Source organism: Benincasa hispida, chromosome 3, assembly GCF_027475165.1.
Source record: "Benincasa hispida cultivar pf3 chromosome 3, pf3_genome.v1.1, whole genome shotgun sequence".
In the NCBI taxonomy this organism is placed as follows: Eukaryota; Viridiplantae; Streptophyta; class Magnoliopsida; order Cucurbitales; family Cucurbitaceae; genus Benincasa; species Benincasa hispida.
Window position 1 is genome coordinate 25787249 of NC_143480.1, and position 72089 is coordinate 25859337.

The 72089-nt window shown below is 35.2% G+C and overlaps 1 protein-coding gene across 1 annotated transcript; it reads right to left on the reverse strand.

Moving 5' to 3' along the window:
* Positions 1–33584: 33584 nt before the first annotated feature.
* LOC120073258 (LMBR1-like membrane protein) lies at positions 33585–43471 on the reverse strand. The gene is given in 15 exon segments (XM_039025996.2): positions 33585–33768; positions 33771–34254; positions 34482–34585; positions 34714–34927; positions 35171–35258; positions 35356–35486; positions 36235–36407; positions 39410–39474; positions 39577–39657; positions 40459–40598; positions 40693–40779; positions 41470–41683; positions 41961–42119; positions 42203–42282; positions 42986–43471. Coding segments are annotated over 15 exon segments (2226 nt in total). The 5' UTR covers positions 43154–43471; the 3' UTR covers positions 33585–33730.
* Positions 43472–72089: the final 28618 nt, after the last annotated feature.

Sequence of the window (72089 nt, forward strand, 5' to 3'; positions counted from 1 at the left end):
CACTAAATATTTAATACTTTTAGCAACCTATTAAAATATTGCTAAATATATGGCCAAATTATTTCCCTCTTAATTTTACATTTCCCTTTTATTTTATTTTATTTTTTTACTTTCTCTTTCCCCTTTCTCTCCTTAATTTTACTTTACTTTTTTGTTTTGCCTCTCAAGAAGCCCTCCACCTTCTAGCCAATGATGAAGCCCTTAAGAACGACACTCCCTCCATGCGAATGGTGCTGAAAGCTGTCTCCTATAATCCACGCGAACGCTGAAGCCCTCGGACGTTCCTTCCATGTGAATGACGCTGAAGTCGTCTCCACGGTCCACATGAACACTTCCTCCATGCGAACAGTGTTGGAGCCATCTCCATAGTCCACACAAACACTTCTCCACGCGAATGTCAGCCACTCCACGCAAACATTGGGCTCTCCACGTGAATGTCGACCTCTTCTCTTGAACCTTGGCCACTCCATTGTTCGTGTATGATTTCACTGCTCCCAAACGCCAACCTCTGCGGATTGGACACGAACACTGATTTCACTGCTCCTAAACGTCGATTTTACTGTTAGGTGGCCAAGTCTTTAAAGGTAAGAATCTTACCCAATCTCTTTATCTTTATTTTACCCTTATTACTTCTCAATATACATCGTTATTCTTTTGAATCGGACCTAATTGTTTTAGAAATTCTAAACAAGTCTTTGATGTTAAACACTCATAGAATGGACAATTCTCCCTTGTTGAAGCTCACTGATAACGGGCAGAAATGCACATTATTACAATGCAAAGTTATAAAACAATGCAAGATTGCGATGATAAAAATATACAATATTGCGTCCAAAAGCATTAAGTTTACAACATTGCGATCGCATGAAAACAGTTAGCTTATGTATTTTTGTGCAGAAAATGCTTTGACGCAAGGCAGAAAATGCGATCCAAAGAAATCAATGGCAGAGTGCATTAAGAGATTGCGTTAACGCAAGACTATGCGATCATTTGCGCTCGCCAATATCTGCTCAAGAAGGTTGCCGCATAGAGCTGGCGTATCATGGTGGGCGCATCTGGGTGAAAAACGTAATAAATCACGATGGGACAGAAAGCTGATGACGGTCGATTCCGAATTAAATTGACAAATCGTTAATGATCTACTGTAGCAAGTACACTCAACTTTTCGGTGACAAATAATCAGCGCATCAGACAGAGAATTAATGTCATCCCATCAGTACAATCATAAGAGAGAAGAAGCCTTTCACCCCGAAGCTCTATAAATACCGAAGGCCACATTCAGCTCAAGAGTTCGTTCAGTTAGATAATTTTTCCTTTAGATAGAAGTAGCCTTGTCCATAGTTTTCTTTTACTTAAAAGGCAGAGCGAGAGAAGGGAAGCGATGCCGGAAGATTGCCCTGGTCAGATCGAGAGGGAATCCAGGAGGCGTGGAAAGCAAAGAGAGGGCCGACTCTTGCGAGAGCAAAAATATCTTTTGAGCAGAGTAGAGAAGAACAATGTAAAAGCCTTGGAACGCAAGAAATTGCTACCAGGCTCTTTATTCTTACTTCGCATTATCATTATGTACTTCGATTATATATATATAGAATGGAACTCACACTTCTACATCTGTTCACTCTCTGTAAAATACGCATGAGTAGCTAAATTTGTTGAATGGGTTGAGAAGCACTTAGCTAACATGACCTAGGATCTTTATCGCATGCGATAATCTTGTCTTATGTTGCGTTCATCACCCCTTTAGAGCTACTCGAGAGAGAGTCTAAAGAAAGAACCTAATATTTGAGAAAGCTAGGTTATAATCTAGACTTGATAGAGCAAGATTAGATCTGCATAAGCAAGAGATAGAGACTTAGAGATAAACTCTGTTTGTCAACATGTATCGCATGTACCCTAGAGATAGGTTATAGTATTATGTGGTCGCCTTGTATGTGTGTGTGTCAATCGTCATCACATAGACAAGAATAGAGGCTTATGTGTAGGTCCTATAGACATCATCGCATATATCACATACGTTCTAAAACTAGAAGCCGTAGCATTTGCGTTGAGAGATGATTTGCTATTGTATGTGTGTAGCTTGATTGCATAACATGAACACAATCCTAGGAAGTGTTAGCTGAACGAACACAATCCTAGGAAGTGTTAGCTGAACCCTTTCTCAACCCGTTCCCCCGCATATTCATTGCATCTTCCGTATTATTAACTCTTTTCTTAACTCCACCGCATACATTTTATACTGTACACAACAAACCAACCACTCTTTGATTTATTGTTACCGCAAAGGGATCTAAAAATTATTGCCGCATATTATTTTCCTTAGTCTCTGAGTTCGACCCTGGGCTTACTAGGAAACTCAGTAGGATTTATACTTAGGTCCTGCTGGGAAAACTTGTTTACACAACGCATTTTCCATCACCGCAACCCCTACCATTATTTCATTGCATAAAATAACGCATCAAGTTTTTGGCATCGTTGCCGGAGACTTCGCCAATATATTGTGCTAACGGTAATTTTCTGATTTTCTTTGCAGTTTTCAATCTCTGGCGAATTACGACCCAGAGATTGAAAGAACGTTCTGACGCAGATTGAGAACCAACCGCCAACAACAAGATAGAACTCCAAGAATGGCGAAGTGATGTGTTGTTTTATGAGGTGAAAATATAGAATGAAATGCGGTGATGGAATTGTGTTGAGCAACAAATTTTCTCAGTAGAATCCAAGTATAAACCCCATTGAGTTTCCTGGTAAGTCCAGGGTCGAACCTAGGGACTTGGGAAAAACGATATGTGGTGATAATTTTTCAAAAGACTTTGAGGTAACCGGTAAATCAAATAGTTGTTTGGTGTTGTTTTTTGCAGTAATAAAATAAACGAATGCGGCAGAGTTTCGAAAAGAGTTGATAGTACGAAAAATGCGATGAGTATGCGGTGAACGGGTTGAGAAAGGATTCGGCTAACACTCCCTAGGATGCATTCATGTTATGCGATCATGCAACACACATACAATAGCAAACAATCTCTCGACGTAAATGCTACACATAAGCCTCTATTCTTATTTATGCGATGACAAAAGGACACACACACAAATAAGGTGACCACATAATATCATACCTATCTCTAGGGTGCATGCGATGTAGGTTGGCAAACAGAGCTTATCTCTAAGTCCCTATCTCTTGCTTATGCAAATCTAATCTTGCTCTCTCGAGTCTAAATTCTAACCTCGCTCTCTCAAGTCCTAGGTTCTTTCTTTAGACTCTCTGTCGAGTAGCTCTAAAGGGGTGTTGGGCACGACATAAAACAAGATAATCGCATGCGATGAAGATCCTAGATTATATTAGCTTAGTTCTTCTCAACCCATTCGATTAGTTTAGCTACTCATGCGTGCTTTCAAGAGAGTGAACAAATGAAGATAAAGAACTTCCATTGTATAAATATAGAGTTGAAATACAAAATAACAATGCAAGATGAGAATAAAAAGCCTGGTAGCAATCTCTTGCTTCCCAAGGCTTTTACACTGTCTTTTCTACTCTGATCAAAAGATAGTCTCGCTCTCGAGAGAATCGGCCCGCTCTTTGCTTTTCCATGCCTCCGGGTTCTCTCTCGAGTTGCCCTGAGCGATCTTCCGGCGTCTCTTCTCTTTTCTCACTTCGCCTTAAAATAAAAGAAAAACTAAGAACAAGGCTATTCTAAGGGAAAATTCTTTAAGTGTTTGAACTTGCTGAATTGCCGAACTCCTTTTCTGAAGGTTACCTTCGGTATTTATAGAACTCCAAGATGAAAGGCGACTTCTTTCTTATGATTGCAAAAATGGGATGGCTTTAATTCTCTGACTGATGCATCGAATATTTGTCACTGAAAAACTAAGTGTACTTGTTATCATTAGCGGCTTGTCAACTTAATTCGGATTTGACCGTCATCAGCTTTCTGTCCCATCGTGATTAATTATGCTTTTCACCCAGATGCGCCCACCAAGTTGCGGCGGCTCTATGCGTCAATCCTTCTTGAGCAGATGTTTGTGAGCACAAATCACTGCTTAGCCTAGCGATAATGCTGCGCTCGACCATTGATTTCTTGTGATCGCGCTTTCTGCCTTGCGTCAACGCATATTCTGCATAAAAATACAAAAATTAACTGTTTCTATGCGATGAACGGATGCGACTGCAATGTTATGAACTTAATGCTTTTGGACGCAATCTAACATATTTTATCAACGCAAACTTTCATTGTTTAATAACTTAGCACTGTAATAACATACATTTCTACTCGTTATCACAACCCCAAATTTAAACAATGCTTGTCCTCAAGCATAAGCTAAAGATTTCCTTTAGAAAGTCGACCGCAAATTTCTTTTCCTAGATTTCTCAAAGATACTTCATTCAAATCCTATACACCAAAATTTCCTCAATTCATATTCAAGTCTCCTCTTAAAATTTTTCTAAAACCTAGGGACCGCAAGTTTAACCTTCAAAAGGACTTTATTAGATTCCAAGACATTGCATGATTTATTTAAAAAAAAAACTTTTTTTCACCGGGGTGTCAAATGATTTTTATCCTTGCATATTTTTTACATTATTATTATTTTTCTGATCTTGCGCTAATCCAAGTGCCTCGCCTTCGTTTTGGCTTGCCACCACATGTGTCATGCGGACATCCAACTACGAGCAAGACGCTCTTTCTCAGACTAAATTCATACCTACTTGGCAGTAGAGTTGCGATCATTTATTTATGCGTTGATCCTGGCGACTTACTTTCGTTTTGACTTGCCCCCACGTGTGTCATGCGGACATCCAACTACGGGTGAGTGCCTTTCACAACTTAACTTTTATCAACATGGGTTTACCCATTGCGTTGATAGTGGAGTTGTTGTTTTCTTTAATTATTATTATTTTTTAATAGAGCTAGAAATAGAAAATTCGAAAATAAATACCTCACCCCTAAATTTAAAATGCGGCAATGTCCTCATTGTCGGAAGATTGAAAGAAGTCATGCAATGTTCTTAGGAAGTTTGGTAAAGGGTCAGTTTGAAAGAAAGCTAGAAGACCACTAAATTCTAGAAATATTTCATGAGGTGACTTGTCCTAAAATTAAGTTGACTTTAGTGTATATGAAAAAAAATAGAAGTATGTGTTTTATCATTGAAATTATAATTGGCAAAGAGACAGCATGCGGCGACTGACTAAATTTATCAATGGTAAATGATTGCTGTAATCAAAGAGGATGCGGTGATAAGACTTTCAAAATGAAAATGCGATGCGATAGTGCATAATTTGGAATAAAGTGAAGGAAAAATATAACCCCCAAATTTGTGCTGTCGCCCGCATTGTTTTGTTGACGCATCCTACTTTGCGGCAATCTTCTTTCTTTGCTATCCAGTGACGGAATAAAGTAGTCGCATCCTCGTGTAGCGCCTCTGCAATTGTTCGCCTCGATCGTTTGCAAGAAAAACATCAAGAGGGTCAAATATTTTAAAAAAACAAAGTTAACAAAATCGCTTACAGCAATTGTTCAGCACGATCGTCGTTTTTTTTTTGTAAAAAAAGATAAAGAAAGTAAACTAGCTATGCGATAATAGATAATAACATGATGATGAAAGTTCATGAAGTATTGATGCAGGAAAAAGGATATTCAAAAGGATTGCGTCCCTGATGAGGTTGAATCGTATAATGACTCAGGGACTGCTTATTCCAAGCTGATCTTTTCACGTCCACGACGGTTTTTTCTTCTTTTCTTTGTCCTCTGGAATCTTGACTGCCTTAATCCGGAGCTTTTCCTCGTAAATGTTCATCACAATCTCCCCCTTGCGCACATCAATGTGAGCGCAACTGGTCGAAAGGAATGGTTGTCCCAATATGATGGGTGCATCTTCGTCCGCTTTATAATCCAAAATGAGGAAGTCTACTGGCAAAATGAATTTATCAATTGAGATTGCATCATTTTTCAACTCTTCTTTAGGATGTATTCGGGATCTGTTCGCAAGTAGGAGAGTCTCTGTCGTGGGTGTGCGTGTGCCGATATTGAATTGTTTGAAGATTGATAGCGACATGACGTTTATACTTGCCTCAAGATCACATAGTGCTTGGCCATTGTAGACCCCTCCAATGAAGCATGGTATCGTGAAGATTCCTGGGTCGCACATTTTTTATGGGATCATAGCATTTTGCATTACTGCCACTATTGTGATCTTGGCTTCATCATTTTGTTTCTCTTTCAATCTTTGCGGAGCTGGTGGTAGTTGAAATTCTTCTGTCTCATGATCTGGAGGCTTGAGGATGGACGCAACTTCTAGTTTTTTTTGCTCGGGCTCTTCTGAATTACAAGTCAACGGGTCCTTAGTTGTTACTGCATTCAGGTTGGTCGTGATAGGTTCCTCCCCCACTTCCGCAGTCATTTTGTCGCTTAGCAAGGAGACTGCTAAGCATTGTTCCTTCCTGGTACCCCCAGCGTTGTGAGGAAGCTTAGTTGAGCTCGGCAACACTTCTTGCGGTCTATTTTTCATCTTGCCCGCAACTTGTCCCAGTTGAATTTCGAGATTTTGAATGGACGTTGCTTGATTCTGAAGCATTGATTCGTTCTTCTCAATGTACTACTTCAACAAGCTCTCTAAGGACGAAGATTGCAGTGTTTACAAGCTGCTAGCTTGGCTATGGTTGGACCATTTGTTTGTGGAAAAAATCCGGATGGCTCTTCTCTCTACGCCACTGTTGGAAGTGTTGTTGTTGATTTTTCCATGCAAAATTTGGGTGGTTTCTCCACCCGGGGTTGTATGTATTGGAATAGGGATTATTCTTAATGAAGCACACTGACTGCGGATTTCCTGGGCATTCTTCCATCGAATGAACGTCTCCACAGATGATACAACTTGCGGTCGTTTGAGCAATTGTGTTGACCTACCTTTTCTTTGCTCTTGTATTATTAATTGCGATGCCTTGTATCAAACTCATCATCGCAGTCATTTGGTTCTGAAGGTATGCGATGACCCTGTTGTTTGCGTCATTATTTTCAATTCTTATTCTTTGATCGCTTTCCTGCCGATCCCCATGATTTTTGGAAATGTGATCAAGTATATTTTTGACCTCCTCATATGTCTTGTCGACCAGACCATCAGCTGCTGCTACACTGACAGCGGTCTGCGAAGTAGGGTTCAGTCCTTGATAAAAGATCTCATGTTGAACAAGTCAGGAGCTGGGAATACAACTACACAAGATAGAATTCATTCATTTCTCGACTTTAGGAAAAGTAGATAAATTGCTCCCTTAATAGCTGATTCTGGGTCTTGAACATTGAGGCCTCAACCTCTCACTGGCCTGAGAGGTGTTAGTTTATAGTGTGACTATAAACTGTTTGTTCATTAGAGGGATCAGTGGTATTTAAGAAGTTAGGTTTAACTACAAGGATAAAACGATATTTTGACCTAGCTATAGTTATGAGCCATTTGTGAAGGATCAACTCATTGTTGACTAGTTATATCTGTGGATATAGAAATAAATCTACAGTATGAAGAGTACAGCTATCAGTCTTTAGTGGAATGACCGGTAGTTAATGAAAATTGATTAATTTAATTAAAGAGTTTAATTAATTAATCTTATTTCATTGGAGCTCCTAATTTATATGTTCATAAGGTCCTCTTGTTAGTTCACTAAAGAATATATAAGAGGAATGGTTTAAATTGTTCAAATCAATTGTAGATAGAAGATGGTTGTGCTTTGAAGTGTTTGTTCATGTTGATTTTGGTGTTTGTCCCTACATGCTTTCGCCATTAGGAGTTTTTACTTTGATTTCAGATAGGTTTCATGTGTTCTCTTTTTCTATTTCTCTTGATATTAAGAATTTGAAAATGTTCTAATGGTGATAGAAATGGTTGTGTTTTTCAACTCCTCTCCCCCTCCTCCTTATCTTTATGATAGTTTATATATATATATTTATATATATATATACCTTTGTTGATATAGTGATCTTGACTTTTATGAAAATGAGCTATTTTGTTGATAAAAGATGGTTGTGCTTTGAAGTGTTTGTTCATGTTGATTTTGGTGTTTGTCTCTACATGCTTTTGCCATTAGAAGCTTCTGCTTTGATTTCAGATTGGTTTGATGTGTTCTCTTTTTCTATTGCTCTTGATATTAGGAATTTAAAAATGTTCTAATGTTGATAGAAGATGGTTGTGCTTTTCAACTCCCTTTCTTCCCTTCCCTTTATGATAGTTATTTTGATGGTCCTTTTGTGATAGTTTCTATGTTAATAAGGTTTGTTTATTTTTGCAATATTGACCATGATTTTCATATAGTTTGTAAGAAATTGGATTTTGTAAATGTAATTATGTCCCCTACTTTAATTTTTTTATTCTAATGTTCTTACATAATTCAATTTTTATATGCCAAATTTTATGTCAGGATAGTGACGAGCTAGTACGAAGTTCACAATGTTCAATTTAGATGAAAATGCAAAGAATTTGGGGGTCTTTTATATTTTTGTTTCAAACTGACCTTTTATGCTTCAAATACCTTGCATTGCGATTTTTGTTGTGTAAACTTGTGGTAGCTAATGTTGGTACTAATTTTGGTTGATATAACTTTGAGCTCATTTAGGTGATTGAAGTGGGTTGATACTACATTGGGATTTTTTCCATCCAAACTTGTGATCAAGTTGGTATTATTTCATTTATTTTTCAATGATAATGTTTTGATGCTTGGGAAAGTGTGCATCTTCATTTATATTTTTTTGTTTTAATATAAAATGACTAGTTGATTCTTAAAACGTTTAAAAGATTATTACATTTCAGATTTTATAACTGGTTCACATATTAATCGAGCATTATTTTTTTTATTCAATAAAATACTTTTAGCAGTGCTTTATATAATATTAGTAAATCATTGTTTTTTTTATTAAAAAAAACTTATAATTTATAATGACACAAAATATAATTTTTATTGACGCTTATCAATGTTGCAAAAGATGTTTATAATGAGATGAACAGAAATTCATATTTAGCATGAAGGAAATCGGATTCGAGATTTCCATGAGCAGGGAACAAGATTATTCCAGATCATAATCATAAATGAACCTAACATTTACAGTCGACTTCAAACAAACGGTTATACAATTCATACAAAAATTACAGCATTAAAAACTCAAATGCATAAAGGGAAAAACTGTACGAACAATTGTAGATGAGTCTCCACGCTCTGTTGCGCACGACCTTTTGAGCAATAGAAACTTCGAACGCTTGATCTATTCGATCGCAATACAGCACGAACTCTTCGCACTCGTCCTCAACGCTCGTCTTGGTAATGAACTCCTCAGCAACAGCACGAACGACCTCCACAGCACCACAAACGATCTCCACAGAACCTTGACGGTGTCGAGTTGAGTCTGACACCATCAACAAGGCAACCTTGGTATTCTCGATGTGAGAATCCAGAGGGTGGGCTCTGTTCGGACTTGGTATGAGGCAGACGAACAAGGAAACATTGATTGGTACATGACTGGGCAAGTGGGAGATGGCGGAGACCTATAGTATAGGTCTATGCTCAATCGTTTAGATAAAGCTAAGCAATTATCTAGCAAAAGCTATACGATCATTTAGCTCAGTCTGTCGTCTATAGACACTACACGATCATTTATTTACGCAAGCGATTGTCTAGCAAAACGGTGCGATCCTTTAGTAAATACTGCAGGATTGTTTAGCTCGCCGCTGTACGATCGTTTAGCTCGCCATTGCACGATTGTTTAGCTCGCCACTGCACGACCGTTTAGCTCACCCTTGCCATCATTTACTAAATCCGTATTTACTTGACGACTACCATGAAATTCTTTTGCGCGAGAGAGAAATCTAAAAAAAAAAAATTTACGAAAACTTCAACGTTTGCAAATCATCATTCAAAATAGGAAAATCAGTTTCCTTTTAAACTCACGGTTACCATGAATTCAATAACCACCCACTCACTTGGTTATTAAAGAAAAATAATTAATTGTGCAATAATTAATATTATTATAAATATAAATGATAACCAATTTATCATACTATATTTATAATCTATAGTTTTAATATTTGATCTCATGAAACATATAAACTATAGTTCTTTTTTAAGGAAATTGGAAACAAGATTTCCGTGAGTAGCGGAAGCAAGACTATTCCTAATTACAATCATGAATCAAACAATCATTTACAATCCACTTCTAACAAACGGTTATGCGATTCATACAGAAATTACAGCATGTAAAAAACAAAGGAACAGAGAGTAAAACTCTACGCATATAGGCAGAAGTGTCTCCATGCTCCGTTGCGTGACCGTTTGAACAACAGCGACCACGAACACTCGATTTACACTACCGCAACATAGCATGAACATCGCACGAACACTTCGCGCTTGTCTTCAACGATCTCCTTGGTAACGAACTCTTCCACAACACGAACGGACTCCTCCACAGCACCACGAATGACCTCCAGAAAACCTCAACGATGTCGAGTTGAGTCTGACACCACCAACAAGGCGACCTTGGTATTCTCTATGTGAGAATCCTGAGGATGGGCTCTGTTCGAAATTGGTATGAGGCAGACGAATGGAGGAAACAACGATTGCATACACAACTGGGCAAGTGGAAGATGGCCGAGACCTATCGTATAGGTCGATGCCCAATCGTTTAGAAAAAGCTATGCGATCGTCTAGCAAAAGCTATGCGATCGTTTAGCTCGGTCTGTTGCCTACAAACATGACACGATCGTTTACCTTGGGCAAGCGATCGTCTAGCAAAGCTATGCGATCGTTTAGTAAACACTGCACAATAGTTTAGCTCGCCCAACCGTCATTTAGTAAATCCGTATTTACTTGACGACCCATGAGTTTCTTTGCGCAAGAGAGAAAAACTCAAAATCCTTTTCAAATCTTTTGTAAAACTTGTTCTCAAAATAGGAAACCAATTTCCTTTTAAACTCACGGTTACCATGATCCAATAACCACCCACTACTTTGGTTATTTAAAAGAAAAAGTATTAATCATCTAATAATTAATATTATTATAAACATAAATGATAACCAACTTATCATACTATATTTATAACATATAGTTTTAATATTTCATCTCATGAAACATATAAACTATAGTTCTTTTTCTATTACATGGTACTCAATGTAAATCTCATTTATATCAATCCTCCATTAGATGTATCTCATACATTAAAAGGATTATATCATATATAATCAAAATACCTATTGTCAATTTGAACATTTTAAATCAACACCAAGAACTGATCCTCAACATGAATCTAAGCTACCAAGGGGACCTCATGGACCTGTATCTACGAAGCTCTAGCGGTACGTGAATAACTAACTAAACTCTTTAGTCACGGGATCCACCATTCATTAACTACCAGGCACTCTATTAAAGACCGACAGCTGAACTCTTCTTACTACAGATATATTATGTGTCCATCTTAACGAATCATGAGTGCGACAACCTTTCACAAATCACTCGTAAGTATAATTGGGCCAATAACCGTTATGCCCCTGTAGTTACATCTGTCTCCTTAAGTACCACTCATCTCTCTAATGAACATAAGTCATAGTTCTACTATGACTGAGTCTTCTCTTCCAAAGAGAAGCCGTGGCCATTATATTCAAGCCCCAGAATCAGCCCTTAAGGGCACAATCTCTCTACTTATCCCTGCTTCGGGAAAGAAGTGAATTCCATCTTGTGGATTGATTTTCCAGCTTCCAGATCAAACAAGTCCCCAAAAAGGTAGGCATATTGAGTTGGCAATCTGGCCACTATCACCATACTAATCAAACGACCGCCCTCAAAGGCAGGAGTTCCCAAAATACTCAGGATTGAGGTCGTGTCACCTATAGTCGTTACGGTGAGATGAAAGTCTCTAGTATCAACGGCGTTATATACAGAGTCTAGTCTACTCGTGGTCCAGGTCTTATACAAACTCTTTATATAGGACACTTCCGCTCCACATCTCTACATGAATAGTCAGGATCTACCATCTGTAGTAGTTTACAGCACTTGCAAACCTCTATAAAGCAGGCCGTATCCATAGTATCACCGAGATCAGGTATCCCACCTTAATCCTTATACTACAGACCGATTTAGGTTATCACTTAAGGCCTGATCCACTTGTATATCACATATACATGCTTAAGTTCACATAAGATAACCAAGGAGCTTTGTTTATTGGATATGAGTAAATGCCAGAATTAATAACAGTTATTTTATTCAATGAACAATGTGTAGCTTTACAAAACAACGAGACTCCGGGAGAATTAGGACACCAATCTCAACAATCTTCCACTTGTCCTAATGACTCGGGAGACTAATGTACAATACAACTTTCATTTACTGCTTTCTAAATTACGTTATTTACTGCTTATTAGAATTAGCCTTTAATGCTTTATGTATTTCCATGTCGTCATGTTTAATTTCATTAATTTGTATGCATTAGTAGCGCTGTTCTTAAAATTTTTGTGAATGACTGAATAAAACAATGAACACCGCAAAGTCTTTTCGACTTGCGTTACTGATGAATTAAAAAAAAAAAATTGGTATGCAACGCGATGATGGGTGCATTTCATGATCACAGATACACTTTGTGTCCATTATACCTAACTGCATTGCGTTGAAGGGTGTGTTGTGCTTATATGTATTGTTAGCCCGTCCTTAACGAAAACGCACTATGTTGAGGTAGTGTTGCGCTGGTAGAAATATTGTGCACCTGTCTTCTAGAAATGCGTTGAGTTAAGGGGTGTGTTGCGATGAAACATGCGTTGTTGCCCGTCCTCAGCAAAAATATATTTGCGTTAATGGAAGCGTGGTATTTTATTTTTAATTGTGCACCCATCTGAATAAAAAACAAAAGATTATTTCATTCATTATTTTTCTAGGTAAAGAAGCTGATTCTTTGATTCTTTGTATATGATAAAAAAATTTTTGTGTTAATTGTAATTCCTTGTATACTTAGTTAATTTTAATACAACTAAGTAACAATTCTTTCAAGTACGCAATAGCCTCTTTTTTATCATCCTTTGTCATTAGTTGCGAAATTCTTGATCTTCTATTTTGCATTATTCATTGCGCTGCTATGATGACTAATATGCATACACTCAGTAACATTTCCCATACTTTGTATTTTCTTACTAACACTTAGTTAATTCGTAGCTATAGCAATGCTTTACCTTTTATCCTTCAAAATTCTACTTAAATCTTCTTTTTGAAATTTTGTCTAAGTGTTTGCCTATTCTGTCCAAACAACGCAATGAGGACCTTGCGCATCTCTAAATTTGGGGGTGGGGAAGGTCTGAGCAGATGCGATCAAGTAGATGCAGTCATTAAGAAAAATATGTTCATTATAAAAAAAAATTAAATAAATAAATTTTCAAATAAACTCCAATGTCAGCGCAACGGAAAGGAGCCGTGAGGAGCCTATTGTGAAAGCCGTGAGGAGCCTCCAATCCCAACCTGATAAGAGTTAAGTTGTGAAAGTAGCCTGCTCGTAGTTGGATATTCGCATGACACCCATGGGAGCAAGCTAAAACGAAGGTGGGTTTCCAAGAACAATGCAATATAAAAAGAGAAAAATGAGAAAAAAATAAAAGAAACAAGAGACAACTCCTCTAAAATTCAAGAGTTAAAGTTGAGATTGCCACACAACCACAGTTGGATGTTTGCATGACACCCGTGGGAACAAGCCAAAACGAAGGGTGTAACCATGATCAACAGTCTCTAAATGAATGATGAAAATTTGACCACCGCATCCAGACACATTAAGTTGTTTTGACAAGAAGAGGTAAACATTCTTTTTAAAACTAGAAAAGCATTTTTAAACAGAAATTTATGATATAGAAGAATAAAGTAAGGTTTTGTTAGGAATTATCAAGGATGGAAGGAAATTGTGCTGTTAAGTAATGTTGCCTAGGTGGAGCATTCGAAGCAGCCAATCGACGCAAAATTTAGGATATGAATAGAACAATATTGCTTTAGTAGAAGATATGCTTGAGGACAAGCATATATCTAAATTTGGGAGTGTGATAACTTGTAGAAATACAAGTTATTTATACTGTTTTATTTAGATATTATGGCCCAAAGAAAGGATAGTTGCGTCAATTGTATAGAAATTGGCTTAGAAATGCGAGAATTATAAATTGTTGTCAATAAACCCACTAACATCATTGCGATGGTAGAAAAGGATATTTCAAGCCTATTTTGTAGGAAATCAAGTCACCGCATGCGTTCAAGGCTCAAGATAAAAAGAACAACGCATCTACGTCGCATTGCGCCCATCATTCAGGAATAAATAGACGATCAATACAATGACAGCACATACAACAATCGATTAAGAGCTAAGCGATCAACGCAATCTCAACCGCATGCGGTAATAAAAAACAACACCGCTTGCGAGCAAACGATCAAAGAGGTAAAGAGCAACGCAAACGCGGAGGATTCTGAAGCGTGTACAGCAGACCATTGTGCATTTCGAACGGGATTGATTGCGTAACAGAAGAAATATTCACTCCACCATTTCAGGAACTGCCATAACAATAAAGTGGAGACCACACGTCAGAGAGTCAAAGCTTAGCCTATAAATAGCTCCAACATTTCCATTGAAGAAGGATGCTTGAATACATATAAAAGTGTATATGCTGATCTGAGAGAGAGACTGGTTGAGCGACTAATCAGAGCAGATCCGGGAAGAATTAAGAGACAAGGCCGAGAGGTGAGTCTCTGGGAAAAGAATTCTTCGGATCCCCGCCGTCGAAGCTCTGTACAAAGGTTACCTCTACCAAAAGAGCAAGCCTGAGAGGGAATCTCTTCTGTTTATCCACTCCACATGCCAGCAAGCAAAACCACCATCCAGATCTATGTCAAGACATTGACACTCTTCTGTATTTTTTTTTATCTCTTTATCATCACTTGTACTCATCTTCTTAATCTATATCATTCACACCATGTATCAGACCCTTAATCTTAGTATTAATTGTTATGATCATTTTCATCTCCATCTTTCTGTCTATTTCTGTTCATCCGTAATTCACTTTCTCCACGATGTTTTCTTAATCCCATGGGTAATTAGCAAGAATTAAACAAGTAAATTAATTGGGTTAAGGAAATAATTATGTTTAGTCAAATCATGCTAGACGACATCTTCACCTGTGAGAGCAGAAGTGAGATGCCATTCCGCCTATTGAGAAAGGGTTGGAAGAATGTGTTAACTAAAGCGAGAAGTACTTCCAGAGATGGTAGCAACCTTGCATTCATCACGTTCATCCCTGTTTCACCATAGAGATGTGGGAACGCGGCCGATCACCGAGAGGTGTACGCCAAGTGAAAGTGGAACCTTAGATATATCTTTACCGTAATTAACAACCTTGCGATGTTTATACTAATTATTCATTACCATTTCTCATTCATACATAAAGATTTGCCATCGCATACCACGATCCTTTGTATAAACTTCGCAGTCGGTCTCGAACTCAACATCATGTATATCATGTATTTTGTATCTTGCATCACGTTAGCTTAGGTTTATTTTTATCGCACTTTATTTTCTTAATGCAACTTTAGTTTATCTGCACAATTTTACTTTACTGCAATTTAATTTCCTATACAAACAAAATATTTATTAATTGTAAAAACATCGGTCGCATATATCACAAATGTAACACATTAACGACAACAATCCCTGTGTTCAACCTTGGATCAATCCGAGAAACTTGCATTGGAATTATACTTGGTTTCAGCGCAAGGAAACTTGTGACAATGCATTACTCCTTAGCATACTACAAGCATATAGTTAACAACGCATATGTCTAGAAGTAGTCATGTATAACACAGCATCCACATTACATTTCCATATTTTCGTCATCAAGTTTATGGAAACATGAGCTTGTATGATTCATTCATCCGTATTCATACTAACATATAAACCATAAATGATAACCAACTTATCATACTATATTTATAACATATAGTTTTAATATTTCATCCCATGAAACATATAAACCATAGTTCTTTTTCTATTCCATGATACTTAATGTAAATCTCATTTACATCAATCCTCAACTAGATGTATCTTATACATGAAACCGATTATATCATATATAATCAAAATACCTCTTGTCAATTTGAACATTTCAAATCAACACCAAGAACTGATCCTCAACTGAATCCATTGAACTGCCAAGGGGGCCTTATGGACCTGTAGCTCGAAGCTCTAACGGTACATGAATAACTGACTAAACTCTTTAGTCACAGGATCCACAATCCGTTAACTGCCAGACACTTCACTAAAGACCGACAACTGAACTCTCCTTACCACAGATATATTATGTGTCGATCTTAACCAATCTGTAGTATGAAAACCCTTCACAGATCGCTCGTAAGTACAGCTGGGCCAATAACCATTATGCCCCTATAGTTACATCTGTCTCCTTAAGTACCACTGATCTCGCTAATGAACATAAGTCATAGTCTTACTATGACTGAGTCTTCTCTTCCAAAGAGAAGTTGTGGCCATTATATTCAAGCCCTAGAATCAGCCTTTAAGAGCACAATCTCTCTACTTATCCTTGCTTCGGGAAAGAAGTGAATTCCATATTGTGGATTGAGTTCCCAGCTCCCAGATCAGACAAGTCTCCAAAAATGTAGGCATGTTGAGTTGGAAATCTGGCCACTGTCACCCATACTAATCAAAAGACCGCCCTTAAAGTAGGATTGAGGTGGTGTCATCTATGGTCGTTTAGGTGAGATGTAAGTCTCTAGCATCAATGGCCTTATATACAGAGTCTAGTCATCTCATGGTTCAGGTCTTAAACAAACTCTTTGTATAGGACACCCCCACTCGCATGTCTCTTCATGAATGGTCAGGATCTACCATCTGTAGTAATTTACAACACTTGCAAACCTCTACAAAGCGGGTTGTATCCATAGTGTCACCAGGATGAAGTATTCCACCTTAATCCTTATACTACAGACCTATTTAGGTTATCACTTAAGGCATAATCCACTAGTATATCACATTTACATGCTTAAGTTCACATAAGATAACAAAGGAGCTTTATTTATTCGATATAAGTAAATAGCAGAATTAAATAATAATTATTTTATTCATTAAACAATGTGTATCTTTACAAAACAACGAGACTCCGGGAGAACTATGACACCAATCCCAATATAGCAACGGTCTAATATGTCGCCAAAACTTAACTTTGGAGACAAACTTGTTGTTGGGTTGTATGTCTTAAAACTCGCAGTTTGTAAATATTAAACATATTTTATTTGTAATAAAGATGTTATTGAGGTTTATTCAGAAAAATTATTATTGAATATGTAAATTGAACATGTTAAAGCATAAATCCACCTGGCTATAGTATGGATATTTGAACATTATGTGGAGACATAAAATGAGATCAAGTTTGAGTATATAGCCAAAATGGTCTATAAGTATAAGGATAGGGTTGGATACCTTAGGGACACTATGCATGCGTCCCACTTCGTATTTGATACAAACGATGTGATCCTGGAATCGTTCATGTAAAGACATGCGATTGAGGACATCCTATGCAAAAGATGTTTGCATAAGACCGAACCACGAAATAGTAATTTTTCTTTATAATGCCGTTTACTGTTGAAACTGACTATTTCAATTTGAGGACTAAAGTAACTCGATCTTAATTCTAAGCTAACTATGAACTTCTGTTTATTCAGGATTATTCTTTAATCTGCATGGGTGAGAGTGACTCAACATCGCCGACTCAATATGCCTTCCATTTTAGGGGTAGGACTGAGTAGATAGCTGGGGACATAGTCCTATAAGATAGAATTCACTTCTACCCAATTCTAGGGATAGTAGATAGGTTATTTTCTTGAGTGTTGACATCAGATCTTAAACAAAGGGTCACACCCTCTTATTGGCTCGAGTGGGACTCGGTTTAGTAGTTTAACCACAACCCAATTGTTCATTAGAGAATCAGTGAAACTTAAGAAACAAGATGTAATTACAAGGGTAAAACAATAATTTTGACCCGATTATAATTACGAACAACCCATAATACTAATCATGGTTAAATCTTGTGGACAAAAATATATCTACAGTGAAGAAAGTGCAGATACTAAACTTTAGTGGAGTGTCTCAAAAATTAACGAATGTTGGTTAATTAGGTTAAAGAGTTTAGCCGGTTAATCTCGAATCGTTGGAGCTCATGATCTATAAGTCTATTATGTCTCCTGCCGATGCTTATTTTTATTGAATGAAAATATGGATGACATGCGATGATGAAATTGTGTTGTGCACTCAAGTTTCCTCAGCGGAATCCAAGTATAAATTCCACTGAGTTTCCGGTAAGTTGAGGGTCAAACACAGGGACTTGTGAAAACAGGTTGCGTTGATAATTTTTATGAAACTTTGCGATGGCCAAATAAATAAATTGTTGATTTGTTGTTGATTGTGTTAATGAGAAAGTAAACAAATGCGACGGATTTGAGAAAAGTCAGTTGTGTAATAGATGCACTGATTATGCGATGAACGGGCTAAGAAGATCTTTAGCTTGCGTTACTTGGGAATGCGTCAGACTATGCCTTCATGCTAGCACCATGCTCAGAAGTCATTTTCCAATGCAAATGTGATGCTCCTAAATTTAGGATGCATGTGTTGAATGCAAAAGTGTCCATAGAGCTTATCCTTAAGTCTCTACTCTTGTCCTATGCGATGATGCAAAATGCATGAAAGCAAGGTGACTGCATACAATCATATCCTATCTCTAGGATGCATACGATACGTTGATAACAAATAGTGCTTATTCCTAAGCTCCTATCTCTTGTTTATGCGTTCTAATCTGACTCTCCCGAACCTAGATTCTAACCTGACCTTCCCAAGCCTAGATCCTTTTCTTAGACTACCCTCCCGAGTATCTCTAATAGACGAATGAAGCAATACAAGATAATCGCATAGATTGAAGATTCCCTAGATGTGCTAGCTAAATGCTTCCCAACCCATTCAACTAATTTAGCTATTCATGCATAAATAACAGAGAGTGAACAGATATAGAGAAAGAGATTCCATTTCGATAAATGGAATACAAAATAACACTGGAAGTTAAGGATAGAGAGCCTGGTAGCAATTCCTTGCTGACCGAGGCTTTTACACTTTAATCTCTATTCGGTTCTAAATATGTTCCTGCTTCCGCAGGCATCGGCCCTCTCTCTGTCCTTGAAGCTTCCGGCGCTCTCCTAAGCTTACTGGAACAATCGATCGGCACAACCTCCTCTCGCGCGTTTGCCATAAAAAAAAAAAAAGAAAACTATGAATAAAGACGTGCAAACTGAAGTATGAAATCTCTAACTATTGAACTGGATCACCCATTTTCTGAAGGATGCCTCTGGTATTTATAGAACATCCAAGGCGAACGGCGGTTCTTTCTCATGATTGTACAGATGGGATGGCTTTAATTCCTGACTAATGCGCCGAATATTTGTCACCGAAAAGCTGAATATACTTGTGATCGTTATCGACTGTCAACTTAATTCAGATTCAACTGTCATTAGCTTTGTGTCCCATCGCGATTAATTAGCCTTTCACCTAGATGCGTGCACCATGTTGCGTTGACCAAGTTACAACAATCCTTCTCAGACGAATGTTTGCGAACACAATCATCGTAAAGCCTTGCGGTGAAGTTGCGGTTTACCAATGATTTCCTATGACCACAATTCTTGCATTGCGTCAACGCATATTATGCATAAAAATACAAAAATCAACTGTTCCTATGCGGTGAATGCATGCGACCGAAATATTATGAAATTGATGCTTGATAGACGCAATTTAACATGTTTTATCAGCGCAATCCAACATTGTTTAAGAACTTAGCACTATGATAACGTGCATTTCTGCCCGTTATCACACCCCTAAATTTAAACAATGCTTGTCCTCAAGCATAAGCTAAAGACTTCCTTTAGCAAGTCAACCGCAATGTTCTTTTCCTAGATTTCTCAATGATACTTTGTTCAAATCCTATATACCAAAGTTTCCTCAAGTCTTATTCAAGTCTTCTCTTAAAATATTTCTAAGACCTAAGGACTGTAAACTTAACCTTCAAAAGTACTTTATTAATTTCCGGAACATCGCATGATTTATTTCAAAAAGAAAAAAAAATTCACCAGGGTGACAAATGATTTTATTCTTGCATATTGCTTGTCATTGTTATTTATTTTTTTTTTCTGACCTTGCGCTGATCCAAGTGCCTTGCTTTCGTTTTGGTTTGCCCCCACGGGTGTCATGCAGACCTCCAACTATAAGCAATGCGTTCTTTCTCAGACTAAACTCATACCTATTTGGCAGTGGCGTTGCGGTCATTTATTTATGCGTTGATCCTGGTGACTTACTTTCGTTTTGGCTTGCCCTCACGTGTGTCATGCGGACATCCAACTATGGGTAAGTGCCTTTCACAACTTAACTCTTATCAACATGGGTTTTCCCATTGCATTGACAGTGGAGTTGTCATTCTCAAAAAGTTTTTTTTTTTATAAAAAAAAATGCAAGGTCGAAAATAAATACCTCACCCCCAAATTTAAAATGCAGCAATGTCTTCATTGCCAAAAGATAGATATAAGTCATGCGATGTTCTTAGAAAGTTTCATAAAGAGAGTTTGAAAGAAAGCTAGCAAACTCCTAAGTTCTAGAAATATTTTATGAGGTGACTATCTTAAAGTTAACATAACTCTAGTATATATGAAAGAAATAGAAGCATGTTTTTCATCATTGAAATCATATTTGGCAAAGAAACAACATGTGGTAACTTAATAAATTTATCTATGTCAAATGATTGCGGTAATTAAAGAGGATGCAGTGATAAGATTTTTAAACTAAAATGCGATGCGATAGCGCAAAATTTTTTTAAAAAAAGGATAAGAAAACACCCCGAAATTTGTGTTGTTGCCCGCATTGTGTATGGACGTATCCAACTTTACGGGGATCTATCTTCTATAGATTGCGATGACGGATTGAGATGATTTGCTGCTTCATGCAACATCTCCGCAATCATGTGCCTTAATCGTTGCAAGAAAAATAGTGAGAGAGTTAAATGATTTTAAACAAAATAATAAAGAGTAAAATGTAGATAGATAACTAATGATTAAAGTGACGAAGGAATGAGAGTTCAAGAATCAAACAAAGGGTATTCTAAGTTTTTCAGCTTCACGGAGATCTTTTCTGGTTGGAAACTACCTCCGCAATATGCCTTCACTCGCTGTCCATTAGCCTTAAATGTACGGCTTCCATCCTCAGTGATCAGCTCCACTGCACCATGTGGGAATATTTCTTTCATGATGAAGGGTCCGGACCAGCATGATTTTAATGTTCTCGGGAAGAGTCGCAGAGGTGAGTTGAAGAGTAAGACCATTTGCCCGACTTGGAGGTTCTTACCACATATGCGTTTGACATGTCAGCGCTTGGTGCACTCTTTATAAATCTTCACATTTTTATATGCGTTAATCCTCCATTCTTCTAGCTCGACCAGTTGTAATTTTCGCGCTTCTTCTGCTTTCTTCAAATCAAATTTCAGCTTCTTTACCGCCCACAGTGTCTTATATTCCAGCTCCAAAGGCAAATGACACGCCTTACCAAATACCAACGCATATGGGGACATATCTACGGGTGTTTTAAATGCAGTCTGATATGCCTATAATGCATCGTGAAGCTTTGTTGCCCAATCTGTTCGTGAAGGCCTTATTACCTTCTCAAGTATCAACTTAATTTCTCGATTGGACACTTCCGCCTGACCATTCGTCTGTGGATGGTATGCGGTGGCCACTTTGTGGAGAATGTTGTATTTGCACAGCAACTCCTTGATATTATGGTTGACAAAGTGGGATACTTTATCACTTATGCTGGCATGGTGAGTGCCAAAATGAGTGAAAATATGTTTCTTCAGGAACTGAGAGACTACTGCCGCATCACTTGTGGTGTATGCTATTGTCTCTACCCACTTGGATACATAATCGATGGCTAATAAAATGTAATGTTTACCATTCGAATGAGGGAATGGTCCCATGAAATCAATCCCCCATACATCGAACAATTCAAGCTCCAAGATGGTGTTCATTGGCATTGCATGTTTCCATGAAATGTTACCTGTGCGTTGGCACCGATCACACTTCATTGCGTAGTCAGTTACATCCTTGAACAATGTAGGCCAAAAGAATCCACTCTGTAAAACTTTGGCTACAGTGCGCTACCTCCAAAGTGCCCACCATATGGTGAGTCGTGACATTGCGATAATATGCGTTGTTGAGCAACATTTGGTACGCATAATCGAAAAATCTGGTCTACCCTTTTTTTTTATACAGATTCGACTCATCTTAATAATAATGTCTGCGTTCATGCTTGAGCTTCTTCTGTTGGTGCTAGGTGTAATCTTCAAGAAATTTCTCACAAACCAGATAATTGACTATGTCTGCATACTAGGGAAATTCTTCAATATAGAACAGTTGCTCATCCGAGAACACCGCATTCAACTCAGACTCATTGCGGTCAACCTCAGGATTTTCTAGTCTAGACGAGTGATCCGCCACTTCGTTCTCTATCCCCTTCCAGTATATTATTTCTATGTCAAATTCTTGAAGGAGGAGAACCCATCTGATCAATCTCGGCTTTACGTCTTTTTTTGTCATTAAGTATTTTATTGCCGAATGATCAGTATGGATGAGTACCTTTGTCCTCAGCAGATATGCTCGAAATTTTTCCATCGCAAAAATTACCGCCAGAAGCTTTTTCTCTGTTGTGGTATCATTTTTCTGAGCAGGATTTAATGTTTTACTCTCATATGCGATGGGATGCAAGATTGTTTTTCTCTTTTGTGCTAAAGCTGCTCCCATCACATACCCGCTTGCACCGCACATAATTTCAAAAGGAAGTGTCCAGTCCAACGCAATCAATACGACCGTGGTAATCAACGCATTCTTCAAAACTCGAAATGCGTTGAGGCAGTTGTTATCAAAATCAAATTTTCTATCAGCCTCTAACAACGCACTCAATGGTCGTGCTATTTTAGAAAAGTCTTTGACAAATTGTTTGTAGAATCCAGCGTGCCCCAAGAAGCTTCGTACAACCTTCATGCTAGTTAGAGGTAGAAGTTTTTCAATTGGTTCGATTTTTGCTTTGTCCACCTCCAACCCATCATGGCAAACCTTGTGTCCCAACACTATGCTCTCATTCACCATGAAATGACATTTTTCCCAAATAAGCACCAGACCCGTCTCTTCGCATCTCTTCAGTATCTTCTCCAAGTTGGCTAGAAAGGCTTCATACGTGTACCCATAAACAGAGAAGTCATCCATAAATATTTCAATAGAGTCCTCGAGATAGTCTGAAAAGATAGCCATCATGCACCTTTGGAACGTGCTTGGCGCATTGCAGAGGCCAAACGGCATGCGGTGAAAAGCAAATGTCCCATATGGGCAGGTGAATGTGGTCTTGTCTTGGTCTTCTGAAGCTATCATAATCTGGTTATACCCGACTTAACCATCTAAAAAGCAATAAAAGTCATTTCTAGCTAGACGATCTAGCATTTGATCAATGAATGGTAGAGGGAAATGATCTTTCTTTGTGGTCGCATTCAGCTTGCGGTAATCCATGCAAATGCACTATCCACTGATGGTTCTTTGCGGTATTAATTCATTGTTGTCATTCGGGACTACTGTCATGCTGCCCTTTTTCGGCACACGTTGAATAGGGTTGACCCACGTGCTATCTGCTATAGGATAGATAATGCCCCATCTAGCCATTTAATGATCTTCTTCTTGACGACCTCTTTTATTGCAGGGTTGAGTCTGCGTTGATGTTCAGTTGTTGCTTTAAGTTCCTCTTAAAGATGAATGCGGTGCATACAGTATGCTGGGCTAATTCCTCTAATGTCAGTGAGCATCCAGCTAATTGCTCGCACATGCTTCCTTGAAATGCTCATTATTGCATCTTTCTAGTCTTCGTTGAGCGCAGAGGAAATAATCACAGGCAGCTTCTCATTCTGCCCCAAAAATTCGTACTTTAAATGGGTTGGTAGGGTCTTTAATTCAAGTGTTGATGGTTCTACTAGAGAAGGTTGCACTGTTTTTCTTTCTTCTTTTTCTGCTGGCTCTTCTTCTTGGTTTGCGATCATTTCTCTTCCTTATTTTCTTCATCTTCCTTGCTTGTTTTTGTTATGATCGCATTACAGGAAACAACGAATGCACTGGGATCCTCTTCTTCATTTTCTTCATCAAACTTTTCTTCTTCCATCACATTCTAGTCATCATCTGAGTCATGTAGGTCTTCTTCATCCGGAAACTTCATGGCATGAATTATGTTAAACTTGAGCTTCTGTCCGTTGATGCTCAAAGTGATTTCCCCTTTATGCACATCAATTTGAGCACGACCTGTTGATAGAAAAGGTCGCCTCAGAATGATGGGCACATTTTTTCGGCCTCTTAGTCCAAAATGATGAAATCAGCTGGTAGGATAAATTTATCAATGGTTATCAGCACATCCTTCACCTTTCCCTCTGGATGCACCAGAGATCTATCGACCAGTTGGAGACTCACCGTTGTGGGAATAAGTTGCCCCACATTCAGCTGCCTAAAGATTGACAGAGGCATCAAATTTATGCTGGCTCCCAGGTCACACAGGGCTTGTCCGATGTACAGTCCTCCTATGAAGCAAGGAATGGTAAAGCTTCCAGGATAGCTCATCTTCGGTGGAATTATTGATTTGAAACTTTGTGTTAACGTCACCGTGGCAAACTTATTAGCTTCCCTCTTCTTAGATACCATATCCTTCAGAAACTTTGCGTAGGCAGGCATTTCCTCAATCGCTTCACTGAAAGGAATATTAACTTGTAATTACTTTAACATAGATAGGAAGAATTGGTATTGCACCTCTTCGTTCTTTTTCTTCCTTAGTCTCTGCGGGAAAGGAGGTAACTGCACTTTCACAGTTCCCGTCTCAGTTGGCTTTGAGGTCGACACAACCTCTGGTCCTACTGCTTCTTTTTCTCTTTCTTCTTCTTGCGTCACCGCAACTTTAGATTCTGCCGCAATGGGAGCTGTGCGACTAAGCTCATTCTTTTCTCCCTCCACAGTCTTCCCACTTCGCAATGTCAGAACCTGACATTGCTTTTTACCTGATCCCCCGGGTTGTGTGGAAGTTCAGTTGAACTCGGTAGAGCCCCTTATGGCCTACTCTTCAGCTCACTCGTAATCTTGCCCATCTGTAATTCGAGATTGCGGATGGACGTAGCATGACTTTGAAGCATGGTTTCGTTTTTCTCTATGTATTGCTTCAATAGGCTTTCCAAAGAAGAGGATTGCGGTGATTGTGAGCTACTTACTTGATTGCTCGTTTGACCGTTATTGTGTGGGAAGAATCCTTATGGCCTCTCCTTTTGCGCCACTGGTTGGAAATTCTATTACTGATTCTTCCAAGCAAAATTCGGGTGGTTTCTCTACCCGGGGTTGTCGGTATACGAAAAAGGATTATTTTTTTACAAAGTAAACAGATTGTGGATTTTACGGGCAATTTTCCATCGCATGCCCATCACCGCAAGTCGCATATCTTGCGGTGTTTTGACTGATTGCGTTGATTTGCCCATTTTGCGGTGTTGGATTACTGATCGCAATTCCCTGGATTAAGATCATCATTGCGGTCATCTGATTTTATAGTGAAGCAATAGCATCATTACTTGCGTCATTGTCTTTGAGTCTCAATCTTTAGTCACTTTCTCTCCAATCTTCATGGTTCTTGGAGATGCGATCCAAGATATTCTTCGCCTCATCATACGTTTTATCAAGCAGACCACCAATGATTGCCGCATTGGCAGCGGTCTGCGAAGCGGGATTCAAACCATGATAAAAAATTTCCATCTGGAGGTAGTTTGGAGACCCATTGTGTGGACAATCCCTGACCAACCTCTTAAATCTCGCCCAGGTATCGCTGAGCGATTCGTCCATGCCTTTTTCAAAATTTGTAATTAGTTTTTGTCGTCTTGCATTTTCAGTAGGTGGAAAGTATTTCTTCATAAACTTTTCCACTAACTGTTCCTAAGAAGTGATCTCTCCCGGTTCGAGAGAATACGCCCATTTCCAAACCTGATCATAGAAAGAAAATGGGAACAACGTTAATCGAACATCTTCGACAGAAATATTCGGGAACACAAAAGTATTGCAGATTTCAATAAAGCTTCAGAGGTGGGCATGTGGGTCCTAGCCACGCCTTCCTCTGAATTGTCCTATAGTCTAAATCATTTGCAGCATCACTGGCTTCATTTCGAATCGACTTCCGTTGAGGGCAGGCCTCATGATTCCTAGAGAGAAATCGTAGAGGTTTGGCGATATATAGTCACTAATGGGTCTATTGCGATCGTTTGCCAAAATGATTGGATTCTCTATGACATTGTTATCATTTGGTGCTCCGTTTCTAGGCTGCATTGCCATCTCTTCTTTATCTGATTGTGGTTGCTGTTGGCAGTCTCTCAGTCTCCATCTAAACGTTTTCTCAATCTCCAGGTCGTAATTCACCAGAGATTGATAGTCTGCAAAGAAATTAAAAAAAATTACCGTTAGCACTCTATTTTGCCGAAGTCCCCGGCAACGACGCCAAAAACTTGATACTTATTTTTATTGAATGAAAATGTGGATGATATGCGATGGTGAAATTACGTTGTGCACTCAAGTTTCCTCAGCGGAATCCCAGTGTAAATTCCACTGAGTTTCCTGGTAAGTCCAGGATCGAACATAGGGACTTGTGAAAACAGGTTGCACTAATAATTTTTATGAAAACTTTGCGGTGGCCAAATAAATAAATTGTTGATTTGTTGTTGATTGCGTTAATGAGAAAGTAAACAAATGCGGCGGATTTGAGAAAAGTCAGTTGTGTGATTGATGCACTGAATATGTGATGAACGGGTTGAGAAGATCTTTAGTTAGCATTACTTGGGAATGCGTTAGACTATGCGATCATGTTACCACCATGCACAGCAAGTCATTTTCCAATGCAAATGCGATGCTCCTAAATCTAGGACGCATATGTTGAATGCAAAAGTTTCCATAGAGCTTATCCCTAAGTCTCTACTCTTGTCCTATGCAGTGATGCAAAATGCATGAAAGTAAGGTGACCGCATACAATCATATCCTATCTCTAAGATGCATGCGATGCGTTGATAACAAATAGTGTTTATTCCTAAGCTCCTATCTCTTGTTTATGCGTTCTAATCTGACTCTCCTGAACCTAGATTCTAACCTAACCTTCCCAAGCCTAGATTCTGTCCTTAGACTACTCTCCCGAGTATCTCTAATGGACGAATGAAGCACTCATAATACAAGATAATCGCATAGAGTGAAGATTTCCTAGATGTGCTAGCTAAATGCTTCTCAACCCATTCAACTAATTTAGCTATTCATGCGTAAATAATAGAGAGTGAACAGATATAGAGAAAGAGATTCCATTTCGATAAATGAGTGGAGTACAAAATAACACTGGAACTTAAAGGTAGAGAGCCGTGTAGCAATTCCTTGCTGACCGAGGCTTTTACACTGTAATCTTTATTCGGTTCTAAAGATGTTCCCGCTTCCGACGCTCTCCCAAGCTTACCACAACAATCGATCGGCACAACCTCCTCTCTCGCGTCCGCCTTAAAACAAAAGAAAACTATGAACAAGGACGTGCGAACTGAAGTATGAAATCTCTAACTACTGAACTGGATCACCCCTTTTCTGAAGGATGCCTCTGGCATTTATAGAACATCCAAGGTGAATGGCAGCTTCTCTCTCATGATTGTACAGATGGGACGACTTTAATTCCTAACTGATGCGTCGAATATTTGTCACCGAAAAGCTGAATGTACTTATGATCGTTATCGATTGTCAACTTAATTCGGATTCGACTGTGATCAGCTTTGTGTCCCATCGCGATTAATTAGCCTTTCACCTAGATGCGCCCACCATGTTGCGCTGACCAAGTTGCGGCAATCCTTCTCAGGCGAATATTCGTGAACACAATCATCGCAAAGCCATGCGGTGAAGTTGCACTCGACCAATGATTTCTTATGATCGTAATTCTTGCATTGCGTCAACGCATATTCTGCATAAAAATACTAAAATCAACTGTTCCTATTCGATGAACGTATGCGACCACAATATTATGAAATTGATGCTTGATGGACGCAATTTAACATGTTTTATCAACTCAATCCAATATTGTTTAAGAACTTAGCACTATGATAACGTGCATTTCTGCCCGTTATCACCTGCTAACTCATATTGAACTAAACCTTAGGACAGTGTAATGAGAGAATTTGAAACGTTCAAATTCGGTTTAGCGAATAATCATTAATTATATATGATATATATATATAATTTAATTATTGAATTAAACGAAATTGGAGAGCTATAATTATTTAAATTTTATTTAAAAATTATACTCTTGAATGGGGATTCATGTTCGGGATCGTTGTTTTATTAATTTAAAATTTGATAATAAAATTAATTTGATTGATTAATTATTTAAAATTAATTTTATTTAATATTAGTTTTAAAAGAAATGAATTTTATTTAAAATTGATTATTTGAATTAATTTTATTTAAAATTAAAATTCATTTAGTTGAGTTTTTTGAAATTCAAAAGATTAAATGAATTTTTCAAGTGAGTGAAATTATCCCAAATTCATAGTGAGTTGAATTATCCCACTTTTTCAACTTACTAAAACACCTCAAATTCCACTTAATGCATGCAAAATTAAGTGGCAACTTGAGATTAAGTCTCTTTACATGTAATTACACTATAAATAGAAGAAAATTAGTGGAGGAAAAAGTTGATGCAAATTTGTTTTTTGAAAGAATTTGGTTCTTTTAAATAATCACATTCAAAAGCTCTTCAATCCCAAAATTTTCTTCAATTTCTTTACAATTTGGATCCCACAGTCCGTTCCAAAGTCTGAGAATAGGGGGAAAGACTCTTGTGGTTGTCTACAAACCGTTTGTGATTAGAAAACAAAGAGGGTTTGCATCATTTTTGGAGTTCTACAAAGGTTGTACATTCTAACCCTAATTTGCTATGTATGACCTGGACATTGCATGCTTATTTACTAAAATTAATATAATTAGATTGCTTAAGATCCAAATCTCTTCCATATGTCGAATGTCAACTCTAACACTTGTCACGTCACTATATAAGACAAATAGCAACAAATTGTGTGTTGCTAAAAGTACGTTTTTGTAATGCTTTAGCATCTGTAAAATTCGTGTTTTAGCAACGTGTATTAAAATGTCACTAAAAATTTTGATTATATAGCTACCACGACATTCACAGTAGCGTGACTCTACACATTGCTAATACTTTTAGCAACGCATTTTACTCATCACTAAAAGCTATTTTTCTTGTAGTATTATAACCATTTAGGTTTTTGTTTTTGTTTTTGAAAATTAAACCTATTTCCTCTCCCATTTTTTTTATAATGATTCATATCTTTATCAAGTACAATGGTTAAATTCTTAGCTAAATTCCAAAAACAAATTCATGTTTAAAAAAACTATGTTTTTAATTTTTAATTTTTTGCTTGATTTTTTAAACCATTGGTAAAAATAGATAACTAAGAAAGACGTTTGGAAGTAAAAGTAATGTCTATAGGCTTAATTTTGAAAAACAAAAATTAAAAGTCAAATGATTATCAAACATGACCTTAGTGTTTTTGGTTTTTGAAAATTAAACCTATAAATACAATTTTTACCTCTAGTTTCTTTCCTTTGTTATCTATTTTTTACTAATGTTTTCAAACACCAAGTCAAGTTTTGAAAATTGTAAAAGTTACATCTTAAAAACTTGTTTTTATTTTAAAAATTTGACTAAAGAATTCAACTATTTTACTTAGAAATGATGAAATATCATTACAAGACATCGAAAATAAATAAGTATAATTTTTTAAAAATAAAAAAACCTAATAATTATCAGACGGGCCTAGAGAATATGCAGGTCTTTGAATATAATGTATATCCATGACTATTACAAAATTATTTCGTGGTGCATATTGAATAATCTTTTCATTGACACGAGACAACTCGCATAATTTTTGTAGGAACATAAATGGGGTCTCAATCTGAACTACTTGCTGTCTATTTGTTTGTTTTTAGACTTTGAATAAATAGGAGAGTTTCATTTTCTAATTATCTCTACAAACACACACACATATATAGACCCTCTCTGTTCAATGAAGCCAACACAATTTTTTTGTCATTTTCATTCTGAAAACTATACATTTACTCTCACTTTTTCTGAAATAAATTACATGTTTGGTCCCTCAACTTTCGTGTTCATATTTATTTCATTTCTATATTATTCATTTTGTTTACTCTTGGATAAATATCAATTCATATCTCTAAAGTTTGATGGTTGTATCGATTAGAACTTTAAACTAATAACTGTACTAATTTAATCGTAAGTGTGTCAATTTATACCTTGAATATTTTTGTTAGAACTTATAAGTTGAGTCAATTAAATTACTAAATTTTCATAAGTTAATCAATTTAGACCATTCATTACGATTATTTTGAAAATCATACATGCATTAGTTTTCAAACATGTGTAGTCTTCTTTAAACATCGATTTTACAAAATAAATTATTAGAAATGCATGGACAATACTAAAAAGAAATTCAGGCTAAGAGTTTAAATTGATTAAATTATGAAAGTTTAGGAGTTTAATTGGTACAATTAATTTTACACAAGGTATTTTTCAAACGCAACGAACTGAGTGATGTAATTTGATACACTAACAAAAGTTCAAGATTTTAACTAATATAATTATTAGTTCAAAATTTAAATTGAAATACAACACCTAAAATTTAAAAATAAGTTATCAATTTAACATTTGATAGCAAAGTGACCATCTTATTTATAGAAATTGATTTTGAGATAAAAGACTCAAATGTTGGACAAACTTATGCACGTGAGTTTATAAGATACAAAATGAGAAGTTTATAAGTCTATTAAAATATTTTAAAAGTACACAATGCCAATTTAAATTAAATGAATTGAAAACGATGTTACTGCGACTAAGAAAGATGTTCATTTCTTAAAATATCCAAAGTGAAGCTGATTTAAAAATGTTAGAAAATGTATTTAAAATTTGTGAACTAAATAAACATAACCCAGAAAAGGATGGTACGTAGGAATAGGAAAGTATAATGATAATAAATATGAAATGTGTTTAATTTGCCATGCAAGATTAATAGTAAATTAAAGGCAAGAATGGATTGATATAGAAAGATGCTGTCTGTTTTTGCTGAGAGAAAGGTTAGGTTAAATTATAAATCAGAGTTTTGGTGATCCCAAAAAGAGAATCTTTGAGTATATTTCCATGGAAAATTGTGGAGTTAGCGTGGAGTATGGGGTGCACCCACAAGCTGTGTCCCACATTTCCCACTTGTGCTTCGTTTTTATAACTATTAATATTACGACACATTTGGCTCTTAACTCTTAACTCCCAATCCCACCACAATCACTTCCCTTCCCCCTTTCTTTTCTTTCTTCCACTTAGGACCCACCTCCTTCTCCTTCCAATTAGGCGGTTTTCTTGTCAGATGTGAATTCCAAAACTTAAGCATCAATTCAAATTTTGATTTGTGTTTTTAGGTTCATTCGATTTGATAAATAATCCACGTTTTGTTTCTGAAAACTATTTTTGAATTCTATGATCCAAACAGCACAAATTGTAAGAACAGCTTTGTTCAGCAGAAATTTAAAAGGTTGTGTTGGAACGTTGAGTTGATTTTAATAATATGTGAGTTATAACAAGGTCAGTTTGGGGTATGTCCCATAATATGAAGCTTTTCATTTTTCTATTCTCAACTTATAAAGATAAACTTTTTTTTTTCTTTTTTTTTTTGTATGTTTAAGGGCGTATAACTGTCAGTCATATTGTAGCAACATTGGAGTTTCTTGAGTTAGGGTAGGGAGAAATGAATGTGTGTTCGTGTTGATGGGTGAGTGAATTTGGAAGGTTAGGGAAATGGAAGGAGATGTGGACATGAGGTTGGGCCTAGTTTGATAAATATGCACGAGGGTCTGCTTTTTGGGCAGTTTAAAAAGGAAAAGAGAGAGTGATTTCGAAGGTTGTCTATTTCTGTGTCGGGTCGCTGTACAAATTGCCCTTTCATAACTCTCTTTTTTAACTCAATCAACACTTTCCTTTCCTCCTCGCGAACCGGAACATGCCACAGCTTTTCCCCTATCCATTTAACGCCACTGCCACTGCCACTACACTTACTTCATTTCTTCACTTAATTTCCTACCTTCTTCCCCATTGCTATTTCTGGGCCCGCCCCCTTTACTTCTCTACTTGCTTTCCTTTTTCCGTTGCCTTTTAATTTCCTTTTTCATTTTCCCTAATTACTTTCTTAAATATTTGCTTCACTTCATATCACATTTAAATCAACATTCTTATGTATATCATCTTTCAGATCAATATTACTGTTGTTGTTTGAGTGGCGAATCCCTGTTTTCTTGGCACTGCTTTTTATACCAATCTTTAGTTTCCCCTAATTTATTTCAGTTCTTTTTTAGATTTTCTTCTTTTTCAACTTTTTACTTATCACCGTTTCTTGGATTCTTTTTCTTTTTCCATTTGCATTATTGTCTCTAATGTTTTTGGTTTCTTATATTCAAGTTCCCATCTCTCTCTCCTACAATCTTGGATTTTCTCTTCCTAGTTCCTTCCAAGTTTTTAGCGTTTTCATTTCAACTGGATGATTTTTCCCTTTTTTTGTTTAAGTATATAGACATTCATTGATTCTCTTGGCGGTTGTGAAATCTTCCAGTAAAATTCCTTCCTTCCCATGAGATTATTAATATTTTCTGGCCTTTGGAGTTTCGGATTCTAACATTCAGTATTTAACATTGAAAAATTTCACCTTTAGACCTTTTTAGTGTTTACTTTGTTATATATAAAAACCAATAGAAAATAGTAGCGAAAAGTGATTGAAACAATCTCGGGAACTGTTTGAAGAGGTTATATATTCATTTAGAACTTTGATGAAAACGACTGAAGAATGAAAACATAATATGGCCCTCCTGACTGCTCTCACTCAGAAAGTTTCGCCCCTCTTGAAAGAGAGGCTAAAGTTCGACGATCTAAATCACATATCACAAAAAATATCTAAGGCCCTTTGTCACTGACTTTTCTCTTTGTTGTTTCCCCAGAAAGCGGCAACGGCTGACTTATACAATGAGTAATTTAAATCATATGAAAGATACAGCTAGCTACAAGGAAAATATCAAAATATCAGAAACCATTCAGATCAGGTTCTTTCGGTGTCTAGAATTTCAATCTTCATTTCCTAAAACTTCCAATTACATTCAGACATGGATGTCAAAGTACCAGAAAAAGGATACACAATATAAATTTATCGTATGGCATCTGAGTTCTGAAGCAAAACTCATGAATCAAAGGAATGCTGATGAAGCCAAGACACTAACCTTTTTAGTTGCAACCTCTGTGAATTTTACGACCATGGTCGTTTGAACAATTAGTGAGTGTAACTCTATCCTCTCCAGTTTTCTTACCAACCAGTCAGCTTATATACGCATGTGTCAATCTAGCAGGGTAACGTTCCAAGTATGTGTTCAGATGCAGGATGATCCAACTGCAAGTAAACAACTCAACTGGCACCAAGGGCCTGTACATCGTACAGCATTCTTTGATTCTTAAACCTAAAGGGAGAAAAATGGTTGTTATCTAGTTGGCCTTGATCGCTCAAATTCTATTCCCCGGAACTCTTAATTTCCAGCCTGTCCTCCTCGTCGCTATAACCTCCATGATCTGATGGCCGTTTCAATCTTTGGAAGATCTCATCAAGGGACTGAGATGAATCATGACGAGAGAGAGTTTTTGTTTCATGAACCTGGGGCAAGGGAAGAAACTTTTTGGTTCCTATATTAGCCTTGAAGTTTTGGAAACCCATCTTCATTGATTCCCACTTTGAGGCCAAACCAGAAGTTGTCTTTTCACTGGTGTTGCTAGATTCGCCATCTTCTGTATCAAGTAATGTAACCTTAGCAGAAGCAATGTTCGCCACTGGCTTTGTGTTTAATGTTGATTGTCTAATTTGTTCTCTAATTGCAGCATACTTGTTGCTCATGGCTTCTCTGCTAGAACCATACTTCCGACCCTCATCAACAGAACTTTTTGACGAATTCCCATTCATGTCTTCACTTATTAGACTGTTTGTTCCCTTCGCTTTGACATCAAGCAAATCCTGAATATTTAACTCCTTGATTAGAAAGAACATTTGAAAAAAATTAAGAATTCATCAGAGCAAGATACGTTTACAGAGAGAGATCACCAATGAAAATAAATCTCCTATATTAGATATTGTGAGGATTTCAATTTCTCCCAAACATAGTATCACCCTGGCATCAAAATATAGTTCACAATTGCATGAAGAATGCCTAGAGAATAAATATTTATGGAAGATGTACTTACTGTGCTATTGCTGCTGCCAGACTCCAAGTCTATGCTGTTGAAATTCCTAGCTAATGGAATAACGTGCTCGCCAACCATGCGCCCTTGTTCAAGCCAAGATCGTTCTGAGGCAATAAAGAACAAATATTAAACTTATAGAATGATGACAAGCAAATAAGGATTGTACTAAGTCGGTCATAAAATATCAGATCTCATCCAGAAAAGAAAACCACCAATGTTATCCAATGACTACCTTTCTGCAATATAATTACTCCTGAAGGATCAAATCCATCCATATCATCTACCTCTGACTGAAATCTAAATCTCTTCCAGCTTCCAAGGAAATCGATAACCCGGTTAAAGAAATTGCTTGCAACCAAAATGGTGTAGACAACCATAATAAGTGGGTAGATCCTATTAAAATCTTTCCCGAAGAAAGGGACGGCATCATCAATTTTACCCATCCTCTGCCATTATAATTGCACAATATTCAGGTAAACTAACGAATATGGTCATTAAAGAAGACAACAGAACACAGACACAGATCTTATCCATTAGCATTAGAATCATTAAGCACCGAGGAAAAGTGAAGGACTAGGACTAGCAAGTGGTGAAGAAAAACAACAAACAGGAGAGACCCCACGTACCAAAATTAAATCAGAACTGCAAAGCAACATTGCAATAATAAAATAAAATAAAACAATAATCACCTTTTCGAAAACAGTTTTCTCGTTTCCACCAAGACGAATGAGATTGAGAAAATTGAATGAAATTGGTGGAGCATACCTGGCAACCATTCTAGTAGAAGAATGAACATTATATGAGTACTTACTTCGTCATAAAGAAGAATAGACAAATTTCCAAAATGATTTAATAGCTAAAGAGATATACTCACGAACAAATCAATAGCAAGTTCACAGAGCTTGTTTGCCTTGGGGTTAATGAATAGAACATCAAAGTTCCAAACTTAAATAAAGAATAATACGTGCACACGCACATATACATCAGTGGTACAAAAGCAAAGGCCTGTAAAAAAAGGCAAGTTAAATAGATTTGAAAATCAGCAGAGAAGTCCTAGAGAAGCAAACAGGAATCCACCAAACACTGGAAAAATTATGGCAGGGAGAATATGAACAGGTAATAGTCAGATAATGATGATATTCATCCTAAACTGAATCTTAAGTAAAATTTCAGGAAAAATTGATGAAAGAAGTTTATTTCCAGAATCACTGTAGGAAGATTGCACCTGGCATGAACATACACTTAAAAGAACTAAAAATCCAAAACAGATTCCAGTATGATCTTATCATAAATATCTCTGAGCAGTCCCAGATAGATTGGCTTACATCATTCTGGAAATGTCAAAATAATTTGTTTGCATCCAGTACAGAGTTAGATTAACCTACTCTTCTCTAATGTATATAGGGATCATGACAGCTAGGCTTTAACTTGTAATTGGATAAGGAAGCTACAAGTCAAACTAACAGTCAAGTCAAGACCATTCTGTTTATTACAGTTTTTATCACCAGTTTGAAACCTGGATGTAGCAAATCATAAATGAAACATGTTTCTTTTCATTTTCTCATCCCAAAAACCCTCGAGGAAAAGCACTTTGAGAAAGAGTCACCCACAGTTCATTTAATGACAGCCTCATGGAATAAGTTGTACATAATAAACAAATAGACAAAGTATGCATATCCTGAAAGTCACGCGATGAGATATATGCACATAGGAAAAGCAATTGCCTTGCTATGTAGTAAGTATGATGATATACCTGCACAAGCACCTCCTCCCGTCCAACTAATTTAATAAGCATTGAGAAAAGTGATAAATCGACACTTGGTAACAGTGTTGCTTCAGCTAAAAGAATTGCAGCGGACATGATACCAAGTATAATAGCCAAGACTTTCTGCAGATGCTTTCTTAGGATGCATCGCCATATAAATTCTGCAGAACACCGCCACCACCTTATTATAAATATTCATTATTTAGGATTTAGAGCAGAAAATAAAAAATTTCTGTTGCATGAAACTTAAGAAAACAAGCCAACAAATAGTTACAAGCTAACGAGCATTGAAAGTAATTTCAAGTGTAGTAATGTCAGACACGTCCATACGGATGTGCAATTTGGGATGTAAATTATGTTCTTCGATAAATAAATAAGGTTTTGCTGCTGATCCTCTCGTGCGTTTTTCTGGCTTCTTTGGGGTTAAAAAAAATGGTCGTCTTCTCACTTGTTCAATCGGTTAATGGACATGGTTTTTTCTACAATTTTCTTCTAGTGCAAAACTAAGCACCCTTTTACTCATTATAATTTATCTTTTTCTAGTAAAAAAATACAAACAAGAAACAAAAAACAACTTCTCATTGATATAATTGAAAAAAAAAAAACAAAATGTTCTCGGGTACAAACTCCCAAAGGGAGTGAAAGGGAAAAAGGAAAAATACAAAGCAACAAGATATATTTGATTTCCATTTTGATTTCGAGATTTGCGTTGCTCCCTACTGAGAAGAAACTCTAGCTACTGAGAATGATAGGAACTCAAGAAACCCACTCAATCCCATTGACTACCAAATACAACATATCCCTTCCTGCCCCTTTTATATTTACATTTAAGATCTAACTAACCCAATTTGTGTATATCTACTCCCATAATGTTACATTACATACAAAGACTCACTGGTTAAAAGCACAAAAATCCCCCTAATTTTCTACCTAACTAGCATTTCTGCCCCCACATGATTGTGCGATGCCCAAAAGAACATAAAACTTATTTTGATTCAAGAAGCAATTCCCATATTAGGGTTGAGATGCAGGAATGGAAATATGCAACAAAATAACACAAATGTGAATATAATACAAATGATAAATATTTTAACTTCTTTAAAAGCGTAAAATTATTTATTAGTTTATATATACACACACATATACAATTTTGCCAAAAATATCCATCAAAATCGACACTTTATAGATATTTCCATTTTCATAACACTGAGACCTTGAAATTCTCATCGACATCAATATTTTAAACCTTAGATGCAAACCTTGAATGCAGGGAAAGAGACCTCCCCTCAATTACAGAGTCACAAGTCAAATGAAGTCAGAAGCATCTTATACGGGATGGATAGCACTTGAACTGGTATAGTAAGTTATGAAACCATACTCTCTTCCTTAAGTGATAGGATTGCATCTACAAGAGCACCAAGGCCAGTATCACAAGATTCAATTCACTTCCTTTTATCGGTCAATTTATTCATTTGAAATTGAGAACAGCAAATATTAAACTCGAGTTCCTCTTAGAATATAACTCTCCGGCAATAGGCGTAACTGATCTTCCTCAAAAAATAAACACTGATGAATCACAGCCATAAATTACCCTGAATCATCAGTAGTAGACAAGTCTTATTACTAAGTTTGGTACCAAAGTTGGGCTTAATAAATCCAATGTGTTTACCATATTGGTTAATTGGAGGTGAAGTATTTTAGATATGCTTCCAATAGCCTCATGCATTTTCAAGAGTTCTTTCCAACACAAGCTTAATAAGATCTTGCCACCATTTGATATGATGGAAGATGAAAACCTTTGGAACTGCACTCCTCTGTTAAAAATCTCAACCACCAACTTTAGCTGTGAGAAAAAGTCACTGACGTGAGGAAGGGCATACTTGGATAACATATCATCTACAATCCACCACTACAACAGCATGCTTAGCGTCAAAGCTAGGTAGCCTTCAGCAAGGTCAATGTTATCTTTCCCACCTAGTGCAGTAAAGGTATAGGCAACAAAGCAATCGAAATGGAGCTACTGTCAATGATTTATTTGCTGGTATGGAAGATCATACATAGTTCCACAAATGTGTTGATCTCTCGAGAGCCCATCCTTGATAGCCCATAGCATAGAGCTGGAATGGTAAGCACCCAAGAGCTTAGCCATACAAGATGACTTTCTTGGTACGAAACCACCAAGGCACCATGCATCCTTTTAAAGTATTCATTCCATCCCACTTGGAATCCAGATAGGTTGAAGGTTGAGTTCCAATTTTAAGTTGATCTTTGAATAAAACTGTCTTGGAGGACCATCCAAATGAGTTATTCTCAATCCAAGATTTGTATTGAATCTTAAATTCATAGCCAAGGAGCTTGAAGATCCATTTAAAGGCATCCTACTCCAACCAGTTGAGAAAAAAAAATGTAGAATTTGTGCAAATCACTACCCTAGTAAGGATACCATTTACACGCTTGAAGATCCAGTGGCGTGCCAACGACCACTCTAATTGCCACTCCAATGGCCTGTCAGCCACCACAACAAACGGTCACTCAAAACAGGTAAAGCAAGAAGTGGACCTTTCACCACACCACAATTTATTTGCTAAAAGGCTACCTTAATCGTAGGTTTTCAATGAAATAGATCTCTCTTCAACAATGCTGAGTGGCTACACTATAAACCCCTCGCAAACTTCCAGAGATATGTTACACTGATTCAAAGTAAGAAATCTCTCTAACTCCTCGATGGGTCTAAAAGTAGGGACTCTAGACTAACCACTGTGAGCCAATGTAAATAATAAAAGACAACGAGTTCAAATCATGGTGACCACCTAGGTATGATATAATATCATAGAGTTTCCTAGACAACCAAGTGTAGTGTGGTCAGTTTTTGTACCGTGAGATTAGTTGAGTTGAGGTATGTGAAACTTTGCCTGAACACACTCATAGATATCAAGAAAGGAAATAGAACTCTTGACTGCTACAAACAAGAACACACTGTTCATAATATTTGAACCAAGGCCAATGGTGAGGAAGAATGACCTACTAGAGACACTGCTAAATAAGCATATAATCATGTTTCATAATTCTAAAAAAATGATATCTAGACTCATTCTGAAATGGTGTCTCTATCTCACGTGATGTGATGGAAAACAAGAAAAGAAGCTGATGCATGTTATATTACCAAGTGTATCTAAGATGGACCCCAACTTCCCATTTCGAGCATGCCTGAGGCTTGAAACATATTTCCTGAAAAAATAACAAGGCCAGGCCGGAGGTTAAGCTCTTAATTCTGTGTTGAAAAGCAGAGGGCCAAAATAAAAATACCAAAGTTAGTAATTAGAGGCAAACCATCCAGTTGATGAGCGTCGTTCATAGTTCTTTATAGTGTCTTCAAGTTCAAGGGCCTTCATAACGTAGGTCATATATTGGCTACATAAAACAAATATGAATGTGAAATCTATAAAACTAATTGGTAATAACTACCAAGCAGCAACCAAGAATTCTTGCTTCTCCAGCAAGTCAATATCAGAGGAAGGTTGTAAAATGAGAATCCATAGTACTTTGACAGCAGATATTTGAATGCATACCAATAATTATCAAACTAGAATTTAAACAATCATTTATGGAGATAAAATACGTCCAAAAAGGGGAAACATCCAAAATGAATAATTCATGCTTATACAGCATATAGAAAATAAAAGGAGATGCAATTCTACTTCTACAGTTAATTAGCAGCAAGATTTATTTCATTCCCAAGATAAACCACGCGTAAAGCAGTATAATGGTCAGGAGCCAAACTGAAATTGTTCTGAAATAATAAACAAATTAAAATATTGGAATAGAGATTTTAAAGCCTCTCCTAACTCCCTCAATTCCAAGCTACTTGAAATACCTGTCCAAGCTCCGATTCTCTAATCCACTATTTATTTCTAATAACTATGTTATTCCAACCATCTCCAGCTAATAACTAATATGCTCCTAATAGTATAATATATAATTACTTTACCCCTAAACACACCCCATTCTCAAGGTGCAGATCAAGTTATAGCATTCAATAGATGCCAACTCCTACCAATACAACGCCACCAAATAGGACTTGCTAGCACGGCCAAAACAACTCAAATGCCTCATAATTTCCCAAAATACAATTTACCCACTCCCCACCCAGAAAAATACAAGAAACCTTCTCAATCTGAAATGACCAAAAAGAAGTACGTAGTACGTATATACCTTTTATAACGGTAATACTCCTCTCTTGTTCTGCGAAGATGACGCCTAAGTGTTGCCATTGATTTCTCATCTGTATCGTAGTCCATATCATTTTCTCCTAGTCGTCCACCTTGTGGTTTGAATGATGGATCTTCCCTAAACTGAGAACGAAAAATGGGAAGAAAATGATGCAATAAAAACACTGGTCAAGGTTCCAATGTCTTTGAACTAAATAAAATTATGAAATAGATTTACCATTTGAGTTAACATGTTGTCAATGACATTCATGTAAGGCCTCAGGGGATCGCGCTTAGACATCTGCTTAGATGTTGCTTGAGCAACCTATTACATAAATGAAGATCAAAAATCACAAAAAATTTAGGCTGTTCCTTCTTTCATGCATATTCACCATTCAATAAGATAATAGAATCTCTCTGCAAGTTGCTATTTATGGGAATTGCATCTTTATTTTATGTAGGTAGTCTATACCTCACCCATTCAAAAGTCTCCACGAAAGAAGTTACTTTTTCTGGATACAATTTTCAATTTCACACTCAAAACTAGGTAAAATCTGCCAATTGATATATGGACCACTCATTTTACATTATTGTCTTGCAAACATAAGATGAGAAGAGAAAAATCTGGTTCTTCTGTAGATCTACACCTCAGCTAACTAACAAACCTACAAAAATGGACCAGATGTATGAATGACTTTGAAAAATAAATAATAGGAGGTTGAATAGAGAGACAAAAATCAAACTATTATAATAAGCACATCAACAATAAGACACACCCACATAGATATGGAATAAAGAGAGTAAATCAGGAACACAATGATGATAAAACCTCAAATCTAATTAATAATAGAGATATTAGTGTGTGTCTCTTTGGGTGCCCCTACATGCATTGTTTGTGCACTTGTGAAAGAGAGAAGAACTTCCCAACTTAGAAAATTGGAAGACTTCATTCAGAGTTTTTTTTTCTCTGTCCCAGCTGTGAGTGTCATGGGGAGTGGAGGAGGCTAACACTTACAACGATAGCATTTGAGAGTTCCTGATGAGCATCATCGAGTTTGACAGCCATCTTGGATATTTGATGGGAAAGAACTTTTTGGCGTGTAGTCCAATCAGCATTTCTCCAAATACTCTTGGGAATTTCACTCAAACCAAAGCCAAGAAGAAATGCACCTGTTACCAATCCAAATGTATTTGAGCAGGCCATAGCAAAACCCAGAACACCGCCATGCCTATTAACAAAGAGGCAAAAGAATTTTATCCCAATTATAAAATATTTCAATACTATAATAATTCACAAATATGCAAGGGAACAAATGATAACCACTTGTAAAACCAAATGACATGATATACCAAGAGTATTTGAAAATTACAAAGATGAGAATTTTTAAAATTTTTGTGGAGTCTCCAATTTACATTCAAGTATATCAAATAAAGTTCATAATCAGTGTTGGATATAGGTTCATGTTTGGCTGGCCTCTAATGCATAACACTAAGGCAATGACTAACCAAATCTTGTGCATTGCGATGAGGAGAATTAGTCCAAAAAGACCAATGGATCCAACAACCAAATAAAAGACCAAGTTAACATGGATGCTGGTCTTCAGTCTTTCTTTCACAGTGAAGTCTCCTGCATCTTCAAAACCCTGGATAAGTGGCACCACAGCCCTGGTTGAAGATGTGAATTTGAAAATATAAGGATTACTCTACAATTTGTAACAGAGAGATGTGTATGTGTACTATGTGCGTACCAGGTAAGTAAGAATGTACTCCAATAGGACCAGCTCCAAAAGAAAGAAATTACTCCAGTCTCTGGCAGATGACTTGCGGTCTGTACATAAACAATTTATATCAATAGCAAGAACATGATTGTTGTCTGAATCAACTAAACTTCCAGAGAGGGGAAAAAAAAAGCTTGGCTAACTAGAGGATGCAAAGGGATCTCCAATCTTTTTGCCTAAATAATTGGCAGTCCTTTCAATGCAGGAAAGGGGAACCGGTAGCAGATTGCAAATGAGAACCACAACCAGCTAACTGGAAGAACGACTGCCAAGAACTAATAATACTAAATAGTTGATCGAACATGCTGTATATGTTTCTAATCTGCCTGTCTCAGTAAATTTATAGATAAATAGATGGATAATATTGGTACCGTTATCAATGACAATGAAAGTGGAGATCCGGAGCAGTAAACAATCTCTAATACTTTGAAAAGAACTATCATTATCATTATCAATTAAAAGCCATGAAATTGTTCCTACAAAACCACGCCATGAATTCACGAATTTGAAGGCAATAAATCGAAACCTACCATCCAGACCTCCATCGAAGAAAGTAATCGAGAAATTACACAAAACTTAATCACCTAAGCTAATTCCCAAATCTCCTTCCAACGGCAAATTAAAATCTCACCAAACCAATTATCAGGTTAATATCAAAGGCATCGATAAGTCATAACCAAATGACGCCTAATTCAACAAACAACAGCATCAGATGAATCCAATCAACAAGAAATGATCGATATTAGAAAATACCGTCCAAATGTCCGCAGGGACGAGGATAATGATGGAGAGGGAACAGAACCAGGTATATCCGACGGTAAGAAAGACGTAACGAGGCACCCATGGACCAGCGAAGTACTTGAGGGTGACGATCACCATGCCTAAAGTTAAAGGCAAGGAGATCAGATAGAAAACCCACATGTTTCCGTCCCGAAAATTTCTCCCCTCCCCGATGAGTTTTGTCAATTGAAACGGAAAGGGAGAAGACGGGGGGAGTCGATGCGAATGCTTGAACCAACAATTCACAACAACAACATTGTAAGACGAAAGAGCGAAAGGCTTCAGCAGTTGGTGCGCGCGAAAATGAAAGAGTTGTGCTCTCGTTTGGTACGGACGGAATCAAAGAAGAAACGATGGTCAAGGGATCCGAAGACACGCTTCCTCCTGATTTAATTAAAAACCAAAAGCCAGAAGAATTGGACCCAGTTTTGTCTCACCTCATAAATCAAATAACAAAAATGTGCCACAAGGCGTAAAAATTATACATGTACTCATATTTTGCCATTAATATATTCCTTGTTGCCAATTCCCTGTTTTGAACAAATTTTAAAACTAATGATAATAATAATAATAATTTTTCACCTTACAAAATTTCAATACCAACCCACATTGACAACTTGAAATTTAATAATAATTTTGTATCAAGAAAAAAAAAATTGCAACCTGGACCGTTTTTCTTTAGTTTTCCCCGACGGCCTTTCAGAAACGGAGTTCGTGGACGTGGCATGAGAACAATTGTAACGGCTTTCGAACCCGTAATTCTTCATTTAAGGATCTCCGATATGGGTCGGGCCGTTCCTTGTTTTTTCACGGCCCATTTATGCTGGCCCATGTTCATTACGTAACCCGTTGACCTGTAATTAGAAGTGGACGATTTTATGAGAACGTTAATATATAAATGATATAAAATCTCACACCTATAAAATAGGTTACTGTCATGCTCCAATTTATTGGCTTGAGTGGTTTTGTTTATTATTAGGGCTTTCTACTCCTATAATCTAATTATAAAATTATCTTAAACTCTCTTTTTTTTTCATGAATATTTCAATGAAATGAAATATTACACAAAAATCTATCCACATGCGCGCGTTAAAACAAAAAAAAAAAAAAAAAAATCATATTCACATGCTTGACAATCATCAATAACTCGCACATGAGAGTAACGTAGGTTATAGTACAAGTATATATGAGATTTTTTTTTTTGAAAAAAACAAGTATATATGAGGTTTGTTTGTACATTTTGTATACAAATTCAAATATATGTGAGTATATTTCAAATAATCGGGAAACGTGATCTATCTTAGTATAGTATACATGTGTAGAAATATGTGGAATATATATCTCACTAGAAACAAGACTAGAATTAAATATGAAGTGCATATCACATAAGATCCATAAATTTGTACTTGTTCTAAATACATTTTGAATAAACATCATACATATTTGAAATAACATTGAATATATTTGAAATAAACCTCGTATATTTATAAAAATATACATAAATACCACCAAAAACCTGTTACCAGACGTAAAAGAAAGAGATGGAATTTTGTACTTCGATGGAAACTACCCTATCATATACCTAAAATTTTAAGGTTATACATCATATGGTTAATAAATAAAATAAGAAATCAATGAAAATCCCAAAATTTAGGCCATACTGGTAAATAAATAAAAGAATAAACTATTGAATAAAAATCCAAAATTAATGATGATTTATAGGGTAATATTTTTTTAAAAAAAAAAATCTCTAAATAATTAATGTTAAATTCGTTTTCAAATTTTTAGATATTTTAATTATAAAATAATACAAAACTCTAATAGGGTTAAATTGTCCCAAAATTACGATGAAATCTAATTATGAAATATAATTAAAATTTAGGATATTTGTGAAATATTGGTTGTGAAGTAGATCATTTTTCTAAATTTTTCTTATTATTATCTCTTATTTATTGAGAACAAATGTATAGCTGAAACACGAACAAGATGTTTGGGCCAAACAAATATAAAGAAACTATTTGGGATATTGAGTTGGTTATTATAATCTGTAAGTTATATTAGTTTATATTTGAGGGGTAAAGTATTTTACTCTTGATTATAATAGTCTGTATTTGGAGTGGTGATTATTTTAGTCTATATTATAAATAAGGAGAAACTATAGTTATAAAATAGTAACTTGATAAAAAAAATAAGGAGTTGTATGGGGTGTTGAGTTGAGATAGGATATCTGGAGTTTATATGCTTGTGTCTAGGGTGCAGAGTTGAATTCACATGTGTGAGCTATCTTGTGCAACTTTTTTTAACTCTAAATAATCTACTTTTATGATTACTATTTATGTTTTGAAAATTTTTTATTCAATAATTCTATCAATCTTTGTTTGAATAATACATTGATTGCAATATTTTCTTTTAGTTTTTAAAGTTTTTCTCTCTTTCTTTCTTTATTTATTTTTTGGGTAATGAATAACAGTTACCACGTTACATTTCTTGAAGAAATATGGTTAAATAAAATGAAAAACCAAAAAGAAATAAAAAAAAAATCATTATTACCATCTTCTTTTTTTTCTTCTTTCTTTTGTTGTTTTGTATTTTTTACTCTATCATCAATTTTTTTAAATTGAATTTTCCTCATCATCTTAGTAGTTAATGGCTTAATGGAATGTCACCACATTTTTCAATAATTTCATTTTCAGTTCCTCCAAATTTGGAGGATCATCAGAGAACAAATCTCATTTTTCGCTAATTCTTGCAAGAAAATATTTCAGGAAAGAAATCTTCATTTTATGTTTTTTTTTTATATGTTACATACTTTTTGACTGCATACGTACTTTTCTTCTAAATATTCATAATACTCTTTTGGTATGTGAATTCAATTAAATAAAAACATATTTTATAATTTTTTTATGTCTAAATATTGCACTTAATGTAGACAAAATACTATAATTTATATAATCAATGACCCTACAACATACTTTAACCGTCATTAGTCTTATAATAGTCGAAAGTGATTGTTAAAGTTGATTATAAAATATGATTTTTGCTCAAGTTTGTAGTCGGAGGTGGTTGTCGGGGTTTGAAGTTGGTCGCATGAAGGTGGTATTGGAGTTGGTCGCATGGAGGTGGTATTGGAGTTGGTCGCATGGAGGTGGTATTGGAGTTGGTCATCAAAGTTTGTCGTCAAAGGTGGTTTTCGGAGCTCGGAGTTGGTCGCACGAAGGTGGTCGTTGAAGTTCATCATCGAAGATGATTTTCATTGAAGTTTCTAGTCGGAGGCGGTTGTTGGAGACTGAAATTGTTCACATGAATGTGATATTGAAGTTGGTTGTCTGAGTTTGTCGTCGAAGGTGGTTATTGAAGAGTTGGTCCTCAGAATTACTCGTTGGAAGAAGCTCATTGAAGATGATTTTTGTCGGAGTTTGTAGTTAGAGGTGGTTGTCGGATTTGGTCATCCGAGTTCGTTATCGGAGACTGAGTTGGTCGTCGGAGTTGGTCACAAGAAAGTGGTGACCGGAGTTTTGCTATCGGAGGTGGTTGCCGGAGTTGGTCGTGCGAAGGTTGTGTGGAGACCAGAGTTGATCATCAAAGTTGTCATCGAAAGTGGTTGTTAGAGCCCAAAGTTGATCATTAGATGTGATTGTCGAAGCCCCAAGTTGGTCATCGGAGTTATCATCGGAGGTGATTGTCGAAGTCCGAAGTTGGTCATCGGAATTATCATCGGAGGTGGATGTCGAAGCGCAAAGTTGTTCGTCGGAGTTTTCATCGAATGTGATTGTCAGAGTTCGGAGTTGTTCGCTGGAGTTGTCATTGAAGGTGGTTATTGAAGTCCATAGTTAGTTCTCGGGATGTGATAGCGATAGTCTTCGAGAGTGGTCGATGGGTGGAGTCATTGAGAACATTGGAAGAAGGGAGAATTGAGTGAATTGGGGTGAGTTGGTACAATATACTAACTCAACTTCACCAATATTTAAAGATGGTGGGTCAAACATTGAATTGGTATATTATACCAACCCATCTCATGTCATGTTAGTGAGTCAAATGTCCTGTAAAAGTTTTCATATAATCTTACAATAGCTAAGTATAGGTTAGTATGATTAAAAGCTAAGTGTGGGTCAGAATAATTAAAAACTTCAACTATTATAATCGACTAAAATATTGGGTAGACTATAAGAGGCCGTTCGGGCCTCCGATTAGACTCCAACTATTAAAATCACTAATTTTTACATTAAATTATAATTGTTCGGGCCTCCCATTTGTTACCATATTTACTATTTGCTACCGTTTTTACTATTTTACATTTACCATATTTTTATTCTTTGCTAAAGTATTTACTATTTCACCCTCAAACTAAAATAGTTTACACTATTATAGCCCAACTAAAATAATATACACCTCAGAGACAAACTATAACAACCACTAACTATAATAACCAACCAAGTACCTCAAGTCCTCTAATAGTTCACTCCATCTAATACAAATTGGGTTAGATGCCCTCCAAATGTATTTGCGTTCAAGTCATGTTCACACCCATTGTTGTAAATATTAAAAGGAACGTAAGGGCCGTAAAAATACACACTTGTTTTTTCCTTCTTCAATGTATTCCCACAGTGAGATTTTCTGTTTTACGTAATTATGTAGATTTTGAAGCAATTACAAACATTTAAATACACTCTGGTCAATGGTTGGATAAATTAATTCTTTTGCTTCTGCCATTCAATTCATTGATAGAACTCGATTCTATTTAATATTCACGAGAAAGTAGCGTCAACCCAAAAAAAAAAAAAGAAAAGAAGTATTGTGTATTTCTCATAAATAAATATCGATCAATTTGGGATTTTTTTCTCTTTTTAATCTTGTTTCATGCTTTGTGTGATGATGTATCATATGAACATTTTCGTCCGTCTTGATGAACATGCCTGAAACATGTCAACTTAAGTATGATTTAATTTGCTAATGTTTGATATCATCCATAAACTTAAATTTTTTGATCTGTCGATGATTTAAGATGACATTAGAGCATATGACTCAGAAAGGTCTTGTGTTTAAATCTCTACAATGTTATTTCCTCTTCAATTAATACTGATTTCCACTTGTTGGACATTCTTCATATTTCAAGCTCACGAATGAAGGGAAAGTTAAATATTATAATTTTTTGGAAAATGGATGATTTAAGAGTTAAACTATGTATCATTGATCTAAAAATTAAAGATTCGAGTTTTTTACTATTTGAATCCCAAAAGAAAACACGAACATTCATACCAAAAGTGTTCCATCTAGTGTCTAATCATATTTGATTTTATATGTGCTTTGGTTTTTTCTTCTAAAATAAATAAATGGGTTAGTTGAGGGTTATTTTATTTTTTTATTATTATTATTTTTTGCCTCTACGTAATTTTAAATTTTCAACACTAAAAAAAAAAAAAAAACTAAGTTTTCAAACTTACTCCACTAATAGTGGTAGTTTTTTTTCCATTAGATCCGTTAAAAAAGAAATAATATTTTTGTTTTAATTAAAAGAAACCAACTACTAAGATCCTCGTTTGATAATCATTTCATTTTTTATTTTTGATTTTTGAATTTTAAGGCTATTTTCTTCTATTTTTTTATAATAATTTGTATATTTCTTTATTATAATTATAGAATTCTTAGCCAAATTTAAAAAACAAGACAAATTTTTAAAAGTTATTTTTTTTTAGTTTTCAAATTTTGGGTTGGGTTTTTAAACCAATGGTAAGAAGTAGATAACAAAAAAAGGAATATGGAGTAGCAAGCAGGACCTATAAGCTTAATTTTAAAAAATAAAAACTAGAAAACGAAATAGTTACACAACGAAGCCTAAATAAAAAAATTAAAAGATATTTTTTGTTATACTATTTGGAAAATTATCAGAAATAACATGTTTAAGTTTTCATCTTATAAAACTAATATCATTTTTTAAAATTCGTTCAAATAGTTTTTTTTTTCCATCTTAGGCGATATCGACCACCGAGATTTAGTTAAAAAAATAATTTTTTTTTTAAACTTATCGATTATTTTGGCTCTTTTAGGCATTTCTTAGTACATCTCCGTAGATTAAAGATAGAGATTCCAATAATTTTTCTAAATATTATATAATATACCCAAATCTTATATATTTTCAAATTTTTTAAAATTAGAATATCTTTACCAAATATTATATCAAAACTTTAAATACTTTTTAAAATCTTTAAGCCAATTTCTAATTTTCAAATCAATTTACCAATTATTCAAGTTTATTTCAAGCAACTAATATAATGTACTTTTAACTATTTTTATTTTACAAGTGGACAGTGGAATGAAGATCTTAAAAAGGTCCTTGTTGATTCGAAATTTGAAATTATAAGATGCTTACCAACAAGCAGAAGTGTGCGAGACAGAACTATGCGGCATTATAACAAAAATGGATCTTATTATGTGAAAAGTGGCTACAAACTCTATTTGAATACAACCATCATGGCAGGCTCATCTAACAGTGATACAATGAATGAAATATGGATCAAATTGTGGAAATTAAAGATTCCTTCCAAGTTCAAGCATTTCCTATGGAAGGCCCTCAATAACATGTTGAATATCAAAGTCGATGGATAATGGAATATGTAAATGAAACTACGAAGAATCATCTGACCTCACAAAAAGTTGGATTATGCCCTGCATTTTCCAACAACCATTCTCAGCAAAATATGTAGGTTCCTCCAAAAATTGGCTTCTTAAAACTAAATATCGATGCAGCCTGGAAGATTTGTCCTCCTTCTATGGGTTGGAGTGCAGTCTTGAGAGATGACAATGGATCAGTAGTGGCAGTTGCTTTAAATTCTTCAAACATGTATCTTGACCCTCCGTTGGCTGAAGGAACTATGGGCCACGGCCATTCTGAATGGCATCAGGTTATTGAAAGAGTTGAAAGTGAAACGTTCGTATTCATGCTATATCTAATAGCCTATTTGGTATTTGGGTTGGGCCTTATCCTGATTGAATTGCAACTTAATTGCAAAAACTCTTCTCATATAGCCCAAGTGGTGTAATAAAATCCATTTTTTTCTCAAATAAATAAATACAACTCATATAATATTTATAATATCAACTTTTAAGTCAAAAGTTCGAACCTCCATCATCCATATCGTAAAAGAAAAAAAATTTTACGAGTGCATTGTGGTTGTAACTTTTTTTTTTGGCATGTAACTTGTTACAAGATTTTTAGTATGTATCATTAATGTCTTCGATCTTATATATGAATATTGCTAAGAGTTTAAAAAAGAACGTGCATTTAGGGGTGCAAATGACCCGATAACTCGAACAACCTAGACTACTCAACTTAAATTGTAAAGGTTGGATTGAGTTAGTTTTAATTTTAGGTTGGGTTGGGTTAGATCCTGGTACACTTTTAAAAATGTAAAGACAGTAAAATAAGGGTTAATATTATAATGTCTTGAACATTTCATTTTTTACAAAAAAAAAAAAAAAAAAAAAAACCTATTGAACTTTGTTTTTCCACTAATGTCCGTGGCTATTTTTACAGGGCCTTTGCTCCATACACAAATACGCGAGCGCGCGCACACACACATATATATATTATTCTCTCTCCTCCATGTTGCACAGTCATTTCTTCCTCATTCTCTTTTCTCCTTCCAACAGTGTGAGTTGCATGCGAAAGACAGACGGCGTGGGGCAAGGACGACGGGGCGGGGCGAACAGATTCGGTCGACGGCACGACGGGGCAAGCAGAGATATGTAAATATTTATACTGTGTTATACATAACCGTTTATTTTATATATTCGATGATGGTTTTATATTTAGATTTCTTGTTTTATGATTTGTACTTATATATATGTTTTGTGTTGAAATATACTGTGATTTATACTGTATTATCATATAGATACAATTATCTATTTAAGTATATTTATATTTCATATATTGGTTAGTATATACAATGTTCTAAGTTATATCTAAAAATAAGCATAAATTCGCTAAAAAAACCAACAAGTTGCCATGAAATCAGAGTTGTATTTGAATACATATCAAACATATTTATTGTTATATTTCATATATTTGTTGGAACATTTCCAAATAAATGATGGAATACATTAGAGACACACAATATAAACATAATACTCAAAACAAACAACGGAATATATCACGTAATATAAAAAATTAAACTTGAAAAACGAAATGAAAAATAAAATCATATTAAATGTTATTTTCTCTCTCCAAATGAAAATGGAAAAAAATTATATTAAGGAATTTTCTTTCTCCAATTGAAAGTGGAAAAAGTCATATTAAGTACATTTCCTCTCTTTATAATAAATGTATTTCTCTCTCCATCACCTTATGGTCTCTACGATTCGTGCTCTTACTACTACATGGCGGGTTAACCTTCTTGGTCTTATCTAGTGTGTACGGATGTTTTTTCTTTTTGAACTTTAGTTTTGTTGTAGCCCCTAGTTTGTGGGGTTTTGGGTTCTTTTCTCTATCTTTCACCTTGGTGGTTTGTAAGTTTTCATTTATGTGTTGGTTCTGTTCTGGTCTTATCCTGTTGGTTTTGTTTTGGTTTTGTTGCCCTGTCTTTGCTTGTGTTTTGTTGCTTTGATGCCTTGATCCCGGGCTGTGGGATCTCCTTTGTTGTTGTATAATAATATCACATATTCTAATATATATATATATATATATATGAAAAAATGGCATTTCTCTCTTATATTTATATTTTATAATCTATATGTTTATATATATGTTCTATGTTGAAATATATTGTGGTTTATATTGTACCGTTTTATGGATACAATTATCTATTTCAGTATATGTAAATTTTATATATTTGTTAGTATATATAATGTTCTAAGATATATTTAAAAATACTATAAACTCGCTAGAAAATCCAACAAGTTGCCATGAAATAGTTGTATTTGAGTATATATCAAATATATTTACTAGTATATTTCATATATTTGTTGGAAGATTAAAAAAAAAGATGGAATATAATATAAGCATGTGATATATCACATATACTTAAAACAAACAATAGAATATATCGCATAAGATAAAAAATCAACATGAAAAATGAAATGGAAAATAAAATCATATTAAATGTCATTTTCTCTTCCCAAATGAAAATAGAAAATTTTATATTAAATGTATTTTTTTCTCTCAAATTAAAAATAAGAAAAAAAAATCATATAATTGCATTTTATCTCACCATAATAAATGTATTTATTTCTTCATCGTTAAGGGGCAGCATCCAAAATAGAGAAAATAAATATTAAAAAAAAATTAAATAAACGGAAAAAAAAGTATTTAGCTCTCCATAATAAATGTATTTCTCCCTCCACCATTAATAAAGCTTGAAAAATAGGGAATATATATATATATATAACAAATATAAATAAATATAAAAAAGGGTAAATAGTCCAAAAATAACACTAAAAGATCATTTTTGAAAAAAAAAAATCAAATTTAAAGATATTTATGAAATACATAGCTAAAGATGACTTTTCGTGTAAAAATCCCTTTAAAAATTCAAGTTGATCCAACCCAACTCGAATTTCTAATATTATATATATATATATGCAACTCATATATATTTTTATGATGTTTGTATGAAGTTTGTAATAGGTATATTGAATTTTGATATTTAACATTTGAGTTTTATGAAATTTTAGTTATTAATATGTGTTATACACAAATTTAAGTATTTTAAGTTAATAAAAAATGTAATATAAAAAAGAAAAGAAAAAATAAATAAGTCGACAACTCAACCCAATCCAACTCAAATTTTAAAGGGTGAATTGGATGGAGTCCCTATCGAGTCATTTGGGTAGCCAAATCTGACCAACCCAAATTTTTGGATTGGTCGAAGCCCTAACCCGATCCATATATACCCCTATTGCATTAGTGATAATAAGTTTTGGTAGAAATTGGGTAATCGAATACGTAAACTCCATCCAATTGCAAAGTCTAGGACTAAGCTAGATGAATTCCTAAAGTACAGAGATAAAAAAATGTCATTTTTAACCTACAATTCGTATACTCGTGAATGGTAATTATGTATGTGTGGATTATTTTTTATTTGACATATGAATATCTCTTTTCTTAGTACATCAATTATGAGAATAAAAGACTAAATCTCACATCTTATGAGCATGTACATGTCAATTACCATTAAACTCAATTTATCATAAATATCTCCCTAATTGAGTTGAGCTATTATGTTTCAAACTTTTTGAAAAGAGTTGAGCTATTTATTATTTGTGTGGTTTGTAGTTCTTTTTTTTTTGTTACGAATAAACACATAAATCATTTCAATATCTACTTTTTGAAGTTGGTTCAAAACATTATATCTATATCATTTAATTTTCAAATCAATATAATCATATTTCAAAGATAATGCTACCATGAATGTAGCTTAGTGATAATTGACATATATTGTATTTTTTTAGATATGAGATTCAAATCTCCACCATAACACATTTGTAGTACTAAAAGTAGAACTAATTTAGGTAAATTTGCATACTTGACTGGAGCCAATCTAACATACCTCAACTAGTTAAGGCTTGTGTCATAATCGACTAAATAATTTCAAGATTTAAATCACTCTCACAAATATATTTGTCAAACTAAAAAAAAAAGTTAAAAGGAAAAAAACATAAGAAAAAGAGGGAAAATAAATGAACTCGAATGGGCACATGAAATGATTGAGACAATTTGTATCATCAAAGTGGTTGTTTTGTTTTGATTTTTTTGAGCAAAACACAACAGAGAGAAAGAAACCAAAATCAAGAAGGAAACATATCAGAAGTGAAAGGAAAAACACTTTATAGAGAATGATCTTCAAGCGAAATTTTTGTCAATCTGTACCATCTGGGATGTGCAGCTGGGCAACAAGATTGCATTGACGACAAACAAAAAGAAAGCTAAGGATATTGTCATATTGATGATACAAAGATACTACAAACAATTAGAACGTATATACAATAACCCACTTGGTAATGAATTGGGTTTAAGTTGATAAAATCTAAAAAAATTATAAATTTAACATATATTAAAAAATTTTTTACTAGTGCTATAAAATTAATAATTATCATGAATATAATTTATATTTAAAATATTGTATTTCTCTCTAATAGGTAAAAGAAATAATAGAAATTTATGTTCTTACCCTAAAAGAATTAGGTAGAAGCAAATTGTTTTTTTTACCAGAGTAAGAATGCGGAGGTTTCAACCACCATACATCTTGATCACTAATATGTACTAACATATAGAGATGTCCACGGGGCGGGACGGAGTTGGGAATGTCATTCCCCATCCCCATCCCCACTCCCCATTTCATTCCCATCCCATGAAATTCCCCACAGAGATTGGGGTGAGGATTTCAGATTTTTTTTCGTTATTTTATTTATTTATTTTTTTGTGTGTAAAAAGCCAATTAATTTAAATCACAAATGTAAGCAAATTTTAATTAAATAATTAACTTTATTACTAAATTATTTATTATAGTTAGTTTTATATGACAATTTGAATTTAAAATAAATTACTCAAATTTTGGCCTTAAAAAGTTAATTAATTTTTTTAATAAAAATAAATAAATAAAAATCAAATTATTTAAATATATAATCTAAATTTAAACATTCAATTTAAACCTATTCATTATTTTTCTCAATAAATAATCTAATTTAAAATTTAAATATAATATTTATATAATAATAATAATAACATAACATTAGATAACTATACTACATAAATATGTAAAAACTAATTGGGGCAGGGACGGGGAACGAGACGGAGTTGGGGTCGGGGCTAGGGACGACCATCCCCGTTTAGTTTACGGGGAATTTTTCCCCCCCACTCCCTCCCTGGACTCGTCTCGTGCAAAAATTGGATATCTCTACTAACATACATTGAATTAGATTCATTTTAACACGAATGAGTTCTTCTAAAGGAAAATTGGATAAGATGTTTGCATCATCACCACATTTATTTTGACATTTTTGTATTAGCTCTTAATATATTTAGAGAATTAGTGGCCAGTTTTTAGTGGTTTGTCAATTGCATGGTTCTAAATATTATATAGAGGTCCACTTGTAGCTTAGGATAATAGATTACCAATTAAACAAATCAAACCTCATTGAAATGGTATCCCTTTTACCATAAAAAATTTAAAAGAATAAAATAAGAAGAAAGAAGTAGATAAAAATAATAGATTGTTCACGAAATTCCTAAAATTGGAACTTGCGTTATCTCCCCATTCTCGTCGCTCCATTGATTTTCCCGAGGAACGTGACAAAAAATTGCAATCCACGTATTTTTTTTATTCCTTAGAAAGATAATCGTTGTAAGTATAACACAATTTAACTGTTAATTAGATAGATATCCATGTCGTCTATGATTGATAGATAATAAAATTTTATTAAATTTATAAATAAATTAATTTATTTTTTGTTATTTGAATATAATCCTTTTTTAACCATATTTTCACAATTTTTTGAATTAATTTTTCTACATGTAATTCAATTTTTTTTTTTTTTACAAAAGATAATTACTTTATACTTTTGAAACTTTTTGTTGTAAAGTGTAAATACTTTTAATTATTTTTTATATTTAAAAATATCCCTAAATATTTTGTATATACGGTTAACAAATTAAAATAATTCCTTATGACCGTTAACAAATTAAAATAATTCTTTATGCAAGTTAAAGAACAAAACTATAATGTTTAAAAACTAATGAACAAAAACAAAATAAATAAAAAAAACCAAGGATTAAACTAACATTTAAATAATATTATATTTTACTGGTATAAATTATCAACTCAATTGATTTGTTCGTATAATAATTTGGTGATTTTAATATTTCATTAAGAGCCTTTATTTTCTAAGAAATCTAGATAATTATAATCTTTAAGTCTCTAGAATTGTATAGATATATGAAATTAGGATTATTTGGCATTTTAGATTTATTATATTGAATGAATAATTTATAAAAACGTTTGAAAATATTTAAATGACTGCATTTATTTTGTAACTTTTTTATATGAAAATGTCTTAAGATTATGTATTATACCAAAATGCCCAACCTAATTTTAAATGTAAAAACATAAACATATAGTTATTTGTTATTATATCAATGTATCTTTAATTGATTACACTTAAAAAAAATACATTGTTTTGTTTTAAACTATAAAAACCCTCCCTAAAATATATATTATAAATTTAGACGTGTGAAGAGAGATATTGATTTCTCAAATCTAAAAAAAAAAAAAGAAAAAAAAGAAAAGAAAATAAAACTCTACAAACTCCTCTCTTTAAAATTTATGCCTCCGAGAAAGCGAAAGCACCAAGGGACACGCATATGTTGGTAAATCTTACACGCATGCATATACATTAGATAAGAAAAAAATATCTTTTAATCATATATATTACCATTTTTCATATTACAATATGATTGTATATAGATATATTTGGAGAACATATATATAAATATAAGTTACATCCGTCGGTAGTTTGATTATTAATATGATAATTTGGTAACATGCATCCTTCCGTGAACTAGAGACCAAAAATGAAGTGTTACGTGTGTAATTGTTGTCACTTCCAGAATCGTGGCAAAGGGATAAGTCTTTACTTCGTACTTGTCTACTAATAATCCTTCTTGTACAATTGATGTGAGATAGTAGCCTATATCCTTTTGGCTTTTTCAAAGTCTATAGAAACATTTGATGTGACTTAAATTATACTATTTTTATTCACAGTATAGTGGACTTTTTAGCCCCTAAAATCAACTTAGGTAGGGTTTTTTTTTTTCTCTCCCTTTTAAATTTATTTCACTACCAAGCTTAAATAGATAATTAGTTATAGTTTTTAACTTAACGGTAATAGACACAATCATTTTTAAAAGAAATTTAAAAGTATGATTTTCGTTCGTAGTTAAAAAAGAAAAAGAAAAATATATGATGTTGAGATTTGACCAACTCAAAATAATCTGATGGACTCTATTATTTAATATATTAAATATACTAAATTTTAAAGTGAATTTTTCACTTTCTAAACGTTTCGTTAATATACATTTTTTAAATGACATAAAACTTATTATAAATAGACTCTTAAACAATTAGATTTTGCCTTCATGTATTCTACATTAAAATGGCATAAACATATCTATTTTAAAGTTTGAAGATTTGAGATATTGATCTTTATTTTATTTCCCATATCTTTTAGGTGAAAATTCAAATTCACATCCCTCAAATTTGCACCAAAATAATATGTATATATCGATTTAACCATTTTCATTTTTTTTACCATTCGATAACTTTTTAGAAACAAAATTTATACTATATCAAAATGGGGATGAAGGAAGAATTTTCAACTTCATTTTGCCTTATTTTGCATTCAAATTCACAACCGGTTTGTTTTTATACTACCATGTGTACCTTTTCTTCTTCTTTTTTTTTTTTCTCCCTCATTTTAATTCTACATTCCTTTTTTGTCATTTTATTTTTTTACTTCTCTTCCAACCATTCAAATTTAAGAAATTTTCACAAATAGAAAAAATGTCAAAACTACTTACAAAATTAGCAAAAGAAAATATTGATGGACATTGATAGATTTTAGTTTTTATCACTAATAAACACTAATAGACTTCGATCAACTTCTATCAAAAGAAGATTAAAATTTTGTTATTATAGGTAAATAATTTCCCTTATTTTTCTATTTTTGAAAATCCTCCTTCATATTTTGTCCTCGTATCATTTCATATTTGACCTATTTTTCTAATTTATGGAGCCCTTTAGTTTTTTCTTTTTTTTTTTATTCTCCATTAATAAATGATTAGTAAAGTAAAATCATATACATCATATAACAAAAGGCAAAATCCTTCATAAAATAACAACATTTCTTGGTTTTTTTTTTTTTTTTGGCATCCTTTCATATTTTATCTTTAAAAAATGTGCTTAATATTTCATTTTACTTTAGAATACTTATGATTATAAATAGAAATATCTTATTTTAATTTATCTATTGGATTTACAATCTAAAATAATAAAAATTATAGGGATAATTGCAAATATAATGTGGGGAAAAAGATCCAACTGGAAGAGCTTAGCCAGGGATGACACCTATGAAGAAAAGTTCCATAACCCTTTTTGTTATAAGTTGTTATTTGATTCTTTATTTCTCTCACTACAGTGTGCCATCTGTAAATGGTCCTCACTACTATTTTGTTATTTTATATTTATCATTCATTGACACTAAATTAGGGCTCTCTCTATATAAAGAGGCACAAAGTGCCCTATTGAATGATATAGAAAAATATGAGGAATTCCTTCCAAATTCCAAAATATGTGAGTGTTAACTTGGTATCAAAGCTAAATGGCTAACGCCTTGTCTATGGGAAGCTCCGTGGGTTCTGAATCGGCAAAATTCAACAATCCACCGTTGAATCAACTACTCAACCAAATCATAAGCACAAAGCTTGAATAAGGAAATTATCTTCTGTGGAAAACACTTGCCCTACCCATCCTTTAGAGTTACAAACTCGAAAGACATCTCTTCGGTAAGAATCCTTACCCTCCCATGTTTCTTCCAAGCTCTGATGATGTCCTAACACTAACAATGAGCAACGCTGAAGGCATGTCCAACTCTCAGATGGTGTCTGGTGATGCAATGAGCACCACCGTTGAACGAAGTCTAAATCCACAATATGAAGCGTGGATTATAGTGGATCAGTTGCTATTGGATTGGCTATACAACTCAATGACGCCAGAGGTTGCTGTTCAACTAATGGGCTTTGATAGTGCCAAAGACCTCTGAGAGGCCATTCAAGAGTTGTTTGGCGTCCAGTCGAGAGCTAAAGAGGACTACATACGACAAGTTTTTTAACAAAACTGAAATGGTAATACAAAAATGAGTGAATATCTGCGACTAATGAAATCTCACTCTGATAACTTGCACAAGCTGGAAGTCTGGTTACCACTAGGACACTGATATCCCAGGTTCTCCTTGGCCTAGATGAGGAGTAAAACTCCATTGTTGTGGGAATACAAGGAAAACCAGATATATCGTAGCTTGATATGCAATCAGAACTTCTCTCGTGTGAAAAATATCTCGAGCATCAGAACTTAGTGAAATTGAACTCTTCCTTCAGTTAAAATGTTGGGGTCAATGTAGTATTCAATTGAAACCAAATGGGGTCCAAACCACATAATGCTTCTAGTCCTTATCGAAAACACTTCGATGGTCAGCGTGGTAATGGCGGCAGTAGAAAAAGTACCCAATTTCAAAATAGTGAAAATGGAGGAAATTGCGGCCGAGGCAAAGAACGAAGGAACAATAGATCCATATGCCAAGTCTATGGAAAATATGGGCATACATACATGGTTTTCTATCGCCGATTTGAGAAAGAATTTTCCCCTGCATCTGGTCAAGGTTGATGTAATGGAGGACAATCCAATAATATGAATACTATTAAATGCTGCCAGACAGGGAAAATCCATTCCTAGCCACTCCCAAAGTTGTTGGTGACCCAAGTTGGTATGCTGACAGCGGCGCAATAAACCATATGATAGCACCAAATATATAGGTATAGATCTCGTAACTATAGAAAATGGTGAGAAACTAAAAATTTCATATATGGGAAATTTTTGCCTGTATGATGGGAAAAATAGTTTTCGACTTCAAAATGTCCTATATGTTCCTGATATAGCTAAAAATTTTCTTAGTGTATCCAAACTTGCACAAGATAATGCAATTTATATTGAATTCTATAATGATCATTGTCTTATTAAAGACAAGGCTGTGGGTTGCACACTACCGAGAGAGGAGCTTAACGATGGCCTATACCGATTGAAGGGAGTTGAGGTTATTAGAGATGGATGAACTGAAGGCCAACAGTCAATGAATACAAATAAGAGTTCTGCAACATTTATTTTATTGGGCATCTGAGTTAATGTTGTAGAGTCTAGCACTATTTGGCATCAAAGGTTGGATCACCCGTCGTCAAGAATTTTTAATTCATTACTTAAAAGTTGTAATGTTACTGCTATATCTAATGAAGAGCTTTCGTTTTGTGAGTCATGCCAATTGGGAAAGTCACACACCTTACCCTTTTCAAATTCATTTTCTCGTGACTCTTAATGCTTCAGTTTAGTAAACATAGATATATGGGCTTCATGTCACACCCCCTCTCAAATTACTCTCTTAACTTCAGAAGGGATGTGAAGACTGTAGTTGATAACCCTCTTATGACAACTATTGTCGAACCTACACTATTAGACCTGTATCTTTAGCACCTATTGACCTGATAGCAGGTAAGAATCTTATAGTAATTACTTATATCATCTAATCTTTCACTTGACTACATAGGTGTTATTGCATAAAAAAAAATTCACATCCATCATATTATAGTCATTAAGTTAACAAACATTTACATGTAAACCTTTGACTCCAAAACTCTACCAGAATCCCAAGATATGAATAGACAAAATTAGAGTTTAAAACATGACAAGTGGACCTTATAAACTTCAAGTTACTGAGGATTTCTGATAATGACTGACTGACAGATCTACTCGGCTTTGGGATGTTGACTGCTACATGGAAAGATAAAATATTTAAAAGAATGAGCCAAAAAAGCCCAGTGAATGACTATCTTAAATAAAACATGTTTTAAATCATAAATAACACGAACTTGCTTATCATTAAACATTTATAAAATCATAGTTGGGGTTTTAAAGATGAAACTGGAATCGTAAAAGTACATCACGTACAAACCCTAAAATAAAGCTCATTAACATCTTTCTGGAAAACACCACTACTCCATTGTCTGAACATGTGGGAGAGCCCTTTTGCTCAATCCCTAATATCCTAAGTTGAGAGAGAGCCCTTTTGCTCAATCTCATCAACGTAAAAAACATAGTCATACATGCATGTAGAGTTGAACTGAGTCCTGACCATCTTACCATACCGTCGGTATCAAGGATCCCTAGCATAATTGAAATCTGGGTACCTTACCATACCTTTGAACCAACATTGGAGTAGGGTTCATACAAGGCACAAAACATTTATGCACATGACAAAATATACATTCATTTAAAACCTTCCTCATAGTTTCATTATGATCACATGGTGCCTTGTAAAACAATAAGCATACTTATAAAATTCCTTGATAAAACTGTGTCATTCTATAAAATATGGCATAGGCTTACTGAAAACCGCATGCTAAATTCATAAATAACTTCATCATCTGAAACATCGGTCATTTGATCAACATTCATTAAAAACATGCGTCCATTATAATATAATATGAAAATTTCATGTAAACTGCCTATGCGATAAAAACATTCATAAAACTGTCTTTGGAAAACATTTATTAAAACTTGTCACTCACTATTTTAATCTACTTATCCAAGGGATCTGTAAGTCTCTCCTACTAGCGTCTGCCCTGTATAAGAAGAGGTCCCTTGGTTAGTATCATTAGCTCCCTTTTGAGCTTAACATAATAATTAACTTAACATTATCACATAACATCATCGCATCATAAATGAGTTCATTGCATCCCTTATACTTAGCGACTTTACCCTTTTCTTATCTAGAGACTGACTTCCCTCTTGATTAGGTGTTTTATGGTAGCAAGGACACCCTTCTATGCCTATGCATCAACCAACCCTTGCATGCCTTACTCCACGCCTTTGTGCGTCGTCGCACTCTTTGACAAACCAACTGCTTGTTTAATCTTCTTATCCAACTTCTTGCTTATTCATCCATAGTATTAATTCAGATTTCAACCTTTAAAACCTCATAATTCTATTTTCAGCTACTAATTAACTAAATTTCCTTTTGATAACTTACACAAAACTTCATTGCTTACTTACCTTAAAATTTGAGCATCAAATCCTTTTTTATTCAGCTGAAAAACTTCTCAAATCTTCTCAAACTTGCTCAGAATTCCTTCAGCACCTTCAGAACCTCAATAAGCACTCACACTCCTCTTAGGCATAGGAAAATTTGGCAAAACAATCTCCTTCTTTGCTATGCCTATTTATACTTAGGCTTGCATGAAAAGTTTGCTTAATTAAATGCCACTTGACCCATTAATCCTTTGTTAAACTTTCTTAAGGCTGCAATTTAGTCCACTAACAAACTATTAAAATTGAAATCCTCAACTTATTTTCATCACATAGGACTTACGATCACTTGGGCCCCTTCATTGTTTATCGCATAACCGAGTCATCGTTGCACTGTCTGTCCTAGAACATTTTTGGAAAGCCTTGCGTAAATAACCGACCCTAATCCATTTTCATAGCCTACTTTGTACTTGGTTATCATTTTGGCCACATGGTAATTAGGAATTGATTACATATCATTCTGTCCAGCTTCAGCTAACGTCATACTTGGCCCTTAACTTAACTTCCTTCACATCCTCCCCAAAACCCCATGGCCACACTTAGGCATCTTTTTCTTTCCTTACACACTTGGTCGTATGTCATTCGTAAGAGTTGATCACATTAACTGACATGGCTTGTCGCATGCATTAACATGATTTCATCGCATGGACATCTCTGTTTTCCCTTTAAGTATTAATACTTCTTTACTCACTCGAGAGTTTGAAGGAACTTTGTTGGGGTTCTTGAGCGGAAGAGATGGATCATCCCAATTTTCCAAAAATTTTATAGAACAGAAAATTTACAAAGAAACAATAAAATTATGCATTTAATGAAAAAATTACAACATGCTATTCACGAGTAACAAAAGAATTAAAATAGGGTTCAGAACCCTTACCTTTGAAGAAACCAATCTTCACGTGAAAACCCTCAAATACCAATTGGACACAACCACAAAAGCTACCACGGTATTCTCAGGGATGAGAACCCAAAAGGAGTGGGGCTTTGGCTATTTTAGTGAAGGATAAGATTAATTGAGAGAGAGTAGGAGAGGAAAAATAGGAGTTTTTTTTTATCACATAACTCTCTCTGTGTTTTTTCTTTCAAGAAGAAGAAAAATTAAAGCCATTCACCACTCCTGCACGTTGTGGAGAGAAAAAGAGGGAGGGAGTTAAAACTATTTTTTAATATTAAAATTAATTTTAATAATAAACCTTAGTATATATGTGTGTGTGTGTGATAACTACTTTATCATATAATATATATTAAACTATATGTTATATTAAATATAACATATAACGTATAGTTCAATATTGTATCATATACTATATAACCTATAGTTTAATTCTCTTAACAACAAAATTTAATATAAATCCCATTTATATTAAATTTAATTATATGAATACAATTTACATAATTAATATTTGAATCATATTTAAATATTTAATTTCTCTCCAATAAATACTTAATATTATAATGTATCAAATACATTATAATAATATCATATATAATTAAAGTTTAATTAATTATATCATATATAATTAATTTGCACAATTCAAATTAATCTAAAAACTGATTCTCATTAAATCCCGTTGAGCTACCGAGGGGACCTCATGGACTTGTAGATTGAAGCTCCAACCGTATGTAAATAATTAATTAAATTCTTTAATTAAATTATTCACCATCTATCCGTTAATTGTAGGGTACTCCATTAAAGACCGATAACTGTCCTATTCGCACTACAGATATATTTTTGTGTCCATTGGATATAACTAATCAACGGTAGAATGACCATTCACAAATTGCTCGTAAGTATATCTGGGCCAAAATTACCATTTTGTCCCTATTAAGTACCACTGATTCCTCTAATGAACAATAAATCATGGTCTAACTATGATCAAACCCCTCTCGAACCAGGAGAGGGTGTGACACCACATTGCTCAGGCCCCGGAATCAGCCCTTAAGGGAGCAATTTATCTACTTGCCCCAATATTGGGGAATGAGTGAATTCCTTCTTGTGTAGTTGTGTTCCTAGCTTCCTAATCAGACGAATCCCCAAAATGGTAGGCTTGTTGAGTCGAAAATCTGACCACTCTCACCCATACAAATCAAAGGACCATCTTCATAGGCAAGAGTTCACAACTCACTCAGGATTCAGGTTATGTTACTTTTGGTCATCCTGGTGAAATGTAAGTCTCTATTATGAACGACGTTATATAATGAGACTAAACATTTCATAGTTTGGTCTTATACAACTTCTTTGTATAGAATATCTCCGCTCATATGTCTTCACATGAATGATTAGGATCAGATCACTTGTAGCACTTTACAACAATTGTAATATTTACAAAGTGGGTCATACTCGTTGTGTCACTAGGAAAAACTATCTAGCCTTATCCATCTACTACAGACCATTTAGGTTATCACTTAAACATGATCCACCCATATGTCCCTGAAGGAAATCGGACATGAGGATTTCCATGAGTAGCGGAAGGATCATTCCAAATTCATTTGAAGTTGAACATAAACAATTACATTACACGAAATGGAAACTTACAGGTCATGCAAGAACTAGAAATTACAACATGCTTTAAGATAATCAAGGGATAAAGTATCATACCTTTGAAGAACCATTCTTCAAACTCCCTTGATCACTCCAATGTGTCCAAGAATAGCACCTCAACCTCGAACACAACGACCGAAACAACAACATGATCGATAACACAAGTAACGAACTCAACGAACGACCTCTAGAACCTCGATATCAATCCAGGAGTTGTGGGCTCTATATGAACTTGGTTAGAGGAAGAGACTAGAGGAACAACAATCGTATAGATGATTGAGCAAGTGGGAGATGAGAAGTCTATCGTGTAGACAATATGCTCAATCGTGTAGAAGATGGCAGCCTATCATATAGACAATGCCCTGCGATCATTTAGCTATGACCAGCTGAATGAACTATCGTATAGTGACACTCTATGATCGTTTAGTCTCTTTATGAGCCATCGCTTAGTGAAAAAATTTCACTTGATAGCCTTGTCGTGAGTTTCTTTCCGAAAGTACAAACCTTCAATATTAGAAAAATATTTTTTTTATCTCACGGTTACTATAGATGCACCAATAACCTCCTACTCAATTGGTTATTAGAGAAAAAAAAGATAATTATCAAATAATGAATATTATTATAAATAAATATGATAACCAACTTACCATATTATATTTATAACCTATAGTTTTAATATTTCATCTCATGAAACATATAAACCATAGTTCCTTTTCTATTTTATGGTACTTAATGTAAATCATATTTACATTAAACCTCCACTTGATGTATCTCATACATCACACAAATTATATCATAAATAATTGAATTTCCTCTTGTCAATTTGAACATTTCAAATCAACCTCAAGAACTGATTCTCAACTTGAATCCATTGAGCTACCAATGGGATCTTATGGACCTGTAGCTTGAAGAACCAACGGTACGTGAATAACTAATTAAACTCTTTAGTCACGGGATCCACCATCCATTAACTGTTGGGCACTCCACTAAAGACCGAAAACTACACTCTTCTTACTACAAATATATTTTGTGTTCATATCAACCAATCAACAGTGCGATAACCCTTCACAGATCTCTCATAAGTACAGCATGGCCAATTTACTGTTTTGCCCCTGTAGTTACATCTAACTCTTTAAAGTACCATTGATCCCTCTAATGAACATAAGTCATAGTCCTATTATGACTGAATCCTCTCTTCCAAAGAGAAGTTGTGGCCACTATGTTGAAGACCCGAAGTCAGCTCTTAAAGGAGCAATCTATTTACTTATCCCTGCTTTGGGGAAGGAGAGAATTCCATCTTATGTAATTGAGTTCCCAACTCTTAAATAAGACAAATCCCTAAAAAGGTAGGCTTGTTGAGTTGGCAATCTGGCCACTCTCACCCATACTAATCAAAGGACCGCCCTCAAAGGCAGGAGTTCCCAAAACACTCAAGATTAAGGTTATGTCATCTATGGTTGTTTAGGTGAGAAGTAAGTCTCAAGTATCAACGGCGTAATATAAAGAGACTATTCATCTCATGGCCCGGTCTTATACAAACTCTTTGTATAGGACACCCTCGCTCGCATGTCTCCACATGAATGGTCAGGATCAACCATCTGTAGTAGTTCACAACACTTGTAAACCTCTACAAAGCGGGTTGTATCCGTAGTAACATCAGGATCAGGTATCCCTCCTTAATCCTTATACTACAAACCTTTTTAGGTTATCACTTAAGGCATGATCCACTTATATATATCATATACATGCTTAAGTTTACATATAATAACCATGGATCTTTGTTTATTGGATATAAGTAAATGCAAAATAAAATGACTCTTATTTTATTCATAACAATGTGTACAGTTTATAAACTACGAGATTTCGGGAGAATTAGGACACCAACTTCGAACAATCTTCCATTTGTCCTAATGCCTCAGGAGACTAATGTACAATACATGCAAATATAAATACAATATACAATAAACTAGGGCATACTCTATACCCCAGTATCATCTTCCACTTGCCCTAGAAAGAATGCCGTATGTCTCGTAGACCCAAACTCTTCAGATGACCCTTGAACACTTTAGCCGTGAGAGACTTTGTAAACGGATCAGCAATGTTGTTCTTCGATGCGATCTTTGTGACCATCACATCGTTGTGATGCACAATCTCCCTGATCAAATGATATTCCTGCTCTATATGCTTGCCTTTACGATGACTCCGAGGTGAAGGATCTCATACCGAGAGTTCCATGAGCGGGCTTAGATCGCTCCGATTTCACAGTGACCGAAACACAAACGACATACATTCCATACATATAGCTATGCGTATTAAACTCATTATCGATATGCTCAGAATACAATAAAACACAAGGAAAGGGTTCATATCAGATGAAGACTGTTTTCGTATGTCTGAACCCTCAGCAACTGAAAACCTCCCATCAATCTACCAGCTCCCGGTGAGTTTATCGACTGCAACAGCACGAGCAGAGCGTATATGAACAATGTCGTGGGGACGACACAACCACAAGAGAAACTCGGGTATCCTCGGCGTAAAAAACCCAAAGAGTGGGCTCTAGTGAGTTTGGTAGAAGACGGAGGAGAAGACGTCGTGTAGATGATAAGCAAGTGGGAGATGGACTCTGCCATCATATAGTGGAAATGCTTATCGTATAGTAAAGCTACACGATCGTTTAGGAAAAACTGAACGATCATTTAGAAAAGATGTATACGATCGTTTAGAGAACGCGTGAAGTAGACGATCGTTTAGACGAACGAGCTTCTATCGTATAAGCTATCGTGATCGCTCTTTCACAGATTCTTTTGGGCGCGGGCGAATACGAATGCACAATTGAATGATTAAAATGAAAACTATTTTCATTGCTTTAATCCGCTGGTTACCGTAACCTTCGCAGCCCCACTTCCCATGTCCGAATGTGGATCAATCGGTTAATTATCAAATAATTAATCAATTAATTTAATTAATAAATATAATCATATTATATTTATATCCTATAGTTTGATATCATATATCCACTATAGTATTTTCTCCTCTACTTGATATAAATCATATTTATATCTAATTTCCTCCAAAATAATGTATCTCATACATTTAGCCAATTATATCATATAATTAACCAGTCCATAAGATATAATTGAACTTCCTCTTGTCAATTTGAACATTTCTAATTAACCCAAACACTGGTTCTCGACTTTATCCAAGCTACCCAGGTGAACTAATGGACCTGTGGCTCGAAGTTCCAACAGTATGTGAATAGCTGACTAAACCCTTTAGCCACGAGATCCACCATCCGTTAACTGTCAGTCATTCCACTAAAGACCAACAGCTGAACTCTTCTTACCACAGATATATTTTTGTGACCATCAGATATAACTAATCATGAGTATGATGACCCTTCACAGATGTTCGTAAAGATAGTTGGGCCAATTTACCGTTTTACTCCTGTAGTTACATCTCACTCCTTAAGTACCACTGATTCCTCTAATGAACAATATAACACAGTCTAACTATGTGTGAACACCTCTAAGGCCAAGAGAAGGTGTATGGCGCCACATCGTTGAAGTCCCGGAATCAGCTCTTAAGGGAGCCATCTATCTACTTATCCCTACCTCAGGGAAGAAGTTAATTCTATCTTGTGTAGCTGAGTTCCTAGCTTCCAAATGAGATGAATCCCCAAAATAGTAGGTTTGAATCAACGACCTAGCCCACTCGCACCCATACAAATCAAAGGACCGCCCTCAATAGCAAGAGTTCCCAACTTACTCAGGATTGAGGTTATGTTACCTATGGTCATCCTAGTGAAGTGAAGTCTCTATCATGAACGGTGTTATATAACAAGACATTAATACTTCATGGTCAGGTCTTATACAAACTCTTTGTATAGGATGCCCCCGCTCGTATGTTCCCAAACGAATGATCAGGATCAGACCATCTGTGGCAAGCCACAACACTTGTGACCATTTCACAAAGCGGGTCGTGTCCATAGCATTACCAGGATAAAGTTTCCCTCCTATATCCATATACTACAGACCATTTTGGTTATCACTCAAGACATGATCTACTTGTATGTCACCACATACATGTTTGAGTCAGATAACCAGGGATTTTATATTTATTGGTTTGTGGTAAAGCAAATAAAATAAATAATTGAGCAAAAAAACAAGATTTGAAGTAAATATCATATATTAATAATCACAGGTATTCGTATATACTGTTTACAAACTACAGGACATGAGACTTTAGGGCATCAACCCCAATACGAGGTTTCTTCGAATTTGCCACAGCCCCGCTATTATCACAATAACGAGTGATCGACAAAGACATATTTGGAACAACTTTCAAATATGTAAGGAATTTCCTCAGACAAACAGCCTTCTTAGCTGTTTCACAAGCGGCTACGTATTCGGCTTCCATAGTGGAGTCCGCGATGCATTCTTGCTTGATGATTCGCCATACTACAGCCCCTCCATTTAGAGTGAACACTGACCCTGATGTCGATTTAAGAGAATCTCTATCAGTTTGAAAGTCAGAATTTATGTATCCTATAAGGGTCAAATCCTTATCTCATCTCCATACACGAGCATGTAGTCTCTCGTTCTCCGCAGATACTTGAGGACCGTTTTGACCATCGTTGAGTGATCTAATCCTGGATTGGACTGATAACGACTCACAATCCCTATTGCATAGCAAATGTCAGGTCTGGTACATAACATTGCATATATTAAGCTTCCAATAGCTGAAGCATAGGGAATCCATCTCATCTTCTTAACCTCTTGAGATGTCTTAGGACATTGATCCTTAGACAGAACGATTCCATGCCTAAAGGGTAGCAAACCCCTCTTGGAATCTTGCATCCTGTACCTGATTAACATTTGATCGATGTATGATGCCTGAGACAAAGCTAACCTCTTGTTCTTACGATCGCAAATGATCTGGATCCCTAAAATATATTGCACCTCACCCAAATCTTTCATTTGGAACTAGGCGGCTAGCCACTTTTTAATGTTAATCAGAAAGCCTACATCATTCCTAATGAGTAAGATATCATCCACATACAGTACCAGGAAAGCTACTGAGCTGTTGATGATCTTCTTGTAGACACAAGGCTCATCAACATTCTAATCAATGTCAACGATTTGACCGCACTGTTAAATCTAATGTTCCATGATCTAGACGCTTGTTTCAGCCCATAAATGGATCTATTAAGCTTGTAAACTCTTTGCTCTTGATCTGGAACTATGAACCCCTCTAGTTAAGCCAGTCGATGGTCTTCTCAAGATTACCATTAAGAAAGGCAGTCTTGATGTCCATTTTCCATATCTCATAATCATAAAATATGGCTATAGACAAGAGAATCCTGATAGACTTCAACATGACAACGGGTGAGAAAGTTTCCTCATAATCCACTCCCTTGACTTGGGTATAACCCTTTGCCACGATTCTAGCCTTAAAGGTTTGCATTTTTCCATCTACACCTCGTTTTCGCTTACATCCTATAGACTTTACCCCATTAGGCTGATCCATAAATTCCCAGACATTATTGAAGTACATAGACTCATTTCCTATTTCATAGCCTTAATCCACCCATCTTTGTCAACATCCTCCATTGCTTGCTTAAAAGACAATGGATCCTCGACCCCATAATAAAAAATGATGTTCTGGGCTTCAGTCAAACCCATGTAGCGTTCCGGTCGGTTCATAACCCTCCCATTACGTCGAGATAGTCTCAACTCTTGAGATGGTTGACTAGATGTACCGACCTCAACAACTCTTGTTGAACCCTCAATAGCCTCACTAGAAGTCTCACGTAAAACAAGCTTGCTTCGTGGTTTATGATCCCTGATGTGGTCTTCTTTCAAGAAGATAGCATTTGTAGAAACAAACATTTTATTCTCACTTGGATCATAGAAGTATCCACCCCTCGTTTCCCTGGGGTAGTCTACAAAGAGGTAAACTTTCGAACACGGTTCCAAATTCTTCGAGTTAGTCACAAGCACGTGGGTCGGACATCCCCAAATCTAAAAGTGGCATAAACTACCTTTATGGCCTCTCCACAGCTCAAAGGTGTTTTAGAAACACTTTTCGAGGGAACGTTGTTCAGAATGTAACATGCAGTCTCCACTACAAAACCCAAAACGAGTCTGGAAGATGAGCATAACTCATCATAGACCGAACCATGTCCAACAAGGTTCTATTTCTCCTTTCTAATACACCATTCTGCTGAGGTGTACCTGAGGCCGAGAGTTGGGACGTAATTCCATGTTCTATCATATAATTCTGAAATTGGATGTCCATATATTCTCCACCACAATCAGATCGTAGTATTTTTATCTTCTTACCTAACAAGTTTTCAATTTCAGCCTTATACTCCTTGAACTTGTCAAGGGCTTCAAACTTACGTTACATTAGGTAGAGATACCCGTACCTTGAATAATCATCTATAAAAGAGATGAAATATTCATACCCATCTCGAGCTCTAACACTCATCGGACCATAGAGGTCTGAATGTACAAGCTTCAAGGTTTCCTTGGCTCTATAACTTTTTCCAGTAAAAGATCGTTTGGTCATCTTGCCTTCAAGGCATGATTCACACACCGACAAGAAGTTTTCTTCTAAACTCTTTAGAAGTCCACATTTCACCAAACGCTCAATCCTATTGAGGTTGATATGACCTAACCTTAGATGCCAAAGATGGGCATTTTCCTTAGGAGAAACCTTTTGTCTTTTGGCTGTTGTCGCCGTACTGAACATTTCAGTATTAAACAAGGCTTTTATGACTAATGACCTTAGTACATACAAGTTATTTTCCATTGAACCAAAACCAATCTCCATACTATTCTTGAAAATAAATACTTTGCTCTCAGAAAAGGAGCCGGTATAGCCTTGTTCAATGAAACAAAAAACCGAGATTAAGTTCCTCTTGATATGAGGAACTACAAAAACATTATCCAATAACAGATAACGTTTCTTGTCCAAAAATAACTTCATCCTGCCTATAGCAGTAACTGAAACAATCTCACCAGTACCGACTCGAAGAGTTATCTCGCTATGTGGCAACGTTTGCCAGGAACTGAATCCTTGGTAAGAGGAACTGACGTGGTTAGTAGCCACCCGAATCAAGGATCCAGGCAGAATCATCATTCTCTACCAAACACGTCTCCAAAACCAATAAATCACATTTACTTTCTTTAGACTTCCTCCTCTTTTGAAGAGTAGTGGGATTAGTATCAGAATCTAAATAAGCTCCAAGTTCCGTGTCAGAGAACACTTCTTATCGATGAACTTCAAAAGAGTCAGCAACACTTGCTTTCTCTTCCTGGAGGTTATCTTGGGAACTGACACTACTGGTTTTGTCATCCATTCTTTTGTGCTCGAAAAGTAAGAACTGACATTCAAACAAATCTTGCAACGAGTCCATGATTTCACATGCAATGACCATGTTCTCAACCCTTTTTGCCAAAGCATCAGGTATGCTAGTCAATATGTGAAGTCGGGCCAATGAATTAGCCTTCATCCACACCTTATATGCATTACGAACATTTTTTGCTGCATCAAGGGTCGAGACTTGAGAACACTCCTGACAAACTCGAAGTTTTTTACCACGAAATACGTTTTAGAAGACTCTTTCCACTGTATGAAA